Below are 60,948 nucleotides of genomic sequence, written 5' to 3'. Positions count from 1 at the left end.
CCGAATGCATGGTTCGAACTACCCGATGGGTCGAACAGACTTTGATGCACCGACAGTGTTCGAGCCAATGAGATTCTACTGTATATATATATATATATATATATATATATATATATATATATATATATATATATATATATATATATAAATACTAATACTATACACAAAAAAATGTTTGTTTTGTTTTACGATACCACTAGAGCACATTGATTTATTCATCATCGGCTGTTGGATGTCAAACATTTGGTATTTTCGACATAAAGTCTGAGAGAGGACACCCTCTACATTTATCAATTAGTAGCAAGGGATCTTTTATATGCACCATCCCACAAACAGGATAGTACATACCATGTCCTTGATATACCTGTTATGGTGTACTGGCTGGAATGAGAAATAGCCCAATAGGTCCACTGACAGAGTTTACAGTTTACATTAGATATAATGTTTTAGGAAAATCCGACTGAACGAAAATGAGGTCAGATACTAATGAGTAGTTTACAAGATTCATAAAAAATGTTACCTAGTAAAAATTAGTGTGTTATTTTATTTATTCACCACCATCAAGTAATGTATAATCTCACAATCAGTCCCAACATTACTCGACTAGACATGCGAATGCACAGAGCTAAGACTAGAAAAGAGGATGTGATTTACTGAAAGACATGTAACAACCTATAGGCACCTGACAGTACATACACAATGTATATGACACACCCAGATGTTCACCAGGTAGGTAATAAGACATGTAACAACCTATAGGCACCTGACAGTACATACACAATGTATATGACACACCCAGATGTTCACCAGGTAGGTAATAAGACATGTAACAACCTATAGGCACCTGACAGTACATACACAATGTATATGACACACCCAGATGTTCACCAGGTAGGTAATAAGACATGTAACAACCTATAGGCACCTGACAGTACATACACAATGTATATGACACACCCAGATGTTCACCAGGTAGGTAATAAGACATGTAACAACCTATAGGCACCTGACAGTACATACACAATGTATATGACACACCCAGATGTTCACCAGGTAGGTAATAAGACATGTAACAACCTATAGGCACCTGACAGTACATACACAATGTATATGACACACCCAGATGTTCACCAGGTAGGTAATAAGACATGTAACAACCTATAGGCACCTGACAGTACATACACAATGTATATGACACACCCAGATGTTCACCAGGTAGGTAATAAGACATGTAACAACCTATAGGCACCTGACAGTACATACACAATGTATATGACACACCCAGATGTTCACCAGGTAGGTAATAAGACATGTAACAACCTATAGGCACCTGACAGTACATACACAATGTATATGACACACCCAGATGTTCACCAGGTAGGTAATAAGACATGTAACAACCTATAGGCACCTGACAGTACATACACAATGTATATGACACACCCAGATGTTCACCAGGTAGGTAATAAGACATGTAACAACCTATAGGCACCTGACAGTACATACACAATGTATATGACACACCCAGATGTTCACCAGGTAGGTAATAAGACATGTAACAACCTATAGGCACCTGACAGTACATACACAATGTATATGACACACCCAGATGTTCACCAGGTAGGTAATAAGACATGTAACAACCTATAGGCACCTGACAGTACATACACAATGTATATGACACACCCAGATGTTCACCAGGTAGGTAATAAGACATGTAACAACCTATAGGCACCTGACAGTACATACACAATGTATATGACACACCCAGATGTTCACCAGGTAGGTAATAAGACATGTAACAACCTATAGGCACCTGACAGTACATACACAATGTATATGACACACCCAGATGTTCACCAGGTAGGTAATAAGACATGTAACAACCTATAGGCACCTGACAGTACATACACAATGTATATGACACACCCAGATGTTCACCAGGTAGGTAATAAGACATGTAACAACCTATAGGCACCTGACAGTACATACACAATGTATATGACACACCCAGATGTTCACCAGGTAGGTAATAAGACATGTAACAACCTATAGGCACCTGACAGTACATACACAATGTATATGACACACCCAGATGTTCACCAGGTAGGTAATAAGACATGTAACAACCTATAGGCACCTGACAGTACATACACAATGTATATGACACACCCAGATGTTCACCAGGTAGGTAATAAGACATGTAACAACCTATAGGCACCTGACAGTACATACACAATGTATATGACACACCCAGATGTTCACCAGGTAGGTAATAAGACATGTAACAACCTATAGGCACCTGACAGTACATACACAATGTATATGACACACCCAGATGTTCACCAGGTAGGTAATAAGACATGTAACAACCTATAGGCACCTGACAGTACATACACAATGTATATGACACACCCAGATGTTCACCAGGTAGGTAATAAGACATGTAACAACCTATAGGCACCTGACAGTACATACACAATGTATATGACACACCCAGATGTTCACCAGGTAGGTAATAAGGAAGGACATGGTTTATTTAACGACACACTCAACACATTTTAGTTACGGATATATGGTTAAGGACCACACAGATATTGAGGGAGGAAACCCGCTGTCGCTACTTCATGGTCTACTCTTTTTGATTAGCAGCAAGGGATCTTTTATATGCACCATACCATACACAGGCTAGCACATACCACTGCCTTTGACGTACCAGTTGTGGTGCACTGGCTGGAGCGAGAAACAGGTGGGTAATAAATACATGTATGTTGTCTTGTCTATTAAAGTACATATGAAAATCATCTCTTGCTGCTATATATGAGGAGTAACTTATGTGATAACAGGTTTCCTCTCTACTAAATGTCAAAATAAACATTTGATAGATACCAAACTACAAAAATATCAAAAGAGGGTTTACACGCCTCTCAAAATTGTTTTGGTAGGTGTGTCACTTGTGTTTTCCAATCCACTTTGCATAACCAGTTACTTCATACATTAAATTTAGAATATCATTTATAAAATAAGATACCTCAATTGTTTTTGCTTTACCCATATAAAGTTTATGCACATTTTCAGTTCTCTCGGAGGCCTGCTTTAGCTTACTGATAAAATCTAGTATTCTGGAAAATGTTGAACACTTGGTAAATCATTCACTTAATGCGTGGTTGATCTCAGATCGATCCCCGTTGGTGGACCCATTGGGCTATTTCTCGTCCCAGCCAGTGCATATCAAAGAGGGGTGGTAAGTGCTATCCTGTCTGTGGGATGGTGCATATAAAATATCCCTTGCTACTAATGAGAAAATGTAGCGGCTTTCCTCTCTTAAGACTATATGTCAAAATTACCATAAATCAACATGCTCCAGTGGAGTTGTTAAACAAAAGAAAGTTTAAAAAACAAAATACACCAAAATCTGTTTCAAATTGAGCTCTATTTATTGACACGTGTTGGTCGTATGACAACTAGAGTCACGCTCATCACAGCCACATGAAAGACTTATGAGTGTTAGTCAGTTACCAGTGTAACAACACACAGTTACCATTGTAACAACACACAGTTACCAGTATAACAAAACACAGTTACCAGTATAACAAAACAGACACATATATATACCTGTATATACACACACACACGTCAAGTCCAGCTATAACAAAAACACAACTCTTAATAAACACCATCGGGAGTCTTTCCGGTCTGCAGACGTAATAAATAGAAACAAAACCAATATCATTTGTAACAATAAAAAAGTCACTTTTGTGAACACTGAGGGCCAAATTTATAAAGCCTGTTTTTCACTTATGCTAGGATCATACCGTCAACTGTCACAATAAAGTTGGCCAACTCCCAACTTACAATGGGTTCATTAACCCTAACCGAAAACCCTGGTTAGTTATGGTTAGGGTCAGTGGTTGGGGTTGTAGGAGTTGTATTCAACGAGAATCGAGTTGTAAGAGCACTAGTAACTGGGGATTAGTGAGTTGGCCAACTTCATTGTGACAATTGGTAGTCTGACCCTAGCATGTGTAACTACTTGTGTGTATTTACAATGTTTAAAAAAAAAACAGGCTTCATAAATTCAGACTCAAGTTTTCAGTAAGCTTCACCAACTTAAATAAATAAAATTGTTTCAATAAGTAGATTATTTTTATGTAGTTTAAAGATGTGGACTTTTTCATAAGCACAAGTGATAAAGCTGTTGCGATATCATCCTGTCTACAAATGTCTTATTGTTGGTTTCGAACTAACACTACAATTGATTTAGTCTTTAAAGGCTTTTGCTGTATGTATATGTATATATATATATATATATATATATATATATATATATATATATAAAGATACTTAGTTTTTGCAAGACATAGCTCGGGCAGTGGTTGACAAATGTTTGAGAAAGTCACCAGCCCTTACAGAAGCCTTTGACTAGTGTCCTATGTATTATAGTAATGTGGTTGGTAAGAGAAAGTCACCAGCCCTTACAGAAGCCTTGGCTAGTGTCCTATGTATTATAGTAATGTGGCTGATAAGAGAAAGTCACCAGCCCTTACAGAAGCCTTGGCTAGTGTCCTATGTATTATAATAATGTGGCTGATAAGAGAAAGTCACCAGCCCTTACAGAAGCCTTGGCTAGTGTCCTATGTATTATAGTAATGTGGTTGGTAAGAGAAAGTCACCAGCCCTTACAGAAGCCTTGGCTAGTGTCCTATGTATTATAGTAATGTGGTTGGTAAGAGAAAGTCACCAGCCCTTACAGAAGCCTTGGCTAGTGTCCTATGTATTATAGTAATGTGGTTGGTAAGAGAAAGTCACCAGCCCTTACAGAAGCCTTGGCTAGTGTCCTATGTATTATAGTAATGTGGTTGGTAAGAGAAAGTCACCAGCCCTTACAGAAGCCTTGGCTAGTGTCCTATGTATTATAGTAATGTGGTTGGTAAGAGAAAGTCACCAGCCCTTACAGAAGCCTTGGCTAGTGTCCTATGTATTATAGTAATGTGGTTGGTAAGAGAAAGTCACCAGCCCTTACAGAAGCCTTGGCCTATGTATTATAGTAATGTGGTTGGTAAGAGAAAGTCACCAGCCCTTACAGAAGCCTTGGCTAGTGTCCTATGTATTATAGTAATGTGGCTGGTAAGAGAAAGTCACCAGCCCTTACAGAAGCCTTGGCTAGTGTCCTATGTATTATAGTAATGTGGCTGGTAAGAGAAAGTCACCAGCCCTTACAGAAGCCTTGGCTAGTGTCCTATGTATTATAGTAATGTGGCTGGTAAGAGAAAGTCACCAGCCCTTACAGAAGCCTTGGCTAGTGTCCTATGTATTATAGTAATGTGGTTGGTAAGAGAAAGTCACCAGCCCTTACAGAAGCCTTGGCTAGTGTCCTATGTATTATAGTAATGTGGTTGGTAAGAGAAAGTCACCAGCCCTTACAGAAGCCTTGGCTAGTGTCCTATGTATTATAGTAATGTGGTTGGTAAGAGAAAGTCACCAGCCCTTACAGAAGCCTTGGCTAGTGTCCTATGTATTATAGTAATGTGGTTGGTAAGAGAAAGTCACCAGCCCTTACAGAAGCCTTGGCTAGTGTCCTATGTATTATAGTAATGTGGTTGGTAAGAGAAAGTCACCAGCCCTTACAGAAGCCTTGGCTAGTGTCCTATGTATTATAGTAATGTGGTTGGTAAGAGAAAGTCACCAGCCCTTACAGAAGCCTTGGCTAGTGTCCTATGTATTATAGTAATGTGGTTGGTAAGAGAAAGTCACCAGCCCTTACAGAAGCCTTGGCTAGTGTCCTATGTATTATAGTAATGTGGTTGGTAAGAGAAAGTCACCAGCCCTTACAGAAGCCTTGGCTAGTGTCCTATGTATTATAGTAATGTGGTTGGTAAGAGAAAGTCACCAGCCCTTACAGAAGCCTTGGCTAGTGTCCTATGTATTATAGTAATGTGGCTGGTAAGAGAAAGTCACCAGCCCTTACAGAAGCCTTGGCTAGTGTCCTATGTATTAGTAGCCCTTACAGAAGCCTTGGCTAGTGTCCTATGTATTATAGTAATGTGGCTGGTAAGAGAAAGTCACCAGCCCTTACAGAAGCCTTGGCTAGTGTCCTATGTATTATAGTAATGTGGCTGGTAAGAGAAAGTCACCAGCCCTTACAGAAGCCTTGGCTAGTGTCCTATGTATTATAGTAATGTGGTTGGTAAGAGAAAGTCACCAGCCCTTACAGAAGCCTTGGCTAGTGTCCTATGTATTATAGAATGTGGCTGATAAGAGAAAGTCACCAGCCCTTACAGAAGCCTTGGCTAGTGTCCTATGTATTATAGTAATGTGGCTGATAAGAGAAAGTCACCAGCCCTTACAGAAGCCTTGGCTAGTGTCCTATGTATTATAGTAATGTGGCTGATAAGAGAAAGTCACCAGCCCTTACAGAAGCCTTGGCTAGTGTCCTATGTATTATAGTAATGTGGCTGATAAGAGAAAGTCACCAGCCCTTACAGAAGCCTTGGCTAGTGTCCTATGTATTATAGTAATGTGGCTGGTAAGAGAAAGTCACCAGCCCTTACAGAAGCCTTGGCTAGTGTCCTATGCATTATAGTAATGTGGTTGGTAAGAGAAAGTCACCAGCCCTTACAGAAGCCTTGGCTAGTGTCCTATGTATTATAGTAATAGACTTGATAATTTTTACTACCCCAGACCACAAATTTACTAGACGGGCTCCGGATCGATCTTCCTTGGATGATCCTCTATAGTCCGTTCCACAGGGATCGCCATTTTTCATACTATGGAAATTACAACAAGGTATTTATTTCTGAACCGATTATTTTCTACACACAAAAATAGTATTTTTTTATAATTATTTCCAAAACAGTAAGTCTTTTTACATCAAACCAAAGTGAAATTATTTACAAAAAACAAATTTTTGTAGGAGAATGGGACGGACTAAAGGTTATTTACTTAACCAACCAATACAGTGAATCTAGAAATTCTAAAATGGGCAGAGATCCCAGGAAGATTAAAACTTAGTGATAAAATCTTAAGCTTAAAATAATTCTAAGTGTTCAAGACATGGAATTGGTTCAACAATTACATAGTCCATTGGCTTAGGTTATGAATTCTGGTTTAAAGGGGATCCACTTTTGAGGGATTTCACTGTAGTTTACGTTCATGTACACTGAATTCCACTGTGCTAATCTTCCCCTGCCACCTAACAGTTTTATTTCAGTAATATAGAGATCTCATTGATCTATTACTTCAAAACTGTAAAAATAAAGAGCTGTTTTTACTTTGTTTACATTACTACCATCAATATTGTTTAATTTTCTCCACAATCATTAACCACCATTAACAAGCAGCCAGTTAGCACCATAACAAATTAATGGATTTGTTGTGTTAAAATGGTTTCTCCTGACAACTGCAGTCAGTCATACATGGAGAGGTACACAAACTGGTTCCGTTCCATTGATTATGTATGAAATGTTGGCAGACGTAACACATGGTTGTGTAGTTAATAATAATAACGACCAGCACCTAACACACTACATTGGATTTTCTACCACGCTAGATTTCTCAATGCAATCTAGAGGGCAATCATCTCAAAGAGTGAGGGGCATGACAACCGTACTCGGTAGATCACAAGTACAAGCAAACCTGATAACTAGAACCTTTATTAACAACCACTTAGTTATCAGGAGTGTTGCCATCAAATTTACAAACTTTTTTAAATATTTTTATTTTATTTTAGAAGGGAGAGGTAATGAACTAGTAAATGTTTTGCTTAGTATTAAACAAAAATTGAAGCTAAGAACTGGGAAAACAATTGTTGTTCACACTGTGAAACACCATCTGATAATAAAAAAGGCCTTTTAATAGATGTGGCTGCTTAATATAGATGATGTGAGAGTATTGAAATGTGGCCTCTTAATACAACACCCTCTGATAACACATCTGGCTGTGATAAAATACTAACAAAATGTATCTATTTGTACATGAAGACCACCTACCCTTACAGAACATGGTTTACCAATCTCTTAGGCGACCCTGACATATGTATATTTAACATTACATCGAGTACTGGTAGACTGGACCATGCCTTCATAGGACAATGCGAAGACGCACTCCAGTGATTCCAAATAAAGGACTGTTTCAGTCGATCAACAGCCAGCTACACAATCTACATCACATGACCAGTTGTTTACCATGTACACACACAAACAACACCTTGATCGATCATTGCCCTAAACCTCCCACCCCAACCACCATGAACGTTATGGGACTGTTTCCTTGTCCTGTTATGGCCATAGTTCCAAGGGTCATACAAAACATTTTCAAACTCACTCACTAACTCACTCACTAACTCACTCACTAACTCACTCACTAACTCACTCATAAAAATAATTATACCTTGTTATAAATTCAAATTTTAATTTCTGATGACTCATCTAAATTGTGCTTTAATGACTGAATTCAGAACTGGTGCTAATAGATAAACATTTCTGGCACATAATATAATGTAATTGATAATATTCATTTTCTCCAAGATTATACAGCTCTGTTTTCTACCACCATCAGCATGGCATGTGTGGTGATTGTAAAGCAAATAGATCTGAGGCTGGTAGGTACTGGGTTCACATCCCAACACTGGCACCCACACAGTAATGGGGACATATAAGGCCAATACACACTGCAGTTATAAAGGCATCTGAACAAATTAGACTTGTATTGGAAATGTAGTCCGTAATGGTGAACGGTTTTATTCCATATACTTAACTTGATCCACTGCCAGTACATAAACAGAAATCCATTCTTCTTAGCCTTAAAACATACCTGCCACGTGTCATTAGCCAAGCAACCCATTGCTGAGATTTGTAAAAAAAAAAAAAAAAATATTTAACGACGCACTCAACACATTGTATTTACAGTTATATGGCATCAGACAGTTATTAAGGACCACACAGATATTGAGAGAGGAAAACTGCTGTCGCCACTTCATGGGCTACTCTTTTCAATCAGCAGCAAGGGATCTTTTATATGCACCATCCCAGACAGGATAGTACATACCACAGCCTTTGATATACCAGTGGTGGTGCACTGGCTGGATGCTGAGATTTGAATGCTGAAAAGAAGGGAATATATTATGTATATTGAGTATTAACACCCCAGCACATTTTTTAATCAACAACTAGCAGGTGTCTAAGAGAGTATAGTGAAAGCTATGTTAAGCAGCCACTAAAGGTAGTATCAAAACTGGCCCTTTAAGAGAGGTGGCTGCTTAATACAGGTCAGTTTATACTATATGAGATGAATTTAGAGTATCAAAATATGGTCTCTTAACACAGGTGGCTGCTGAACACAGATGGTCACTAGAGCAGGTTTGACTGTAAAGGTGACACTTAGTCTGTACAGGAAGAGAAGAAACCCACTTCTACCATTTAGGTTACTCCTATCATAACAGGACTGAAAAAACATGGCCTTTTAAACGAATAGAAGAGCACAATAGTTGGGCAATGTCTTGCTACTCTTTAAGATCAGCTTCTCCAAAAGTCATCAGTAATGTACGATATATTTTAAGTGATTTTATGACAAATGTACAGTTATTATTTTAGGGTTCGACAAATCTACTAGCCCACAGTCCCGGGTAGTACATTTTTGGTCTGGGCTAGTGGAAATTATCTTTTACTGTAATACATAGGGCACTAGCCAAAGCTTGTGTGAGGGCTATAGTGTCTTTATGCAACATTTGTTGAACTTTGTTATTTGTTGTGTTCGTTTACATATGGTTATTATTAAGATGGTTTACCTTCAGGGTTTGGGTGAATCCTTAGAAAGTTGAAATATTAAACAGAAAAAAAGTAATAATAAAACAAAATTAATAAAAAATAAAAAATAAAACATGAGTGCCTGGAAACATATTTGAGAGGGATTTGCTTGCAATTATAACATGGCTTAACACATATTATTAAATTAAAATCCAGAACTATGGTGTGTTGCAAATATTTTATAACCTAAAAGTTTCACTGAAGATAATAAACAAGATATTATTTATTATTTTCTTTATCCAAAAGTGAAATAATTTCCCTTTCTTGTGATATTTAATGACCATTTAATTTTATGAATATCAACATGATAATAAATAAGAGTCATATTCATAAATTAATTAAATTATACTTTTAAAAATAATATGAGATTTATATAATATACAGTCAAACTTCGATTACTCCACCTTCAATCTCTCAACCTGAAGCGACGGTCCCGGCCGAATTGCTATACAAACTAGTAATAACGGTCTTTAAAAACTCAAACTTCGAACACTCGATAAACTCAATTTCTCAGCCTAATTCTTTGGTCCCGCCATAAAAATTTAATAGATTATGCACCTCTAAACCTTGACACATGTGGATTGATCAAACTGTTATTGCCAATAGTATTTTAAAGACGATGATATGTTAATCAGGTCAGTCAGATGAAGCGCGCCTGTCTTGGGTGGTCTGAGCTGTCAAGGATTACAGTGATAATTACAAAATAATAGATCGCCAACTAAGCAGAATGAACTGATCCTGTGTTTAGTTGTCGGTCTTCGTATATTGTGGAGAGCCTCGCTACATAATACATAATTACAGACACAGTCTGGTTAACTTCAAAGAGCACTTGTAATGATTGTTAGCGCTGTTTCTTTTTTATAAATGTTAGTTCCTGATTTTAGGGCTTAGTGATTAGTGCTTTTTATTGATTTTTCTTATTTAAAATAATTTTGTGAAAAACAAATGTACTGAGTGTTATTTGGAATTCAGTGTTTTATTGGTTAGTTACCTTCCGCCATGTATTGACATCTGCAAAATACATCAACATTCATTATATCATTTACTTCCTGTTTCAAATATGAATTCTTGCATATTAATTTCGAAAACTCGAACTCCCTGAAACTCTATTTCCTCGTCCCCTTCAAGATCGAGTTATCGAAGTTTGACTGTATATATATAAAAAGAATTAAACAAAAAATCTGAACCATACATCATGTAAATGTATCATCTTGCAAGCTCTAGATGTAAAAGGTTAAAAGTGGACTATTTTTCATAATAACTTAACACTAGTCGGTTCTTAAACTAGTGTAATCCCTATCACTTGTAGAGTAGACAAATCTAAATAAATACATATATTTATAGCACTAATGTACCTTAAGAATACTGAGATCATTTCCTGTATATACACACATGTTTATCTACAATAACAAAACACACCTGCGACAAGTCAATGGGAACCATACACAAAAGCCATTCACAGAATGCTCTTATAACATTACATATGACCAGACTAATTAAAGGTTACCTCCCTTTGAAACTATTAGAATGCTGACAACTTTATACACTGTGTAAAAAAACACATTATACAGCAGTTGTTTGTCATGATATTATATATGTTATAGCTATCACAGAGCCATCCCACAAGTATTCCTTCCAACTGTCATCTAAACATTCATACTACATACACACGTGGATACAGTTGACTTGGTATGAACACATAGGTATATGGAAGTTACAGATGATACTGTATGAAGACATAATGATATGAGAGTTACAGATGATATTGTATGAACACAGGGACATAGGAGTTACAGATGATACTGTATGAAGACATAATGATATGAGAGTTACAGATGATATTGTATGAACACAGGGACATAGGAGTTACAGATGATATACTGTATGAAATCATAGGGGTATGGGAGTTACAGATGATATACTGTATGAAATCATAGGGGTATGGGAGTTACAGATGATATACTGTATGAAATCATAGGGGCATGGGAGTTATTCTGAAGAGGTGGTGACAAAATGTTGGCTTCAACAAATTCAACAATTAAGTTTATTCCTGATCTTCAACGTGAAAATGTTGACAATGTTTACCCAAATGTTCAAACACGAATGGACACTAAAAGATACCAATACATACATCAAAGCAAACCCTCACTGTGCCACTGTGCCACCGCACAATATCTCCCTATGCATGAATGAACACTAGAGTTATCCCTATGCATGAATGAACACTAGAGTTATCCCTATGCATGAATGAACACTAGTTATCCCTATGCATGAATGAACACCAGAGTTATCGCTATGCATGAATGAACACCAGAGTTATCCCTATGCAAGAATGAAGACTAGATTTATCCCTATGCATGAATGAACACTAGAGTTATCCCTATGCATGAATGAACACTAGAGTTATCCCTATGCATGAATGAATACTAGAGTTATCCCTATGCATGAATGAACACTAGTATTATCCCTGTGCATGACTGAAGATTAATTATCCCTATGTATCTATGAACAGTAGAGTTATCCATACATACGATAAAAATACCATTACCCCACTTACATTTACTCCTCATTGCCAAAGTATAAATGATAGTTATATCTATTATTGAATGAACACTAGAATTAACCCTATTTATGAATGAACACTAGAATTATTCCTATTTATGAATGAACACTAGAATTACAGTATTCCTATTTATAAGTGAAGGCTAGTTATCCCTATGTATGAATGAATACTAGAGCTATCTCTATGTATGAATGAATACTAGAGCTATCTCTATGTATGAATGAATACTAGAGCTATCTCTATGTATGAATGAATACTTGAATTATCCTTATGCATCAATGAACACTAGAATTATCCCTATGCATGAATGAACACTAGTTATCATTATATATAAATAACACTAGAGATATCCCTATGTATGAATGAACACTAGTTATCCTATGTATGAATGAACATCAGAATTATCCCTATGTATGAATGAACACAAGAAATATTTCTATCTATGAATGAACACTAGTTATCCTTATGCATGAATGAACACTAGAGTTATCCCCATGTATGAATGAACACTAGATTTACTTAAACAGCTAAACTGCCATTTGAAGACACTGATGCACTCCCACACCACATATGCCTATGTATGAATGAACATTAGAGATATGCCTATGTACGAGTCATCCCTACACACACAGGTTAAACAGCTGTGGCATGGCCCTGCTGTATAGCTGCGAGGAGGTTGTTCCGTAACCTCACGTACAGCCTGCCTTTAGTCCACGGGTTCTGCAGCTGAAGAGGTTGATAGTCGTCCCTAAGGATGCGCTCCCGCGCGCCTATGACCGCGACCAGACAAAAATCGTCCAACTCCTCCTCGCTGTAAACCGGTCCTTCCTTGCCACGCGTCACAACTGCCTTGTTGAGCTGTCGTACGACCAGGTTTATCACATCTCTCGCTGTAGTCCTCAACGTCACGTTCAGCTTGACGCTGATGCCTTTAGACAGACCACAGTCGTACGCTGCATAAACCCTCAGAACCCCCGACGACGGTTGAGAACTCGAAGCGGAGGCGTCCGAATCAACAGCTTGTCCGGTTGATGATGGCGAGGTTTCCTCGTTAGGGTCGTAGAATTTGGCTATTTTCCGGTTGTCCTTGCCAACACTGATTTCATTGGAATTGCACATGGCCGATGTGGATGATGAGTTGTTGTTGTCGTGAATTTTTGATTTTCTGCTCAGTTCCGGGGTGTCGCTGGTCTCCGAGGAGATCAGTTTGCTAATGGGGATCCCACCACGCATGTTTCGATCCCTGGCAAACGCGATGATGTCCATCACCCACCGAACACTCTTCCACAACATGTCGAGGTGCTGTTGTAGCTGAATCATCACATCAACACGGTCCTTCGCGATACTCACTTCGTCCGGAGAAAACGCCTGCAATTAAAGTTAAGTAAAGACATATTAACCAATATCTAAAAATGTGTTTGAACAAATCAGATATATTATATATCAAGAAATTTCCAATCAAAGGGAAATGATAAAATATTAACAAAAATTACATCCAGTAGATGAAAAATCAATAGGCCAGATTAAAGAACAAAGGTTCATTAGAAACAATGAAAATAAACAATGAGTATAATGTAGATAATGATAGAATCATGAATCATGAATCATCAGCCAAAATGTTAGAACTATATTTTTGTTAATTCAGTTTAGTGTTTTCTTCCAGTGCATATTTTGCTGGAAGAATATGTTGTTACAAGATGATAAAACAATATCAATCAACAAATGAACTTTAGTTGAGTTAACCCACCTGTCTTTGAGCCTGCTGAGCCAAATTAATGTCCATCTCGAGTATGGATGACAGTCGAGAATAATGTGTGATGAACGTTTGTTGGTATGTTGACATGTGAACTGAAATACAACAAAACAGTTACAGATCTGCAATCATATCTCATCATCTGCATGTAGAACATAAAGATTATCAGTAGACAATAGAGAAAACAGATTATCAGTAGAGAATAGAGAAAACAGATTATCAGTAGAGAATAGAAAAACATATTATCAGAAGATAATAGAGAAAACAGATTATTAGTAGAGAATGAAGAAAACAGAATAGAGAAAACAGATTAGTAGAGAATGTAGAAAACAGAATAGAGAAAACAGATTATCAGTAGAGAATAGAGAAAACATTATCAGTAGAGAATAGAAAAAACCCTGATTATCAGTAGAGAATGGAAAAAACAGATCATCAATGAAAAATCCTGCCCTATATTTGTGTCACTTACTCATTTCGAACACCTGTACAGGTAGGAATATCAGATTGTGTCTGTCAGTGAGTTCCTCCGTCTGTCCCGGCACGATGAAGACGTCTTCTGCAGGGGGCAGCACCAGGATAAACGAGATGTCCGGACTCAGCTCAATCACTTCCAGGTCATACAGCCGGTGGTCACTGCCTGGAGGCAAACCTAGCATGAAACAACCAGCTATAGTACATGACACCACCAACAGTGCAGTTATAGTACATGACACCACCGACAGTGCAGTTATAGTACATGACACCACCAACAGTGCAGTTATAGTACATGACGCCACCAACAGTGCAGTTATAGTACATGACGCCACCAACAGTGCAGTTATAGTACATGACGCCACCAACAGTGCAGTTATATTACATGATGCCACCAACAGTACAGTTATAGTACATGACACCACCAACAGTGCAGTTATAGTATATGACACCACCAACAGGGCAATGTTATAGTACATGACATCACCGACAGGGCAATGTTATAGTACATGTCACCACCAACAGTGCAATGTTATAGTATATGACACCACAAACAGTGCAATGTTATAGTACATTACACCACCAACAGTGCAGTACATGACAGTTATAATGTTTACCCAGGAATGGTGCAGTTATAATGTATAACCCAGGAATGATGCAGATAAATAGAGAATAACTACATGTAGTTAATGATGTAGGATACTGGCTTTATCCTGTGAAGGTAAGAATGAGACATTTATTATTTGGCCTGAACAGGATAAAGCCAATATCCTACGTCATTAACTAGTTATTATCTTTATCCTGCAGACCATAGAAATTAAGGGAAAAGCTATTGTGTTTGTTTTTTTCAGATATATTGTACAATGACCTAGAGGTCAAATGAGCGATTTTGTAATGTAGCTATGTGTGTGACATCACATGAGTGACGTCAAAAGTCGTATTCTGCTACTACATGTATATGTTTATAACTTTTCTTTATTGGTCATCATAATCTGTCAATAGAAACAGTGGTCACAGGATGAAATATACAACCCTGGAATGGTGCAATAAAACACCAGTTGTAATGTACAAGCCAGAAATGGTGCAATAAAACACCAGTTGTAATGTACAAGCCAGTAATGGTGCAATAAAACACCAGTTGTAATGTACAAGCCAGTAATGGTGCAATAAAACACCAGTTGTAATGTACAAGCCAGTAATGGTGCAATAAAACACCAGTTGTAATGTACAAGCCAGTAATGGTGCAATAAAACACCAGTTGTAATGTACAAGCCAGGAATGGTGCAATAAAACACCAGTTGTAATGTACAAGCCAGGAATGGTGCAATAAAACACCAGTTGTAATGTACAAGCCAGTAATGGTGCAATAAAACACCAGTTGTAATGTACAAGCCAGGAATGGTGCAATAAAACACCAGTTGTAATGTACAAGCCAGGAATGGTGAAATAAAACACCAGTTGTAATGTACAAGCCAGGAATGGTGCAATAAAACACCAGTTGTAATGTACAAGCCAGGAATGGTGCAATAAAACACCAGTTGTAATGTACAAGCCAGTAATGGTGCAATAAAACACCAGTTGTATGAACATAATTTTGTGGTTTAAATAATGTGTCATAACATAATAAAAACCTACTTAATTCACAGCATGCTATTGCAATAAAAATAGCAGCTAATAAAATATTTGTCATGATAAGAAGCATACTAAACAACCATTAACCCCCACTGACTTAATTTCCTAACCACAATATTTCCAATGCTTGTTTAATAAAATCAGGTTAATGTAACTTAGGTTGACATGCCCTCCCTCTGAATGTCCTTGAATTGAGAGTTTTCCTGTACCTAGGAAAGAACCCCAGTACCCGATAACAATCGGTGGGCACATCAAAACAATAGTACGATTGTTAGGTTGGTTTCATACAAGTCTAAAAAACCAAAAACAGGAGTCGATCAAGGATTTTTCTAGAAAGGGAATGTACATCATCAAATTAATACATCTGGAATTTTAAATGATCTGTCTGTCTGTGTGTGTCTGTCTGTCTGCCTGTGTGTATGTGTGTGTGTTTGTTTGTGTGAAGTGTGTGTCTGTCTATATGGGTGGGTGTGGTGTGTGTGTGGGGGGGGGGGGGGTGTTGTGTGTCTGTCTGTGTGTGGTGTGGGTGCATGCATGCAAGAATTAAAATCTAAAAGGGCACATGGGGGATGAAAATCACTGCTTATAAAGTATTTTTAAATGTTACATTTAAGTGACTCCACTTAAAAACCAGTCACCATGCAATTTTTTATTTTATTTTATTTGATTTAAGTTTTAAATTTAATTCAATATTTGTGCTTCAAAATTGATATTTATATTCTCATAGACATCACACATTTGTCTACTCATAAAATACTTGGCTAACCAAGAGTTAAAAATATCTGCCTTTAAAACCACTGTGGTGTTGTCAATGAATCAAATACACACTAACGTTTTATTAGGGCACTCGCACCACTGACCCATGATAGACAAGACTGAGTTGACATCCATTCACCGACAAACTCAATGCTGTCTGATTAAAATAGCTATGTCTCAAAATGTATTTCAAGGCGAGTAAATTGATTACTGTTGTATACAAGTTTCTAGCCTAAAGTTCTAAAACATTCATAGCAGTCGTCTATTGGGAAAGGCTTATCGCAATGTTTTGAATGATGCAGCGGTGTGTAAACTGGCAACAACAAGTTTGATCTAGATTCTGTATAAAGTGGATCAATGACCCGCAAAACTATTGACAAAATCATAATACCAGTACGTGAATAAATAAGATATGAATACATCAATTCATTGAGAATGTATTTCATCTAAGGGACACCACTACAGAATACAATGAAACAAGGTTAGTCACAGTTATTCCCCTTCAATGTTAACAATTAATAATCTTTAATCTAGGCTTTTTCTTTTCCCTTGCAACATATAAAATATTCTTATTGTGTATACACTCAAATTTTTATTACCAACTATCTGAAGAGGTTTAAAATGGGCATCCTCTTAATGCAAAACAAGATGCATTAAAATGATTTTAAAGAAGAGGTGACTGTTTAACTAGTTTTATCCTGTAACCACTGTTTCTATTGGCCAATTAAGATGACCAATTAAAGCGAAGTCATCAACTTATACTAGCAGATTAGGACTTTTGACGTCACACACATGACATCACATGCATACTGGTAGATACATTACAAAATCGCTTAAATAGCTTTTCCCCATAATTTTATGGACTGCACGATAAAAATAATAATTAGTTAATGACGTACCTTCACAGGATAAAGCTGATGTCCTACGTCATTAACTAGTTATTATCAATGTACTGTAAATAAGATAATTGTTTTACCTAGCATATCCAGGAGTCGTCTGCAAGCTTTACCAATGGCTGCATGGAATTCTTTCAGAGGTGGGTCAACTGAGCATGCTTCATCTCTGTTTAAACTCAGAATGTATTGCCATTCTTCTCTGGTAAAAAAAGAAAGAAAGATATTTGCTCACTGTAATAGAAAACAAGAATTTTGCCGAATTAAATGGCTCATGTACCATAAAATATTTTCAGTGGACAGTGATGAACATCCATAGGTGCAACTATAAACCAAGTTTCAGCTCACTGTGATGAACATCCATAGGTGTAACTATAAACCAAGTTTCCTGGACCTAGGATTTATAGTTTATCAGAAACTGATCTAAACATGAACATTTAATTGAACTTTAATGCAAAAGTTGACACCGTCGCTGCTGTTACAATCAGAAAAGTAATAAAGATATTATGCCTACAAAAAGGATAATGAAATTATTATGCAAATATGTTCCAAGTTGACCCCACAACACAGCACTTATTGCTTACATTGCTTCGGTGCCATATTGAATAAATCATCGGTCTCAAGTCTAGTAGGTACAGAGTTAAAACCTCTGTATTGGCTCCCACCCAGTGTGAGTTTTAACAGCTCAATGGAGAGGTGTAAGACCACTACATTCAACACTATCTAATTAACGACTAACCATTTAGCCCTGTTTTCAACATCCAAATACTTTCTCTCTCACAAACAACTCACCATTTAGCCCGGTTTTCAACATCCAAATACTTTCTCTCTCACAAACAACTAACCATTTAGCCCTGTTTTCAACATCCAAATACTTTCTCTCTCACAAACAACTCACCATTTAGCCCGGTTTTCAACATCCAAATACTTTCTCTCTCACAAACAACTCACCATTTAGCCCGGTTTTCAACATCCAAATACTTTCTCTCTCACTCACAACTAACCATTTACTCCTCAATCCATATAGTTGACATGTGTGTCATCAAGAGACCTTACTTGAACTTTACATGGCTATATAGTTTTAAAAACCACAAAATCAGAGGAAAGTTATATTTTTACCTGGACACGTTGGACCAGTCGCGGACCTTGACGTGTGGTAGAACATTTGGTGTTTTCTGCTGGACGAGAACGTTGATGTTCTCCACAGTGCAGTGCAGCTTCAGGTAGCCGAGGTAGAGACCATGAGGCAGGGAGATGCTGCTCACCTGATGGTGCACGATCATCTCCTATAACAACAACATAACATATGTAACAGTTAGTAGGTAGAGTCCGTGAGGCAGTGATATGCTGCTCACCTAGTGGTGTACTATCATCTCCTATAACAACAACATAACATATGTAACGGTTAGTAGGTAGAGTCCGTGAGGCAGTGATATGCTGCTCACCTAGTGGTGTACGATCATCTCCTATAACACCACAAAATCAGAGTAACGTTTAGTTTTAGAGTCCTGAGGCAGTGATATGCTGCTCACCTAGTGGTGTACGATCATCTCCTATAACAACAACCTTGACAGTAGTAGGTAGAGTCATTGAGGCAGTGATATGCTGCTCACCTAGTGGTGTACGATCATCTCCTATAACAAGTGCAGTGCATATGTAACAGGTAGCCGAGGTAGAGTCCGTGAGGCAGTGATATGCTGCTCACCTAGTGGTGTACGATCATCTCCTATAACAACAACATAACATATGTAACGGTTAGTAGGTAGAGTCCGTGAGGCAGTGATATGCTGCTCACCTAGTGGTGTACGATCATCTCCTATAACAACAACATAACATATGTAACGGTTAGTAGGTAGAGCCCGTGAGGCAGTGATATGCTGCTCACCTGGTGGTGTACTATCATCTCCTACAATAACATTATCATATACGTAACCGATTGTAGGCAAAAATAAGAATTCTGCAGAATTAAATGTCTCGCCTACCATAAATGTTTTCAGCACACTGATGAACATCCATAGGTGCAACTATAAACAAAGTTTCACTGATCTAGGATTTATAGTTTGTGAGAAACTCTCTCTCTCCTCCCCTCCCCTCACTCTCTCTCTCTCTGTAATGTTTTTAGAGATCTCACTGAAATACTTTGGATACGTATCACTTGTTAGTAAGAATGTTAGACATGCATATTATTTTGTATTTCTCTGAAAACAAAATTATGTCCTGCAGTTAAATTAGAAAACTTACTGAAATGCTTTGGATAAGCATCAGTTCTCATTAATATTTTGTATTTCTCTAAACAAAACCCCTAATTCTGTCAAGTAGTTGAATTATAAAACTTACTGGAATGCTTTGTATGAGCATGGTGCTGGCCACCCCCGTGTCTGTTCCTGCCAGTGACAGCCGCCGGGCCAGCTTCCCGATGGACACCCACTTGCTTGAGCCAAGGGCGATGAACTTTGTGTCGTGAACGTGGTTCACCGTGACTAGAACAATACTGCCATTCGAGTCCTTCAAGGGCTTGTGGTAGAACTGACCCAGGTCATGGATACCCAGAGAATTCTGTAAACAGAAATAGATTAATTTAAATAACAAACAAAATATTAATTTAAATAACAAGATATTAATCAAAATAATAAACAAATAAGATATTAATTGAAATATGAAATAAATATGATATTAATTAAAATCACAAACAATTTATATATTAATTCAAACAAACAAAATGGGTTATTAGGCTTCATCATTAACTGCTGTATGGTTGATTTGAGACTTGTATTTATAGTATCTATGAATATATATTTGTTTATTTGAACAGAATCTACGTTTCTTGACTCTACATATTTCAAAACATGTATTAGGACACTTGATCAAAGAATGTAGCTCAACTAAGACATTCTGCATCAGTCCTAACAGAACTCTGATGGAAGAAAGAGACTAAGAGAAATGAAAATATCTTGTATGGGTGTTAAAGACAAAAAAAAGAAGAAGCATGTTGTATGTGTGTGACCAGTACCTGTAGTAGGGATGCTGCCTGTAGAAGTTTGTTACGGAAGTGAACGACGCCGGCACTGCTGCTCTTGTCCATGTCGCGCCGCAGTGACTTCACGTCGTCCCACGTACTGGCAATCTGACAACAGACACAACGATCATAAACAAACACTTTTATCATTTATTCTTGCTACTCTCTTATCAGACAACACAAATACAGTATACTATAATTATCTACTTCAATCCAATCTGGCGTAACATTAGAAAATGTTTCCAATTTTCATTATTATTCATACTTACCTAGTGATAACACAACCAATGTAAGGAAGGAAGGAATTTTTTTATTTAACAATGCACTCATCACATTTTATTTACAGTTATATGGTGTCGGACATATGGTTAAGGACCACACAGATATAGAGAGAGGACACCCACTGTCGCTACTTCATAGGCTACTCATTTCGATCAGCACCAAGGGATCTTTTATATACACCATCCCACAGACAGGATAGCATATATCACAGCTTTTGATATACCAGTCGTGACGCACTGGCTGGAACGAGAAATAGCCCAATGGGCCCACCGATGGGGATTGATTCTAGACCAACTGCACATCAAGCGAGTGCTTTACCACTGGGCTACGTCCTGCCCAAACCAATATAAAAATTACAGGTAAACAAAAACTGCACGTTTTTCACAAATATGTAATTCTTGCAGTTTAGTTTTTTCCTCTGATAACATTATCCTCGCAAAAAGCAGTTCAATTTTTCATTCTCCTAGATTTGATTGAAAAGAAACATCTGTGTATTAGCGACGAGGACTGACCTTCATGATCCAGTAGAGTTCGGACTGGATGGACGTTCCGGAGAAGTTCTCGTCCACCTCCACGATCGGCAGCTGTTCCTCCGACGTCACTAGCACTCGGTCCCCGTTGTACAACAAACACGCTATGTACACGCCACTGAAAACAGATTCATGGATGAAACTTTATTAACATATTATTCCACTACTTCATTGTACAACAAACATATGTACATGCCACTGAAAACAGATTCATGGATGAAATGTTTTTATAAATAAATTATTCCACTACTTCATTTTACAACAAACATACGATGTACACACCACTGAAAACAGATTCATGGATGAAATGTTTTTATAAATAAATTATTCCACTACTTCATTTTACAACAAACATGCGATGTACACACCACTGAAAACAGATTCATGGATGAAATGTTTTAAATTATTTCATTAATTGATTGAAATGACATTTTCATGAATTTTACTACTGTATGTATTCCTTTAAAAAACAATAGCCCTTACTCAATCATTTAAAATATAATTTATTATTTTTTTAATAACATTAAAAGAAAAGAAAAAACAAAAGTACTAACAAATTGATTTTCAAGTTTGACAAAATAGTTGTTATTAACTTAATAAATTTCAAATTGCAAGTTCTCTGCCAATCCTTTATAACAGGTCACTACTTATTACACTCACCGTTTTAAGGATTTCTGGAATTTTGGAGTTGATATGAAGAGATTTTTGATACTCATGCGCTTCCTCTGTAGCGGTGAATCACACTGTCGTAGAGGAGATTCTACAACACACAATACATACACATTAATCTCAGACAAATCTATAAAAACAATTTATTTTCAACAGAAAATTGTACAATAACATCAATATAACAAACATATTAATTTGCAGCAAACAAATTCAAAATGTAATAATCAGTTTTAAAAACAGTTTATATAGGACTTCTCCAAATCCTGGGGAGCCAGCTAAAAAACCTGTTCAGACTGAACTAGCTAACAAATCACTTCAGACTGAGGCATAAGAACTGCACACACTGATAAACAAAACCATCCTATACACTAATCCAATTTTTTTCCTTATATCAAGTTGAAAACATTTTGTAATTTATGCATCATAATGGAAACCAAAAAACAGTTGCAAATAGGAAATTCTACCCTGAAAATTTGGCTGAATGTGAAATTTTGTCTCAGTCAAAAGAATGCTTATATACTATATCAACTCATTAACCACTTTCAATTCTGTAAGAAATAAACAAATTTCTTCCACAATAATGAATGGATGGCTTCTACTTTTATCATCTCAGTGATATCACAAGAAATTTATTTTACCTCAGTGGTACTAAGTCTAAATACAGGCCTGCAGCACCTGCTGACCAATTCAGTACCCAATAGTATGTATTGGTAGTAAATTTTGTTTGACCAAAGTACAAACCAACCTCTGATTTCCGAGGCATCAGCTGGCCGACACTGCTTGACCTGCTGAAACAAAGTCTGTAGAGACTGCACTTTACCATCGGTACGAGACGACACCCCTTCAATGTCTCGCCAGTCTGCAAAACAGAAGACAATAACTTTAGAAATCTTTTGAGGGGAAGAGAGAGAGAGAGACAGACAGACACAGAGAGAAAGAGGGGAGTGAGAGAGAAGAGAGAAACACAGACAGAGAGAGAGAGAGAGAGAGAGAGAGAGACAAGAGACAGAGACAGAGAGAGACAGAGAGAATATGTGTAGGAGATGGATCGGGATGGTATATATAGAGGATATTATACCAGTTATTAGTTATTATCAAATTATATGTCCAGAGTGATATAATTTTCACTTGTCATGAGCTTTAAAACTGTAATATATATTTAAGAAATAAAGTTATTCTTACTAGATGGAACTGCATATGGTGGATTGCTTGGCATGTATTCACTGTAACCCTTCATGTTCCATGCAGCCATTCTCACGAAGTACGCCTCACCCTTGTGCAGCCGCTTTATCTCATACGCTAGCTGCCTCACATCCTCAAGAGTTGCCTCCCCTGCCAAACTCATGAAGTTCTCAACGAAACTCCATTCAACTGAAATGTAAAGTTTTATAATTAAATCACAGAAAATTGTCATACTGGCTTATTGTTTGTTTTACATGAGTATTCATGTTCATAAAATAAAAATCTTAAATAACTAGTTTTATTTATTTTGGGACTGGATTTGGAACTGTTCATTCAAAAATAAAATAAAACTGGTTATCAGAGTTTTTTTTTTTATCAGATAGATAAATATAAGCAGGATTCATATATTTTGTCATCAGTCAAATACCATAACTTTCAATGACTTTTTAAAGGTATTTTCCAAAACTGTTTTTAATGATCATGATCTAACATTATTACACAATGTTGTGATGTGATTAAAAATTATTTTGTTTTATCTTTTCTTACATTATTTTAAATAGGATAAAAGTTAATGATCAACCCATTTTCATTTTCCATGATGCAACTCAATATTCCATGACTTTCCTGACCAGGAAAGTAACACTTAAACATTTCACGACTTTCCAGAATTTTCATGACCCGTATGAAGCCTAAATAACAACTATATCTACCATGTTCAAATAAACATTAATGAGATGGGTGGGAAGTGAGCATTTAAATATATTTCCAATATCAAACATCAAAAGAATAAATTGAAAAACAATGGCTTTATTTACATTTTAAAACACTTCTTGCGATTCAGTAGCCATTAACCACACTCCCCAAATAAATCACTCATGCTTTCCACTCCCACCCACCTAAATCTGGAATAACCCTAAATGGTTACGACAACAAATGACAAACTTGTTAACATTTCAGTTTGATATCGTTTTAGCAGGAAGTAAATAAATGAAACTGTTTTATTTAATGACACACTCAACACACTTATTTACGGTTATATGACGTTCGTTTTAGCATGCAAGCTATTAGGACGATTGTCGTCATTTCACAACTGTACTATCAAATATTAATGAGATAAAGACGTAATATTTGTGAGCTGCAGAAAAGTCAGGTAAAAGAAAACACGGGAAAGCCTTCATTAATTTAAGCTCTCCTTCCCAAGGAAGCAAACATCAATTGGGTTACTGAACAGGAAAGTTATTGCTCTTAATTCCACATGGGATTTGAGGTAACACTTCTTACTGCAAAACAATAAGCTGGTTTAGTAGAGAGTAGCAGGAGAATTAAAACGGGCAAGAGGCTTTGTGGTTTTGTTGTGCTGTGTAAGAGAACCGTTGACACTTTGTTCTGTATATACTTGGTTTAGTTCCAGCAACAAGCCTGTTATGTATGACTTCTTTGATAATAAGCATGTGGCGTCCAGTTCATTCCTAAGATGATTCATCTTTAAATGTACTAGCTAGGTACTGGCATGATGAATGAATAAATTAACAATGGATGAAAAAAATTAATGTTGAGAATGAATGAATGAATAAATTAATTAATTAATGGATGAATGAAAAATGAAAAATTCATGAATGAATAAAAGAATAAATGAAATCCATCACCAAACTGCAGTGTTGAGAATTAATAAACAAATGAATGGATGGATGGATGGATGGATGGATGGATGGATGGATGGATGGCTAAATGAATTGATCAAATGAATGAAACAATGAATGAATGAATAAAAGATGAGTCAAACGAAATCCATCACTAAAATGCAGTTGAGAATGAATGAACAAATTAATTAATGAATGGATGGATGAATAAAATGAATGAATGAATGAAAGATGAGCAAATGGATGTCAAACAAAATCAATCACCAAACTGCAGTATTGAAAATTAATGAACAAATGAAGGAATTAATGGATGGATGAAAGAGAAATTGAATGAATGAATGAATGAATGAATAACGGATGAACTAATGGATGTCAAACAAAATCCATCACCAAACTGCAGTGTACAGAATGAATGAACAATAAATAAATTAATGAATGAAATTTATATGATGCTTATCTACAAAGAAAACTTTGTGTATAAAACTTATGTAAATTCTTGGGATGCATTTCAAAAACATTATGGAGAAGAAAGGAGTTTATTATTGGTATGTAATATGTTAAAACACTATCTAATATCCTATCTTTAGTCATGGTGCTCAGAAAAACATTTTCTAAATCTATATCTATATATATATGGATAAATCACATGAATGTTAATAATAATATGAAATTGGTGCATTAAGAATAGAACAGCTATTTCTGTTGAGCATAGACAGGAAAAATATTTTTAGAATATTACTTATTAAGCAATCCCTCCCACCTTCTTATCCCCCACAGAAATCATTATACCTTCCAGACATGAATTATGACACACATAACTGGGTAATATTCAGTTTTATGATACTGCCTGGCAGATGCAATCTACATTTTACTTTTTAGCCTAGCAGAAAAATAATCCACACATTTGTTTTACCGACTCCCGGTACCGGTTCACACCGAGAGCAAGTTTAACGACTCTGTGGGTAGGTTTAAGGCCACTACACCAACTTGTCTCTCACTAACCACTAACAACTAACCCACTGTCCTGGACACAGTCCAGATAGCCGAGATGAGTGTGTCCAGGACAGCGTGCTTGAACCTTAATTGGATATAAGCACAAAAATAACTAAAGAGGAAAAAGAAACACTCCACATATTTAATTTACAGCCTAGCTGACACACTCCACACATTTAATTACAGCCTAGCTGACACTCCATGCATTTAATTTACAACCTAACTGACACACTCCACACATTTAATTACAGCCTAGCTGACACACTCCACACATTTAATTTACAAAGTGGCTACATACTCTTATACTTGGTGACCACGGACCCGTTGTGGTTGAGCGGTTCTCCAAAACTGACTAGAAGAGACGAACTGCTGGTAACACACAGACACACGTTGGTGGGAGGGTCAGGAGGTCCTGTAAGAAAACAAAACATCTGTAACATCACAAAACAAAACATCTGTAACATCACAAACAAAACATCTGTAACATCACAAGACAAAACATCTGTAAACATCACAAGATAAAACATCTGTAAACATCACAAGATAAAACATCTGTAAACATCACAAACAAAACATCTGTAACATCACAAACAAAACAAAACATCTGTAACATCACAAATAAAACATCTGTAACATCACAAATAAAACATCTGTAACATCACAAATAAAACATCTGTAACATCACAAACAAAACATCTGTAACATCACAAACAAAACATCTGTAACATCACAAAAACATCCATAACATCACAAAGAAAACATCTGTAACATCACAAATAAAACATCTGTAACATCACAAAAAAGGACTAGAAGAGTACAACTGCTCATCACATCCTGCAACAAAACAAAAGATCTGGAACATTACATTACATAATGATAGAGAACAAAGTATTCCACATATGAAACACAAACACCTCAGCACATTGTTTAATGGGGAGCAATTCTGTGTTAATATTTTTGTTAATGGTTAAATATGGCTTAAAAAGAGAAACTCACTTTCACTATATGAGCACATTTTTTCTCTTTATTTTTATTTTTGTATGCACTTTCCCAGACTGAAAAAATGTAGTTTCTTCTGAGTATGTGTCACCATGACCAAATGTCTGACATTCAATAGCTGAGGATTAATAAATCAATGTGCTTTAGTGGTGTTATAAACCAAAACAAACTTTGACTATTACCTAGACTGGACACCAACTATGATAACTTTTAATCCAGCATTTGTAGAGAGATAGGTGGAACTGGAGATGACTTTTACCTAGACTGGATACCAACTATGATAACTTTTAATCCAGCATTTGTAGAGAGATAGGTGGAACTGGAGATGACTTTTACCTAGACTGGACACCAACTATGATAACTTTTAATCCAGTATTTGTAGAGAGATAGGTGGAACTGGAGATGACTTTTACCTAGACTGGACACCAACTATGACAATTTTTTATCTAGCATTTGTAGAGGGATAGATGGAACTGGAGATGACACAACTGAAGTGCCACAGATCAGTTAAAGATATCTTAATCAAATCCAGGACAGGAAGTAGCAGAGGTGCAATGTGTCATGGGATCGATGTCCCATTCCAACCAGAGGCTTAGGTTTGGGGATGCCAAAGGAAATGGTACATACTGTTCTGTCTTTGATAAAGTGCATATAAAAATCCCTTGGCTGTTTTTTAGTAGGAGTAGTAGCCTATGTGGTGGCAGTAGATTTCCTTGTATAATCAAACAATGTGTCGATATAGCTGTACATTAGATACCAGATTTAACGTTAGATTGATTGAAAACACATGTTATTGCACAAACAAAAGGATTGGACTTCAGTTTGCCTAACTAACTAGGCTTTGTCTTCTCCAGGTAGCTGTAGTTTAAAATATGTAATATAGAATTAAATGTTTGTTTTATGATATTTTCATGTTTTCCACTCACTACCCACAACAATAGAGCATAGCCAACAAAAATACATACAACAATTGTAAACATTTATATTAAAAATATCCTCGTGGTATGGGTTTTGGCGCGGATAAGCAACGATCTCGCGTAGTATAAAAATAACAATGTTTTTCTTGTTATTATTGACAGACATAACCTAATGTATATATATAATTAAAATATAAACATTAAATTAAATATATAGTTTTTTAGTTTTAGTTTTAGTTTGTGTATACTGTGATATTCTAACCTTTTTGATGTAGTATGGATTTTGAAACGGAACATCCAGACAACTTCTGATTGACCAATACTCAAGAAAAATAACTTGAAACAACTGGAAACGATGTGTGGTGGTCCATAAATTCCGTATTAATAATACATGTAAAAAATAACACCATAAAATAAATGTTAACCCTATCGTCACATGTAAACCATAAAGCCCTGTGCAAACTAGTCACTTTTTGTACATTGATAGGGTTGAGTAAATCTGACAACCCTAGAGTATTTTTGTTTGTTTTGAATAATAAACAATGTCCACTACACAATTCATATTGAATAGGTATTATTTTAAGATGTAATATGCACTTTGAACGTCATGTAATCCTGACCCAATATGCAGTGCATGTAAAATAAGGACAGAGGACTCATTCAGACGTCCATAAAAATAGACTGACATAGGGGTGATCTAATTGCCTTGTGTGTTTCTTTCACTAGTAGCAGACAACAATGTTTCGTGAAGCAGGTGAGTAAAATTAATTGTGAAAATTTGGAGATAGAGGGATGTTTATGTATGTTAAAAAAGTGCTTATGGAAAATAGTACTTTTAATTACATGGTATTTTTAATTGTTTATACTTACCACAAACTGGCAAATTTTAAACATTGCTTTAAAAAACATTTGTGCAACAAAACTTTCTGCATTTAACGTCATAGCTTTTCTTTGGTGACGCACAATTACTATTTAAAGATAGCACGCCAAAATACATACCGCGTCATAATATATACCGAGACGATATACATTTCTATTAAACCTATATGAAGTGAAATCTACATAAAAAGATAATACTGTTAGTGAAGAGTTCCACTGTACAAACAACATGGTGGTACCCAGCTGTCACTTAACATGTAACTCAATTACACAGCTCGGAGAAACCGTCAATAATATCCACTCACTAGCATGGTCATATCCCGCCTTCATTCTTTTGAGTAACCGATGGCGATACTCCCAGTCACCAAGTTGATTCTCCGTCTCCTATAATAAAGATTACAATAAATTATCTATTCACTGAATTCATAAATATGCAACAGTAGACATTTCTACACACTCTTTATTTTAATATCAAACTCAACACAATAAGATTTTTTTTTTTTATGTGCATAAAACAGAAAATATCAACATGGTTGGCAAGTATTGCTATAAAAGAGATTGGAGTTATCGCTTTCTGGTAATGTCACTAAATAGTATAGGCAAGATATTTTTAATAACTGGTAACTATTTTCCTGGTTGGTTTTGCTCTTTGGTTGTGATGTTTTTTTCCTCAATTATAAGTTGTCTGAATAACACTGTGTTAGATAACCTTTCCAAAGAGATTTCCTCAGCCTTTTCTTTTTTAATTATTAATATATGATAGGAACAAAATCAATATAAAATGCAGAAATTTTAAAACCTTTAGGATAATTTGGAGAATATCTAGTCAAAACAGGTATCAAAATGCACTGCACAAGGAAATGAAAAGAAACATGGCCTATTCAGTGATCTTTAGATATCAAACATGGAAAGAGTGACATTCAAAATATGATAAACAGCATGTGATTTAGAAATTGAAACAGGACTAACTATCTGAATAACAAAACTGTTATAGATGATACGATCAAGTCCGTATCTCCACACAATGCAGTCAAATGGGCATTTGGCAAAAAAGTTGTTGCTTCTATGAATCTCTATGCCTCATCTACAGAAAGGCAGCCACTCCCTAGGAGATCCCTCAATGGACAATATGTCCTTTTAGCACTGCTCAACAGAGGACTGCCACTCCCTAGGAGATCCCTCACTGGACAATACGTCCTTTTAGCACTGCTCAACAGAGGACTGCCACTCCCTAGGAGATCCCTCACTGGACAATACGTCCTTTTAGCACTGCTCAATAGAGGACTGCCACTCCCTAGGAGATCCCTTACTGGACAATACGTCCTTTTAGCACTGCTCAACAGAGGACAGCCACTCCCTAGGAGATCCCTTACTGGACAATACGTCCTTTTAGCACTGCTCAAGAGAGGACAGCCACTCCCTAGGAGATCCCTTACTGGACAATACGTCCTTTTAGCACTGCTCAACAGAGGACAGCCACTCCCTAGGAGATCCCTTACTGGACAATACGTCCGTTTAGCACTGCTCAACAGAGGACAGCCACTCCCTAGGAGATCCCTTACTGGACAATACGTCCTTTTAGCACTGCTCAACAGAGGACAGCCACTCCCTAGGAGATCCCTTACTGGACAATACGTCCTTTTAGCACTGCTCAACAGAGGACAGCCACTCCCTAGGAGATCCCTTACTGGACAATACGTCCTTTTAGCACTGCTCAACAGAGGACAGCCACTCCCTAGGAGATCCCTTACTGGACAATATGTTCTTTTAGCACTGTTCAATAGAGGACTGCCACTCCCAGACTAGTTCACTAAATTGAAACCAGTACTGGATAGATCACTGGAATAAATATAGCTGTGATGACATGCACTCATGAATCACTGTCACCAGCATTGTAAACCTTAGATGATTCCTCGGTAAAAGACAACTGCTAATAAAACATTTCTAAAAACAGACTAAGCTCTTACTGCCCGAAAGTGATAAAAAATTGGGTATACTCCTATTTGGCACATGTTTGAAGGGTGGGGAGGGCAAGCGAGAAATCTGCTGTGTGGGATTTGTAAAAACTGGCAGACATACCATGGATGAAGAATGAACAAGTGTTTAGTTGTGGCAGTCTTCCCGAACTGAATCCTCTACACTCAATGCAATTTTAGTTCTCATGCCAAGATATCACACAGACAGTTGATAGAACTGTACAAACATTTAATTTCCAGTGTGTAAATTACACAGGTGAAAAAACACAACCTGCTTAGCAAATAACAATGACATGATTGTGGAGCTAGCATTTCTACTTCAGTACATGCAGAGTTAAAGTTTGTTTCGTTTAATGACACTACTAAATTACCTTCATTTATTAATCATCCGTTATTGATGGTTAAACATTTGATAATTCGGAAATGTTGTCTTAGAGGTAACCTGATACATGTTTCTATTAGTAGCAAGGAATCTTTTATATGCACTTTCCCACAGACAAGACAGCACCCACCATGACCTTTTATAAACCAGTTGTGAGGCAGAATTAAAGCCATATTAATGTTAACAAACTATTATTTACAAGAAATATATGTTAAATAATTTATAAAGTATTTATACATGAATCAAATATTGCTTTGAAAAATATCTGAAAATAATTTCCAGTTCATTACTAAATACATAATCTTATTGTCAATAAAAATTACTAAATGTTGCAGTCATTAATCTGCTGATTAATAATACATAAAAGTTTAATAAAAGTTTTAATATTACATATTTATATTATAATAAGTAAGCAAATCAATGTTGGCTAACACTTTAAAAGAAATTTCAAACAAAATCCCATCATAATCAGTTATAATAATATATTTTTTAAAAGTATAAAATGGAGACATCACACTACAATCTATGACTAACACCCTAGGTTTTCAGAAGAGGCAGCTGAAACTGCCCATTATAGCCAGGTGCATGTTAAGCATGGTGCCATATATATCATGTTTGACTGTGCATGGAGAATGATAGATGTGTAGCCACCTGTCAGTGTTTGAGAGATAAAGGTGATCTATAACCTGAGTATCTTTCTAACAGTTTACAGACAAGTGTGCATACTTAGAGATAACATATTATTACGTTATTACATTGTTCAAAACACTTAGACATGAAATATGTATATTATAACGTATTATTACGTTATTACATTGTTCAAAACACTTAGACATGAAATATGTATATTATAACGTATTATTACGTTATTACATTGTTCAAAACACTTAGACATGAAATATGTATATTATAACGTATTATTACGTTATTACATTGTTCAAAACACATGAAATATGTATATTATAACGTATTCTCGTTTTGAAGCATTTTTGTGTAAGACAATGAACTGTCTCCCGAATGTTGATATTGTGAAATGATCCGAGGATAATAAAACTACTTTTAAAATGAATGAATATATGAAAAAGTGAATGAATGAAAACAATAACAGAGAGACCACAAAAGATGTTTACAACATAGGTTCTCTGTCAAAATGGGAGGAAAAGTGAACCCAATCTTAAAGTAAGAAAACAAAGGATAGGGACAATAGGAACAAAAGAAATGTAAAAAATAATGAATGAATTAAATAATGTGTAATTACACCCCAGCATGAAAAATACCTCAGCTATTGGGTGTCAAACAGACAAAATACCTATTATTAAAAAACCAAGAAATGTTTGACTGATAGGATGTAAAGACATCTACCTTTTGCTGCGCGGGTGAGATGTTGACATTTCCCGATGAGCCGTTGAGAACAACCGCTGTGAGATCCACGACTTTCTTCTCGGCTTCGGCAACCAGCATCTCGAGTCGATCTAGTCGGCAATCACCGCGTTCAACTGTCAACAAACAACACACAAGATCAAACACTCGCCTTCCTAACCCATAAACCAACAACAAACATGTCAGACACACAGTTTCCTGGTGAAGACATTTTAATGTTTCAATACAGGATTTTTTTTTTGAGGAAATGAATTGGGTATGTTTTTATAAAACCGAAAATAAAACAAAATTGATATGCAGCTAAGTGCTGTACAACATGTATGTTAAATTCTGTGCTTTGTGCTATCTTGTCTTTGAGGAGAGTGCATATATAAGATCTATTGATTAAAAATTGATATGAAAACCAATTTGGCAGGTTTCTCTTTTAATTTGTTTTTATACAAGGTGTCAGCAACACTATGTTAGACAACTACCTACTGTTGACTAAACAGTGGGCTATGACCCTGACCAGGGCTCACCCTGTCCATTGCTAAATTAGCTAATTGCCAATTTTTATACAAAGTGGCTACAATATTTAGTCTTTGGCTAATAAATATTCTCTAATTTCATCAATTCAAATGTTTTTTCAAGGAAATATTCCTCATACTGAAAAACATGCTAAACCAAAATCATTCCTGTCTGACATTCCCATATTTATTTCTGAATTTAATAAATTTGAAAAAAAAGAAAAAGAAACTCAGCAATATTTTCCAACTCTTAATTATAATAATAATTTTTTAAATAATAATCCTGCTGATGTGACATTAAAGCAACCTCCCTTTTCTTTTCCTAATCAACGTCTTTTTTATCCATTACAACAACTCATCTTAACAATGAAAACTTACACTCTTCGCTGTTTGAAGAAAATGACTTTTCAATAAAATAAACCAAACGTTGACAGAATGTGTGATGAGAGACCATTCTACAAAGCAGTCTGGCGAACTGTGTTCTAAAACAGCCACTTTCATTCATGAGGCAATATTCAACAGTATCTCTCACACACCAGACCCAACCACTACTGAATAAATGAAACGTCATTCACAATTTGCTAATATTTAAAATATCTACAAGATTAATATTCATGTTTTTCTAAAATAATCTCACAGCAACTTGAAATAACCTACACCTTTTAAAATTCACCGATCGATTCTTCCCCCTTTCATTGAAAGACATAAATAAAAAGGTATATAGAATATCTGTTTAAAAATTCATGAAGACTTCCTGAGCGAACAAAATTGCTCAATTGTTTAAGATTCTGGATGGCTGAGGAAGCCAAGTGCTTGGTTATAAGATGCCTATCCCATTCCACGCACTGCCACAACAAACATCTTGTTTATAAATTTCTTTCCAAATATACACACAGTGCTAAGATTGGGTTATAGATAACAAACATAACAAATGCACAACATTTTAAATTATATGATTGCACATTTATTTGTCCCATGAATACAAATACTGTATTAGGAAAACAAATATTTTGTTTAACATATCCCCAACATTAGTAATCATCAGTGATTGCTTGGTAAACATATTGCGGTGACTGCAACATGTAGAATAAAATGTGAACCATGGGTGAGCAGCAAGGTAAAATTTGTTTTGTTTAATGACATCACTAGAGCAATTAATTAATTAAGATGACTAAGATAACACAAATAATACTAATCTTCGGCTATTGTATGTCAAACATTTTTAATTCTGACATGTAACCTTCAGAGGAAACCTGCTACATTGTCCATTAGCAGCAAGGCATCTTTTATATACACTTTTCCAGAGACAGCAGCTCTCACCACAGTTTTTGATATACCAGTCGTGGGGCAGCACAAAATCAATTATACCAGTATACACTTTTAAACAGGCATGGTAGTGTACTTCAGGACACAGTATTTGATATACCAGTCGTGGGGCAGCACAAAATCAGATATACTAGTATACACTTTTAAATAGACATGGCAGTCGTGGGGCAGCACAAAATCAGTTATACTAGTATACACTTTTAAACAGACATGGTAGTGTACTTCAGGACACAGTATTTGATATACCAGTCGTGGGGCAGCACAAAATCAGTTATACTAGTATACACTTTTAAACAGACATGGTAGTGTACTTCAGTACTCCAGGACACAGTATTTGATATACCAGTCGTGGGGCAGCACAAAATCAGTTATACTAGTATACACTTTTAAACAGACATGGTAGTGTACTTCAGTACTCCAGGACACAGTATTTGATATACCAGTCGTGGGGCAGCACAAAATCAGTTATACTAGTATACACTTTTAAACAGACATGGTAGTGTACTTCAGTACTCCAGGACACAGTATTTGATATACCAGTCGTGGGGCAGCACAAAATCAGTTATACTAGTATACACTTTTAAACAGACATGGTAGTGTACTTCAGTACTTCAGGACACAGTATTTGATATACCAGTCGTGGGGCAGCACAAAATCAGTTATACTAGTATACACTTTTAAACAGACATGGTAGTGTACTTCAGTACTCCAGGACACAGTATTTGATATACCAGTCGTGGGGCAGCACAAAATCAGTTATACTAGTATACACTTTTAAACAGACATGGTAGTGTACTTCAGTACTCCAGGACACAGTATTTGATATACCAGTCGTGGGGCAGCACAAAATCAGTTATACTAGTATACACTTTTAAACAGACATGGTAGTGTACTTCAGTACTCCAGGACACAGTATTTGATATACCAGTCGTGGGGCAGCACAAAATCAGTTATACTAGTATACACTTTTAAACAGACATGGTAGTGTACTTCAGTACTCCAGGACACAGTATTTGATATACCAGTCGTGGGGCAGCACAAAATCAGTTATACTAGTATACACTTTTAAACAGGCATGGTAGTGTACTTCTGGACACAGTATTTCACAAAAACTGTTATTCTGTTCACTTGTGGGTTACACAATTTTAAATTCACATGAACTGCCAAATGGTTTTGTTATGAACTGTTACTTTATCAAGTATACAAGAAACCAGAGCCTAATTAATTCTCTAAGCTTTTATACTTTGTGATTTCATAATACAATGTAAAAACAACTTGCAGGGACAATGCCATGTTGTTTAGGGAAACTTTAAGAGAACTTTGTGAACTATGTTCATAATGATTTGCAATAAAATATATTTGTGTTTTATATTTTAAATTATTTTGCTTAAATTTACAATATCAGCAGGAAATACTGTAAATTCAATACAACTTTTAGGTAATTGATAAGCTTATACAAATACAGTTCACATAACCAAACAATTGGTTATCTTGGTAAAAATCAAGTGAACTGTATATGTGTGTGTGTGTGTGTGTGTGTGTGTGTGTGTGTGTGTGTGTGTGTGTGTGTCTTTTCCCATGCTCATATACCACGAAGGTTTCAAGCATATTTGCCCTGGGTTCCACATCTGGATAGCCAGAAACCCAACCCAGGATAGAAATAATTTAAGGAGCAATTTAGAATTATTACTACCAAACAAGTGAACTGACCGACTTCTGGTTACCTAAGATTTCGAAATATTGTATGTTCCCTGTACTTTATAAAACACTGTACATGTCCTTTTTAAAAATCAACCAATACCATCTTGCCAGTGTACTAGATGTGTATCTGTTAAAAAAACCCCTGGAAACACTGTTCAAGCTGACAGACTTGTAGATAAATAAATGTAGATATATGGGACCAATGTTTTATGTCTGTTCGCTTTCGTTTTTTATTGCATACAGATATACATGTATTACCATGTGAAAAAGAAGTAGGTTATGTGTTACTTATTTAATGAATTCTCAACAATAAGACCTACTTTTATTGTCTGCTACTTTCAAAATGGCCATAGGTTTGCCACTTCATATTGTGAAATCATTTTACAACACAATGACCACCACTGGTGACCAGTGACCATGTTATTGCCTCTCTCGTTATGTGTATAGGGTTATATAGGTTACATACTCAGAAGACTATTGCCTTTTCAAGACATTAATCTATGAAAGAAAAACCAGACCTATGATCTGGATTAAACATGCTGAAACAAGCATTTATAGAAACTGACCTAATTTTAAAACCACATTCATTAAGTTGTATCACATAGATTATTTGTAAAGAACGTATTTTTAATTTTAATTTAAAATCAGCACCAATAATAATAATTATATATTAATAGCAACTTGTTTATCAAAAATATTATATTTTTATGTCATGTTACATGAGTTATTTGGATCAACTGATTATTTCAATAATAATCATTCTATTGAACAAACAATTACTTTCAATATTGAATTGAATATGGTTAAAAGTTATGCTGTACTTTTAGTCAAATATTATAAAGATGTAGGTTTAAAATTTATTGACAACAAAAATAAATGTGATTTTCATGTTGTAGAATATATTTTAAACACAGCTGTAAAAACAACAAATGCAAAATTTATGCAACATTATTTTCAAAATTGATTACTAAAATATTATAAAGTATGTGCACAAACCCAGTTAATGCAACAAGATAAATAAAATATATCACTACTTGCTATTTAAGTACTGAAAAGAATTAATGAGGCTCATCCACTCTCCTTCCAAACCCTAACATACGCCATTTTCCTATTTTTTTACCATGCATAAACAAAATTACACTTTACAGCCATTACAGCCATTTTTTTCTGTTTTCTAAATAACATCACACACTAATTAATCATATTTAATTAGATGGAGATTTTTCATCATTTGGCCAACATAGTACAGAGAATGTTTAAAAGGGTTAACTGTTAATTTGTTCTTGTTATTTTGAATATAGACATTTTTCAATTCTCCAAAAATTGTTACAACAAAAATTGTTACTCCAACAAAAGTGGGTGTAAGAACTTTTTGATGTTTTATATTTTCCTAAAAAATATTTCAAAAAGAATATATCTCAATCTCATAGCAGGCCGGATGTATTAAATATTAAACAATGTGATATGTCAGACATTTCCACTCATCCTACATAAAGGTCTGTCATTTATTATTAACCTACTCTGACATCAAACTATCAATGGAACAAAATAGAAAACAATTTAATGGGACAAACCAAAGCAAAATGAAACCACTACATATACGTGCATGATGTCAACATAAATGAATGTTGTTGATTTTTTATTTTAAAATGGTGACATGTAGTGATTATTATATTAACAACTCAAGTTGGATCACAGTTCAGTAAGATTCTGTAGCTTTTGTTGCCAAACGACTGGTATCTTAAAGGCCATGGTTGGTGCTGTCCTACCTGTGGAAAACTGCATATAAAAGGTTGCTTGCTACTAGTGGGAAAATATAGCAGGTTTCCTGTGAAGATTACTAACAAGTTTCTGTAAATGGGTTGTTTATATTACGAATGCCTCAGCAAGCAAACATTGTGACAAAAAATGAGGGATATACGATTAAAAACACAAGTTTTAATATGAATGTTCTCTTAAAAGAACAAGAACTTTGTTCTGTTTATTACAAGGCGGTCCACTGAACAAAACATTGTGACAAAAAATGAGGGATATACGATTAAAAACACAAGTTTTAATATGAATGTTCTCTTAAAAGAACAAGAACTTTGTTCTGTTTATTACAAGGCGGTCCACTGAACAAAACATTTTGTGTGGTAAATAATATAATAAATAAAATATTTACTTGGTGAACAAATACTAATTAGGCTTCTGAAAATATCCCATACTGTGTTTTAATGATTAATATGTGAAATATTTAATTGTTATCAGTGAACTACATATTGTGTTATTAGTGCAGGAATCTTTCCATTAGTATTATATTATATGTATATAGGAAAGGGCCTAGTAAGTGTGATTATAACTCAAAACAAACTTCCTAGCTCTCGAACGTTTGATTACTCGGAACAGCAACAAGTCTAGTAAAAATATTAAAGTTTAAAGATGTAGCAATTTATAAAAGCATAGTTTAGTACTAGAAATAAATGAGCTAGATGTGATAAAAACTTACAGAGGTAGCCATTTGTAAAAACATACTTTAAATACAGAAATTATGAAATAAATTAGCTATAGTCCATCCCATTCTCCTATAAAGTCCATCCCATCCTCCTATAAAACCTTCTTTTATTTGTAAATAATTTCAGTTTTGTTTGATGTAAGAAGAAAAGTAAAAGTTTTTGGGAAATAAAAATATTCTAATTTAGTGTGTAATTTAGAAAACAATCAGCTCAGAAATTAATAACTTGTAGTAAATTCCATATTATAAAAAATGCGTTCCCTGTGATAAAAACTTACAGAGTGGACTTTCTCTGGCTCCGTGCTGCAGCAGCATCTTGGCCATGGGGATGTTGTTAGTCATGACGGCCACGTCCAGGGGGGTCAGGTTCTCACTGTTCAGACTGGAATACACAAACACACACTAGTATGAAGATAGTACACAGTTCTGAATGACAAAAACAATTACAGTCACTAGTGTGAAGATAACACACAATTCTGAATGACAAATACCATTGCAGTCACTAGTATGAAGATAATACACAATTCTCAATGACAAAAACCACTGCAGTCACTAGTACGAAGATAATACACAATTCTCAATGACAAACACCATTGCAGTCAGTAGTACGAAGATAATACACAATTCTGAATGACAAACACCATTGCAGTCAGTAGTATGAAGATAATACACAATTCTGAATGACAAACACCATTGCAGTCACTAGTGTGACGATAATACAGTTCTCAATGACAAAAACCATTGCAGTCACTAGTGTGACGATAATACAGTTCTCAATGACAAAAACCACTGCAGTCACTAGTGTGACGATAATACAGTTCTCAATGACAAAAACCATTGCAGTCACTAGTGTGACGATAATACAGTTCTCAATGACAAAAACCATTGCAGTCACTAGTGTGACGATAATACAGTTCTCAATGACAAACACCATTGCAGTCACTAGTGTGACGATAATACAGTTCTCAATGACAAAAACCATTGCAGTCACTAGTGTGAAGATAACACACAGTTCTGAATGACAAAAACCATTGCAGTCACTAGTACAAAGATAATACACAATTCTGAATGACAAACACCATTGCAGTCACTAGTGTGAAGATAATACACAATTCTCAATGACAAAAACCACTGCAGTCACTAGTACGAAGATAATACAGGTACAGAAAAATAAAGTAGGGAGGCAAAATGCTAAAGGGGGAGGGCCAGCACCCCCTTAAAATGAACCGGTAAGAACACTGATATGGTTGTTTCATTATGCTGAAGTATCGTGTGCAATATAATGTAGGATTAGTATACACTGTGGTGTGTAATATGTCATTTTTATCCTATTTAATATCTGACCCATAATATCCATGTCATAAGCCCACTTCATATTTTTCATTATCAACTTGGTTAATAATGTTTTGCTGTCAATGTGTCATTTGTTTGCAAGCCAACATGACCTGTATATCTGAACATAATGCTTTGACGAGTATGTGATATCAAACTGCATTTGTGTCAATTGTAATGTCATATATTAAATATACCAATGAAATGACTTCAGAACTATGATTTGCTAAATATTGAATTAAAAGGTTATTTTAAAAGTGTTACAGGATAAATAGAGATTCGTCACAAGTGGGTTTTTTTTAAATATGTAACATATTAACCGAGTATGTTAATCAGACTATTACTGATTAACTGAACAAGGTTGATATTTTACATATTAAAAAAACATGAATAGTGAATTCTATTTTCATTTTCAAAAGCTTTCTACTAGTGAATAATATAGTGTTTATATAAAGTGTACAGTTTTAAAATAAAAATATATGTTAGTATGTTACTAACAAGATGTCCAATTATAGTTAATCCCAGCAATGAACGTCATCTTCTTACGATGGTATGAACTAAATGCACATTAAAATAGTGATTTTTAATTTATTTTAAAAACACCTTTACTTTTCTTTCTAAGTCAAATCAAACTGAAATTATTTACAAATTTACAATGTTCATGTACCTGGTAAGGACTATATTAAGTTTTTTTCTCAATAATATGACTAAGTACAAACAATTTTTAAACTTTATATGACATTATTAGATACATACCGTTCTATATGATGTGAATGATGAGTATATTAGCTGTTAAGCTATCACACACCTGTATCACTATTTATCACTGGAATAACACTGCGACAATGCCCTACGTGCTGCAGAGCGGTCAGGCTTTCAGGTACTGACAGTAGCAGACAAACCTGTTACACGGTCCTCATTACCTAACTGTCCATTCATCAGCAATAAACACACCTTCCCGGTCACTAATCACAGGTCACATAATAGTATAATTAGACAAGCCAGGCAGCAAAAGGGCAGGTGCTTTAATCACCCAATGGCTCACAGGTACTGGGTCCACATCCCCGTACCGGTTATCACCTGTTATTAGCTTTCAATGACTCACTGGCCTTGGTGGTGTAGTGGTTATGCCATCGAACTTGAGGCTGGTAGGTACTGGGTTCATATCCCACCTAAGGCAATGGGGGATTTTTCATGCCAGTACCAGCTCCAACCCAGTAAGTGTGTGCACCGCTAGGCTCAATGGGTAGGTGTGAGGCCACATACACCGAGTTTCACCCACTTCAAGGGTGCGATTATGGGTGTCTCCCGAGTGTATAACTCCACATGGAGGATGATTACCCAGCATACATTGCAGGTTCCGTGTACCCCGGGTTTGGGTGATACCGAGATAGCTCAACTGACAGCAAGCGTGGAACATGGCCCTGTCAAGTAGTCCCTTACCGAAATGTAAATACTGTGGCTTCACCATTCATCTTAACATCATCCATGTTTGTAATGTCAAAAAAAAAAGAGTCTTTGTCTCTGTGTTAAATGTTTGTGGTGGTTAAAAAAACAACAACCCCAAAACTTGTAATGACTGAAGGGGTGGCATGTAGCTCAGTGGTAGAGCGCCCCTATGAGGAGTGATGGGTCATAGGCTTAGTTGTCCTCTAAAGGCTCAGGGACAGGATCTTGCTTTAGTCGGTAGAGCATGCCTGGGTCAAAGGATTGAATCCCCTTGGTGAACTTATTCTCCGATTTATTTTCTCCCCATCCCTACCAGTATTTTCCCCCCATCCCGCCAAGTTTTTTCTCCCCATCCCACCCAGTGTGTTTCTCCCCAATCCCTACCAGTATTTCCCCCCTCATCCCACCCACTGTTTCCCCCCATCCCTATCAGTATTTTCCCCCCATCCCACCCAGTATTTTTCGACCCAACCCATCCAGTATTTCTCTCCATCCATCCCAACCAGTGTTTTTCCCCCCATCCCAACCAGTGTTCCACGACTGGTATGTCAAAAGTTATTGGTATGTGCCATCCTGTCTACAGAAGATTGCAGATAAAAGATCCCTGGTTATTAAAGGACAGCCTCTGATATACCAGCCATGGGGTAGTGATTGGGAAAAACACTGATAGGTCCGTGGAGGATAACCTCTATAGTGTAAGTGTGAATGTATTTAATACACACTGACCTGTTGATTTGAACACTGCCTGTTTCCAGTATCGCCTTCACCAGCTCCAACTCCTGATGTTCAACAGCGTGAAACAGAGCTGAAAGCAGAAAAGTTTAATATTATACATAAAATAAAATAAAATCCTTGAAAACCCCCCAAAACATTTAAATAAATTATATGAATAAGGAAAATGGGGTTTTGTTTGTATAGCAGACACATAAAACATTCTGGTAATCATGTATCTCCCTTGCCTCCTCCCTCACCCACTCAACAGATTGACTAGGTTATTTTTTCTTTGAATTAATGCTCCACAGTTTTTACAACTAAAGTACAGACCAGCCTTGGTGGCGAAGTGGTTAAGCCATCAGACTACAGGCTGGTAGGTACAGGGTTCGCAGCCCGGTACCGGCTCCAACCCAGAGCGAATTGTTAAAGGTTCAGTGGGTAGGTGTAAGGTCTCTTCTCTCTTACTAACCACTAACCAACTAACAACTAACCCACTGTCCTGAACAGATGGACCAGATAGCTGAGGTGTCTGCCCAAGACAAACAGCTTGAACCTTAATCGGATATAAGCACGAAAATAAGTTGAAATGAAATGTCATAATAAACTGATCGAGTTTACTCTTTCACACCACCCTATTAACATGTGTACTGAATCAGTGGGACATGTTAGTGGTAGTATTCTTTTGTGAGATGCACTGGGTGGTAGGATCAATTACCAACATCAAATTTATCATTCCGCTAACATAATGTAGGATTATGTATGCAAAACATTCTAATCAATGTATTGTTTCAGATTTCACTTTTAAAATATTTAAACCAAATCTGAAAAAACATCAAATGTTATGCTTAAAAAAAAATTACCTTGAAGTATGAATGCTTCGAGATGTCTTATTTCAGGATGAACTATCAGTGAATGAACAGAGCTGGATTCATCTATTATTAAATGGCTATATCAGCGGTTATATGTTTCATCTATCAGCGGTAATACCATATTCCTGCACTCTGGTTGGCTCTCTGTTCTGGTTCTTTGTAAATGTATATAACCCTTTGGCTTTGTGGCCAAACCAATATTTTCTTTTCCATTGACCACTCAGGAGATGTTTAACCCAGCTTTGTTGTATGGAGACAGTGTCCACTATTTTAATTTAACACCCAAGCTGCAGACACAAACAACTACAGAGAAAATCCTCGTTGCTGAAAGACTACACAATAAACAGTTGTTTAGTAAACCTACTTGTTAGATGTGAGATACAGGCTTGTATTAACCAAGCAGGTACAGCCTGGTATTAAACAGGCAGTATTCAATGCAGTGATGTCCTAACACATTAGGTGAGAAGCACAGAGTAAGATAAAACAATTGCCATGGAGTTGAGTTTAAAGAGATGTTTTCCTAACATTTATCGATGCTTTTATAACATTTGCCATTGCTATGCAAATTGGTGCAATCCTAGAATTCCAAATTTAACAAGTGATGTGGCAATGGTGTGTAATAAGAGGATGTTTGTGTGCATGTGTGTAGGTATATATGTGTGTGTGTGTGCATGCGTACATGCGTATATGTGTGCGTACATATGTATGTACTATGTGTGTGCGTGTTTGTCTATCAGTAAATGGTCCATTTCTTAAACAATATGTTAATTGTTAAGAAATACAAATACTTCAGTGCCAAATTATTTAGAATGAATTGTACACTAGAACAGATATTGATTAATTCATCATCATCTGCTGGATGTCAAACATTTCACATATTTTAAAAACGAATTTAAAAAATATATATAAACAATTAAATTACTGAACTAGGACAAAGATGGGGCTAATATTCAGTTAAAACATAATCGTGAATATTCATGATCAATTCTGAGTGACCATGGATGAATTAGTACAGGGAAGTGATCAAATGAACTCACAACCAGTTATAGTAATTTACAGGTATGAATTCAGAATATTTTAAAATGTTGACACCATGATTAAATAGAAACATTCAGAAGATAAATGCACTCGGCCTAAATAATTTCAGTTGGTCAAGTTAGTGTACATTTGAAATGAGACAACACATCTGATTTTGCAAGAATTGTAATATTACATGTTTAACATACAAGTTAGTGTACATTTGAAATGAGACAACACATCTGATTTTGCAAGAATTGTAATATTACATGTTTAACATACAAGTTAGTGTACATTTGAAATGAGACAACACATCTGATTTTGCAAGAATTGTAATATTACATGTTTAACATACATGTAGGTTTGTACTAGTAATACTCACTCTGTACAGACTATTTGATAATGCACACCTGATGATATTTTGTTCGTTCACTTGTTTTGTTTAACGACACTACTAGAGCACATTGATTTATTAATTATCGGCTATTGGATGTCAAACATTTGGTAATTTTGACTAGTAGTCTTAGAGAGGAAACCTGCTACATTGTTCCATTAGTAGCAAGGGTTCTTATATATGCACTTTCCCACAGACAGGACAGCACATACCATGGCCTTTGATATACCAGTCAAGGTGTACTGGCTGAAACGAGAAATAGCCCAACTGATGGGTCACCGACGGCGATCAATCCTAGACAGACCACGCATCAGATGGTCAAGTGGTGAGCTGGATCAATTCATAATATATCATACTAAACTGAATGTTGATATCTGTGACTGCTCACCCTCCTCAACACAATACATTCCGGAAACACTAGGGGCATGTAAAACTAGTTCAAGCTCAAGTTCAAGCTCAACACAATACCAGTCTTGATAGACTATTTGATTTTGTGCAACATCACATCTGTTTTTTCTTTCTTTTTTAAATATATATATATACTATATACAGACCATTATGAAATACAGAAATATTTGTGTCATACAAAATGCGCAGTTTTAATAATTATGACCCATACTAAAAATAAACATGAACTACCCTCAATTTGTAGGGTGTTTTTGTAATGTCCCCTTTTACTACTTTATTAAAGCCCACAAATCTAATAATAAAATTATTACAGTAAGAATAATAACAAGTCTCATTATAATTGTTTTTTCCTTAAAAAGGAACTACATGTATTATAAGTTCCAGCTAATATAAGTAAATTATGCTTTCTATTACAAAAATGGAAAGCAACAAATGTACAATCCAGACTGAAAAACCAAATGTACTATCCAGACTGAGTCAGCAGACTGCAGCACCTCCAGGTAAAATACTATTCAGACTGAGTAAGATGAAAGAAAGAAATCCAATTTCTTTAATAAATCATTTAAGAAGTAACTCAGACTCGGAACTATTTTAACGTGCTTATATAACCCAATGTTTTCAAGCATGCCCATCATGGGTTTAGACCTCTGACATCGCCAGTGACTAAGTCCAGGACTACTATTAGTTCCAGATAATGTTAAAAAAATTATATTACAAAAATGGACATCAACAGATTTACTATCTAGACTGAGTTGGCAGACAGTGGCACCTCCAAGTAAATTACTATTCAGACTGAGTAATATGTAAGCAAGAAATCCAATTTCTTTAATAAATCACTGAACTAAAACCTGAAGATGTAAGACAAGTTTTAAAATTATATACTCTATACCTGACAGCTGCTTGTTGATAAAAAAACAGAAGAAAAGTAAACTACAAACTCAAGTGCAAAATTCTTTACAAATATTAAAAATGTTCAGCATTTTTTTTGAGACGATGCAGATCACCTGTCCAGGATGAGTCAGTGGAGAAGCAACAGAACACACCCTGCACGTGGTGACCGGCCAGTGCACAACAACCCAAACATGTAGTGCCAACATTAACACTTACCACATTCCCAGCATACTGGATGCTTACCAAGAATTTTCATTTCTTTCAACACAGATTGCTTGTTAGGTCTCATACACACGTTTATAATACGTTTAATGAGCATGTTTTGTAGAAAGCCTTTTAAATGTTCTATAAGGATGAAGATTTTATTGTTTAAAATGCTTTAAAAATATTTTTGTGGTAGTATGTTAACAATGTTGTTGTCAACAACAACAAAAAAAACCCTTATGAAAACCACATGTTAATATTTTCCATATTAAAAAACACTTGTGTGAATTGTTGTCTCCAATAATGGGATTATTGCCTTATTTATATCATTTTTATTTATATTGTTAAGGACCACACAGAAATTGAGAGGGGAAACCCGCTCACATTAACACCATGGGCTATTTGTTTTGATGTTTTAGGATAGTACATATCATGGGTTTGTTACACAAGATGGAATAAGAAATAACCCAATGGGACAACCAATGGGGATTGATCCTAGACTGACCATGCACCAGGAGAGTGCATTACAACTAGGCTGTCTCACCTCACAATCTGGATGGATGCTGATTTGATCCCAGTACCCACCAGCTTTAAAGTCAAATAACTAAGCACCATTCTACAGAGGTGGGTCATCCAAGTTCAAACTTAGCCTTCAGTTACCTTAGTAACTATGGAAATTAATATTTCAGTGTGATAAACCCATAGCATTATCAGTGTGTACTTGGACAAGTGCTACATTAAAATAAGATCAAAGCAGATTCGTTAATTGTTAGCAATTGTTGTTCTCAGTTTGATATCAACTAGAATGAAACAATCCTGCTAAGAAATTAACACATACATGCACTCCTTAATAATTACTGTGATTTAAAAATATGCTGTACTAAGCATCTTAAGTGATAACCCATGGTGTTAAGTTATACACCTTAATTAGAGACATGGGGGTCATTCTTCTTATTTTCAGGCAATCAGTCTGTTTAAGATATATATACTATTCAAAGTAAGGCAACATGCTGCTCTGAACCAAGCCAGTGGTCATACCAGAGGCAGGGGCCAGGGGTGGGGGTAGGAGGGGTGGGGATAAACAGTCCTAAACCTTGAGATGATATGAGCATGTTAAAACTGTTTGGCGTTGGAGTTGGTCACATGCCCCAAAACCAGCCTCAGTAACATTGTGGGCTGGTAGATTCTGGGTTCTCCCACCAATACTGGCTCCAATCACGAGTGAGTTTAATTGCTAGTAATGACTCGGTGCGTACCATGTATAATACCACTACACTGTCTTTTCTTATTAATAACTAACCATTAAGCCACTCTACAGTCAGTTCGCAGTCCACAACCGTAAAGTGTATGCCCAGGACAGTGCAATTGAACTTGGAAGTAAATATAAGCATGATTTAATTTTTTTTTTTTTACTTAATACCAGTGGATACCATGGATATCGCTAATCCAGTCATGAGGTACTGCTTGTATATAATGGGGATGGGGGAACAATGTGTAAAGAAGTCAATAAAACTTACTGCCTATGTCATAGGATGGTTTCTTCTCTTTCTCACTACGTCTTCTCTCCACTTTGTTCGGGGAGACTCCATCAGCATCACCAATAGACCCCTTCTTGCGAGGAGTCACTGCAAAACAAGAACATTCTAATTTTAAAATGGCAACACAATGGGTTCCACAGAACAAATCAAAACAAATATATGAAAAACTGGAAACAAAATCATTAAAAACACTATCTATTCTCCAGAATTCCTGTTATATTTATATTATAACTAGAAAAGCTCTCAGCAAACCAGCTTTTTAGAAAGTTTTAAAATTCTGGAAATGTTTCATTAGTTTCAGAAATGAATGATTTCTCATAATACAAAATTATTTTTTTCTTCTATTTTTTTCAGTAAATTCATATCTTTAATGGGCCAAACCACTTTTGTCCAGGTCCTCAGAAATAAAAAACTACTCATGGTTATAGTATTTATTTTACTATTTTTATACAAAGTCTCCAAATATATACAATAAAAATAAATTCGATCAAATATATAAATCTGATTCAGTTGGTTTATAATTTTTAATATTTAAAATAAATCAAACTGAAATGTTTATGGACTTTTTTAACATAAATAAAATGTAAAGAATTAAACAAAAAAATCTGAGACCAATTAAGAGCAAGTTAACAGCTAAACAACATTATAATCAACCAATATGTATCGACCTAGTATGACAATATCTGCCTATAAAATATTACCTGAAACTTGTAAACATTTGTAAAGAGCAGCAATATCAGATATGATCCACGAAGACCTGACCATGTTTGCAAACTAATGACCACAGCAGACAGCTTTTGACCAGACCACACAACACTTTAAACACAAGCTTGGTCCGATCCTGATACCTTCCCATATGGCTATTTATAATAATTTCAAACAGCTTCTTCCAATCTTAATACCATTCCCCATATGGCTGTTTATAATACCCTCTCCCCATGCATTGTTTTCAACCTGCTGCCTGCATTAAGTATCAATCCAAAGAACAAACCAATTGATTGCTTCCATTCTTATAGAAAAATGAGTTTAGGTGAGAAAAGAAACAGAGTTAAGAATTTTCTCAAATCTGTTATGCTTGGATAAAAAATCAAGTGAATACTTTTCGTATTTTATTTTGTACATGTCCATAATTTAACGACAACATCAGACTTTGCTAAAAGTTGAGTTATTTACACATCTTCAGATTCCTAAACCTACATTAAAAATACATGCAAAGACCGCAAGTAATTTAAAGCAATTTTCTGTATGTTCACAGCAATTTTTCCAGGTGTTCTGTAGTTCCAAACAAAAGCCCCTTCCAAAAGAAAGTGGCACTAAAAATTACCAATTTCTGTACTAAATATTCAGAATATTTATATATATTTTAATATACTAATAAACTAATTTAATAGTGGTGTACTGTATTATTCAGTGGCCTGACAAAAGATCCCAAGAATGATTTACTAGTGTTAATCTTCCCAATCCCATGGTACATGGGATACTGGCGAATTTTTTTGGATAAATCCCTGGTTCATAAGATGGATAATGTATTTAAAATGAGATCTGAACTTCAGGGCTTCAGATCCCAATTTCAGGGCTTCAGTTCCAGACTGTCACACCTCAGTATTTAAAATGGTATCTGAATTTCAGGGCTGCAGGTCCAGACTGTCACATCTCAGTATTTAAACTGCTATAACCACCAAATGACATCCTGATCAGAACTAAACACATGAGTCACATGAAGACGACTGGTAATAAATAATGACCTGGGGCAGAGGCTGTTTAGAAAATGGTAGAGGGTTGTTTACTCACAGTGCCAGTGCAAATAATTTTTACATGCTCATATATCACTAGAGTTTCAAGCATGTTCATCCCGGGGCCTGTCTCTGGATAGCCAGGGGCTTGTCCCGGGACAGAAAAAAAATTAAGTGGACAATTTACATCCAAATATTAAATAGTGGGCGTTTAAAATTTTGATGCGCATCTCTAATTAATATAATTAATAAAGAAAATTCTACTCATTAAATTTGGTCACTAGATTAGATTGGGTGGTCAAAAAGAAATTAGATAAGATCGGTGGCCTGACTCAGGATGGGGGGGGGGGGGGGGGGGGGGGGGGTAGAGTTGAAAATGGGCAGAATTTTGAAAATAGCAATTAGTAAGGCCATTAGGGTGCACAGTTTGTAGGGACGAGATGGATTGCATCCTGTCAAGAAAACCCCTAGATTGACAGTCAATAGATGTTGAAGGTGTAGTGCTGTGCTGAAATACAGATCTTGAGAAGCCGGATCTGTCTGAACGAGAGAGAGAATCAGACTAGGGTATAGTCCAGTCATCATGGGTTGGTATAGTGGTGCAGACGGGCCCGACTCCGGAGGATACGAGATGGTATCACAATAACACAAAGTAAAGTCTAGAAGAGAGTAGTAGGGGCTGACCCCGCTTCCTATTTCTTCTTAGAGTGAGCCGGTCAATCTTCCAGTGCTGCTAGGACAGGCTCGGACATGTAGAGATTAAACGTGAACAACCATGGCGTTCTGCAGAATGGCCGTCATACGAGTCACGAAAAAACCCCAAGTCAACATAGTCAGATGGAGAAATGACGTGGAGGCAAGGAATCTCGCTAAAAAAGAATCCAACGAGAAGCGTTCCAGCGTTCAATCAGTTCCAATGGCGGCATACATCCCATAGAAAACTTCACTTCGCTGACAAAAACAACGAAGTGAAGGATCCCCAAGTCGAGCTGCGAAAGCACGTGTAGTGTGCACAAGCGAAACAAACACGTCTCACCGCGTCGAATTCCAGACTGGGAACTGGGAATGTTTACTCACATGACCACAGTTGATGGGATGACCTGGGTGAGGGACTGTTTAGATAATGGTAGAGGGTTGTTTATGCACATAACGACAGTTGATGGGATGACCTGAGGGAGGGACTGTTTAGATAATGGTAGAGGGTTGTTTACGCACATAACGACAGTTGATGGAATGGCCTGGGGGAGAGGCTATTTACTCACATGATGCCAGTTTCCTGGAGGACCTAGGGGAGGGGCTGTTTAGAAAATGGTAGAGGGTTGTTTACTCACATGACCACAGTTTCCTGGAGGACCTAGGGGAGAGGCTGTTTAGAAAATGGTAGAGGGTTGTTTACTCACATGACAACAGTTTCCTGGAGGACCTAGGGGAGAGGCTGTTTAGAAAATGGTAGAGGGTTGTTTACTCACATGACAACAGTTTCCTGGAGGACCTAGGGGAGAGGCTGTTTAGAAAATGGTAGAGGGTTGTTTACTCACATGACAACAGTTTCCTGGAGGACCTAGGGGAGAGGCTGTTTAGAAAATGGTAGAGGGTTGTTTACTCACATGACAACAGTTTCCTGGAGGACCTAGGGGAGAGGCTGTTTAGAAAATGGTAGAGGGTTGTTTACTCACATGACAACAGTTTCCTGGAGGACCTAGGGGAGAGGCTGTTTAGAAAATGGTAGAGGGTTGTTTACTCACATGACAACAGTTTCCTGGAGGACCTAGGGGAGAGGCTGTTTAGAAAATGGTAGAGGGTTGTTTACTCACATGACAACAGTTTCCTGGAGGACCTAGGGGAGAGGCTGTTTAGAAAATGGTAGAGGGTTGTTTACTCACATGACAACAGTTTCCTGGAGGACCTAGGGGAGAGGCTGTTTAGAAAATGGTAGAGGGTTGTTTACTCACATGACAACAGTTTCCTGGAGGACCTAGGGGAGAGGCTGTTTAGAAAATGGTAGAGGGTTGTTTACTCACATGACAACAGTTTCCTGGAGGACCTAGGGGAGAGGCTGTTTAGAAAATGGTAGAGGGTTGTTTACTCACATGACAACAGTTTCCTGGAGGACCTAGGGGAGAGGCTGTTTAGAAAATGGTAGAGGGTTGTTTACTCACATGACAACAGTTTCCTGGAGGACCTAGGGGAGAGGCTGTTTAGAAAATGGTAGAGGGTTGTTTACTCACATGACAACAGTTTCCTGGAGGACCTAGGGGAGAGGCTGTTTAGAAAATGGTAGAGGGTTGTTTACTCACATGACAACAGTTTCCTAGATGACCTAGGGGAGAGGCTGTTTAGAAAATGGTAGAGGGTTGTTTACTCACATGACAACAGTTTCCTGGAGGACCTAGGGGAGAGGCTGTTTAGAAAATGGTAGAGGGTTGTTTACTCACATGACAACAGTTTCCTGGAGGACCTAGGGGAGAGGCTGTTTAGAAAATGGTAGAGGGTTGTTTACTCACATGACAACAGTTTCCTGGAGGACCTAGGGGAGAGGCTGTTTAGAAAATGGTAGAGGGTTGTTTACTCACATGACAACAGTTTCCTAGATGACCTAGGGGAGAGGCTGTTTAGAAAATGGTAGAGGGTTGTTTACTCACATGACAACAGTTTCCTGGAGGACCTAGGGGAGAGGCTGTTTAGAAAATGGTAGAGGGTTGTTTACTCACATGACAACAGTTTCCTAGATGACCTAGGGGAGAGGCTGTTTAGAAAATGGTAGAGGGTTGTTTACTCACATGACAACAGTTTCCTGGAGGACCTAGGGGAGAGGCTGTTTAGAAAATGGTAGAGGGTTGTTTACTCACATGACAACAGTTTCCTAGATGACCTAGGGGAGAGGCTGTTTAGAAAATGGTAGAGGGTTGTTTACTCACATGACAACAGTTTCCTGGAGGACCTAGGGGAGAGGCTGTTTAGAAAATGGTAGAGGGTTGTTTACTCACATGACAACAGTTTCCTGGATGACCTAGGGGAGAGGCTGTTTAGAAAATGGTAGAGGGTTGTTTACTCACATGACAACAGTTTCCTGGAGGACCTAGGGGAGAGGCTGTTTAGAAAATGGTAGAGGGTTGTTTACTCACATGACAACAGTTTCCTAGATGACCTAGGGGAGAGGCTGTTTAGAAAATGGTAGAGGGTTGTTTACTCACATGACAACAGTTTCCTGGAGGACCTAGGGGAGAGGCTGTTTAGAAAATGGTAGAGGGTTGTTTACTCACATGACAACAGTTTCCTAGATGACCTAGGGGAGAGGCTGTTTAGAAAATGGTAGAGGGTTGTTTACTCACATGAAGACAGTTGACGTGAGGACCTGGGTGAGGGGCTGTTGGTGAGCATCTTGCTGAGAAAGGCTGGCGCGCTGGGTGAGGCAGATAATGACGACATGCCCTCCACTGTCTGATGGTTGGTTGTCTGTACACTCAGAGTCCGTCCATCTCCACTGAAAGTAGAAAATATAAACCTTTTCTTAGTCTGAAAAACACATTCTGCAACCAAATTAATAAAAAAATTGTATTCTTGGAAAGGACTTCCGTTATCAACACTGGTACAAAGCAAATCCACTTCTTATAGGAAAACTGATTGTGTTTGTACAGGTTTTTGTTCATAATGATTAAAATTATTTGTAATTGCAAATGGTCTTTAGGAAACAATACACCATATTCTTCTTTTTCTACAGCACAATAAGACCTAAAAGGTGTTTTTTTAAAATAAAATTCACATGCACTATTAAGACTTAATAGTGTGTGGAAAGAAGAAACAAACTGTTTGTAAAATGCAAACAACAGCTAACATAGTATAGTATTCACGATTCACAAATATATTTTTAGTCGACACAACCTTCAGATTCCCGATACAGACTTCTGGACCATTCTTCAGCTCATTAAAATCATTCTGCAATCATTTTGTTTAACTCACTAATTATGGACTGGAAAGACACCTATGAATCAAGCTTTTGTAAGCCAAATATAGATCGTTTACACTGTAAATCTTAAAAGTGCTCATGGACTTTATTAATTCCCTCGTAGTATGATTTTAAACAAACATTGTGGTTTAATAAGGCACAAATTTGCAGATATCCTGCTGATAAGCCACTCTTTGGAATTACGTAATTGTTCCTGTATCCTCTGGCCATTGGTTTAATGTCGAGGAACTCAACTGTCAACTTAAAAGGATTGACATTCTCTCTGGTATTAATAGAAAACAATATTTTTAGAAATAATCACAGGAACAAATTATGGTAAAAGAGGTCTGAATCTTCAGATGACAAATTATGACAAATTTGTGGCAAAATAATTGAAATATTAAACATATTACAGACTCATAAAAATTATTTTAGATTTTTGTAGTTATAATTTGTTTTACATTTACTGTTTTTTTAAATGACCATGATAATACATGCATTGCATCAGTAAACTAAAATAAAAAGCAGTTTAGTGTGCATTTGAATTCAAAGCAAGATGATTTTGTATGTCATTTCTGGTGTCACATTTATACATAATATTAAAAACAGCTTTATCGTAAACGTTCTCTACATCCACATACGTATAAAATAGTGTTTAAATCGTCAGAACATATTTAAACAACACCAATGTATAAAACAGATTTTTAATCCCTACATTCATTCTCCTCCCAATTTATTGAACAGTTCATAATAAACATAAAATGAGCAGTAAAGAGCAAGAAGTATCCATTGCAATTAAGAGCTAATGTAAAACAACAGATGTGACATAAGTTGCCACAAGAGACAAGTGGGAACCAAGGACCGGGAAGATGAAAGGCAGGAAGAGCTGATAAAACGGGAAGTACAGATGAAAACTCCAAGGAGACAAAGTAGTAGAGGATAGACCACCCCCACACCTGTACAAAAACAGAAACAAAAATTGAATGGGATAGCAAACATATACCTTTCAATAACGCCATCACAGTAAATAACTTCCTCTATGTCATCATCATCATCATCATCACTTTCTGGGTCAACTTGCTGATACAAACATGGCCACATTTTCCGCGAAGTGGCCAACCGAGCCATTTTGGTATAGCGATAAACAAAAATTGACACATTCATTTGAACGACTCGGCTGCTTCAGTGAACACCAAATTAGACTTGATCACAACTGACACCACAAAAATCAGTGACTTAATGTTTAACGTCACCCCAGAACAAACAAAAAAATTGGCTGATGAACATCACCAAATAATGAAGACCTTTCAGTGAGTGTATTTATGACATTTGTCATTAACCTAGTGTCATCTTTTACACACACACACACACATCTGATTGTTACCTTCAAAAGAAAAAAAGGTGTGTAAAATATTATGACCTATAGAACCAAGTTTCAATAATAACACTGAACAGGTACCTGTCTGATACCTGTCTATTGCCAATCCAGATAAATATACACACACAGGTAAAAACATACATACAGGTAATAAAGAAAATCACAACAGAAATATCTCAATACAGTACATATATACATATACACAACAGAGTTGCCTACTAAATAGATTCAGGGTTTGTTTGGGCTAATAATGCAGGGTATTTGATTTGCAGTAACCTGCTTAGCCCAATACTGTCATGGCTGAACTGGTTTCCATAAAGGCCATTCATCTTTCATAATTATGCTTATGTGGAACAATTACACACTAATATAGACCACAATGACACACACACACACGGATTAAGTGTTTAACACCGTCACCTACTTGGAGCATGCGGAGTCGCATTCAAAACACGTCTCTCTAATTATCAGTTTATAAAAAACATTACCAGAAAGGCAAATAAACATGTTACATAAAAATGTTATATTTACTGTTATATTTACTGTTAACAAAGTCCATTCAAGGCATATACAAATCGGTATAAATAAATGTTTGATTATATACATGTCTGACTCATTTTTCAAGAATATAATGGTTATACAAGAAATACATTTTAATATAGAAAACACTACACTGTTTTGAAACTTTAAAAAGTTAAGAAAAAAGATTAAACTAAAATTTCACTGAATAGATGTGAAAAATTAAATGTTAATAATAAAAGATTACACTAAATATGGTAGTTAATCACTTTTATCAAGTATTTATAAAAACACAATTAAGCAGTAAAACAACCAGAAAACATAGAAAAATATTACAACACTGAATATGACGACACTTTTACTAAATGTAGTCGCAAGTTAATCATCTATTACATACTTAATGCTCATTGAACTTAACTATATAGAATTAAGTTAGTAAACACTGTTATGTATTTATTGTGATGCATCAAGACATGACACTGTGTAACATCTTGTTAACCGTTCAATCAGGTTTGTATACAGAAGACTGACTGAAAGCTTGTTAACCGTTCAATCAGGTTTGTATACAGGAGACTGACTGAAAGCTTGTTAACCGTTCAATCAGGTTTGTATACAGGAGACTGACTGAAAGCTTGTTAACCGTTCAATCAGGTTTGTATACAGGAGACTGACTGAAAGCTTGTTAACCGTTCAATCAGGTTTGTATACAGGAGACTGACTGAAAGTTCAAGTTCTAGTTTGTTTTGTTTAATGACACCACAACAGCACATTGATTTATTAATCATCAGCTATTGGAAAGAAAGAAAGAAATGTTTTATTTAACGACGCACTCAACACATCTTATTTACGGTTATATGGTGTCAGACATATGGTTAAGGACCACACAGAGTTTGAGAGGAAACCCACTGTCGCCACTACATGGGCTACTCTTCCGATTAGCAGCAAGGGATCTTTTATTTGCGCTTCCCACAGGCAGGATAGCACAAACCATGGCCTTTGTTGAACCAGTTATGGATCACTGGTCGGTGCAAGTGGTTTACATCTACCCAATGAGCCTTGCTGAGCACTCACTCAGGGTTTGGAGTCGGTATCTGGATTAAAAATCCCATGCCTCGACTGGGATCCGAACCCAGTACCTACCAGCCTGTAGACCGATGGCCTGCCACGACGCCACCGAGGCCGGTCAGCTATTGGATGTCAAACATTTGGTAATTTTGACATATAGTCTTAGAGAAGAAACTCACTATATTTTTCCATATGTAGCAAAGGATCTTTTATATGCACCATCTCACAGACAGGATAGCACATACTACACCCTTTGATATACCAGTTGTGGCGCATTGGATGGAACGAGAAATAGCCCAGTGGGCCCAGCGACAGGGATCGATCACAAACAGACCACGCATCAAACGAAATCTGTTGAAGACACCTCTTTACATGACTATGTACAGATCTTAATGATTTGAGAACTCTATAAATTAATAAGCATAGATCTATACAATAAAGATACAGACACATAGGCACAACCTCAGACTTTGCCAGTGACTATGTCTCTGTACATATGTAAACACCCAGTCTTATGTCTGGACAACCAGTTAATTTCATTGGCTCTTTTAAACATATATGCTGGCAACATTTTACAAATTAATTAAATTAAGTAGTTGCTCATCTTAGCCATACTTTGAAAAAGCAGCATCCTAGTTTTAAGCATAATAAACACACAGCAGTCTTGGACAACATGTATGAATGAATGAATGAATGAATGATTATTTAATGACACACTAGCACTAAAATACACATCGGCTATTATACATCCTCTGATCTGTTTTTAAATGTGAAAACGGGGTGGGACGTAGCCCAGTGGTAAAGTGTTCATTTGATGTGCAGTCGGTCTGGGATCGATCCCTGTCGGTGGGCCCATTGGGCTATTTCTCATTCTAGCGAGTGCACCATGACTGGTATATCAAAGGCTGTGGTATGTACTACCCTGTCTGTGGGATGGTGCATATAAAAGATCCCTTGCTGCTAATTGAAAAGAGTAGCCCATACAGTGGCGACAACGGGCTTCCTCTCTCAATATCTGTGTGGTCCTTAATGCCATATAACCGTAAATAAAATATGTTGAGTGCGTTGTTAAATAAAACATTTCCTTTAAATATGAAAACAACCATAACCTAAAACATGAACAGTGTACTATTTAGAAATCCAACTGATGAATACCTGACTACATGCAGATCTAACATTATACATCCATATGGGGATGGGATTGGAACTGTAAACAAAAGTTAACTTTATTTAATGACACTACTAGAGCACATTGATTTATTAATCATCAGCTATTAGATGTCTAACATTTGGTTAAAGTTAAAGTTTGTCTTTTTTAATGACACCACTAGAGCACATTGATTTATTAATCATTGGCTACTGGATGTCAAACATTTGGCAATTCTGACACATAGTCATGAAAGGAAACCCGCTACATTTTCCTAATGCAGCAAGGGATATTTTATATGCACTTTCTCAGACAGGAAAGCACATACATGGTCTTTAACCAGTTGTGGTGCACTGGTTGGAACGAGAAAACCCCCAGAGGTGGTTCGATCCTGCAACACAAGCACCTCAAGCGAGCACTCAACAGACTGAGCTGAATCCCACCCCTGGGAACTGTATTAATGTGTCCCGTTCTACAACGGTTCATGCAAGTGTCTCTCGGGCTGGGACTCTGGTATGACCAGTGACTCAGTCCAGGACAGAGGTACATCCATATTCTGGTGGACACAACAAAGTGTTCATTCAACCACTTATAGTCCGAGCAAAGATTGTAGAATAAATGTATAGTCTTGTTTAATGGTTTACTTTGTTTTGAAATTGAATTTTATTTATTTTATGTATTACATTTATATAAAATCTATTTTGAGAGTAAAGTCATGATTAAATAACAATAACATAATATAAATTTAATTCAAGGTTGTTGCTGTAGCATGGTCTTCCTTAGGGATTAATGACTCAAATTGTCTTAATGTGAGGCACCACATTACTGAGATTTTTAATCACCATTATTAAACCCTCAGGAAAGGTAAGCTAAGGTTAAAATGTTGTATTAGATTTCCAATTTGTAATTTAACAATGATCACCAGTTTTTTTAATCTTTGTATTCTCTTGAATTTTGGTGTAATTTCATTTCAACAAATACGATTTCCAATTTCCCTCACACCCAAGGGGATATAACTCTTGTCAAACTTGAATATGTTGAAACAGGTATGTTATGTTAGATGATGTCAGTTTAACCAAATATCAAACTGATCCAGTGAACATTATACTGCTAGTTCGTAACTGATGCACAACGTAATACATAACAAAACAATACGTATCCATACAACTTAGTGGGGAAATATAATATGTTAGGAAAGCTAAGGGAACTTATTAATATTTAATATTTTCTATGTAATGTATAAAATAATTATGGACACACACACACACATCTATCCTAAATACTATATCCACAGGAGCTAAAGGATGGGACTAACTCTTACATTTTCTTGAAAAAAATATATCATTTTATGCCAATCAAAGTATAAAGTTTTATGAGGCAGCATACCCTCAAATGTATATTTATCTATAATTATAGTAATTCAAAGGAAAACAACACCTAAAATATAAAAAAACTACTTTCCTAACAAAGCATATTGTGTTATGAATATTACAAAAACACAGAGCAAAAAAAAAAGAAAGAAAAGAAGCAAAAAAGGGATTAATATTTGTCTGCCATTACACTGACAAGCACAACTCAAGTTGAGAAGTGTCTACTCTGCGTAACATGCAAGTGCTTGAGCCAATGAAATCTCACCAGTCCAGACTGACAGAACGCTGCCTGCTGGGTAATGATGAACAGTTAGAGCGACCTCGCTGACTCAGTCTGCTTGCAAACTGCTGAAAACTGCAGACATTTTCCATTCTACAGCAGTAACCAGAAAAACAGTAATGTACTATCACATTATAAAAACAATACTGTGTTTTACATAAGTGTCATTGTACATATCAAACTGGTGAAAACTGTACAGATTTTTCATTCTACAGCAGTAACCAGAAAAACAGTCATGTACAATCACATTATAAAAACAATACTGTGTTTTACATAAGTGTCATTGTACATATCAAACTGGTGAAAACTGTACAGATTTTTCATTCTACAGCAGTAACCAGAAAAACAGTCATGTACCATCACATATCAAAAACAATAGTGTTTTACATAAGTGTCATTGTACATATCAAACTGGTGAAAACTGTACAGAAAGAAAGAAAGAAATGTTTTATTTAACGACACACTCAACACAAATAGCCCAATGGGCCCACTGACGAGGATCGATCCCACACCGACCGCGCATCGAGCAAGCACTGTACCACTGGGCTACGTCTCGCCAGATTTTCCATTCTACAGCAGTAACCAAAAAAACAGTCATGTACCATCACATTATAAAAACAATGATGTGTTTTACATAAGTGTCTAGATTGTACATTTCAAACTGGTGAAAACTGTACAGATTTTCCATTTTATAGCAGTAACCAGAAAAACAGTCATGTACCATCACATTATAAAAACAATGCTGTGTTTTACATAAGTGTCTAGATTGTACATTTCAAACTGGTGAAAACTGTACAGATTTTTCATTCTACAGCAGTAACCAGAAAAACAGTCATGTACCATCACATTATAAAAACAATACTGTGTTTTACATAAGTGTCATTGTACATATCAAACTGGTGAAAACTGTACAGATTTTTCATTCTACAGCAGTAACCAGAAAAACAGTCATGAACAATCAAATTATAAAAACAATGCTGTGTATTACATAAGTGTCTATATTGTACATTTCAAACTGCTGAAAACTGCAGACATTTTCCATTCTACAGCAGTAACCAGAAAAACAGTCATGTACAACCATTAAGAATAACGCCGAGTTAAAAATGTCACAAATTTTCCAAATCAAAGGAGTTTGATGTTACTGTTAACATGTTTCTGACTAATATAGCATTTTTAACATATATACACACACACAGAGTAAAGTAAACTTATAATGAACATGCTTAGTACGAACTACTGCATAGAACAAACTGATCGTAAAGTCCTGTTTTATCTCCCTATACATTAATAACCAACTTATGCAAATGTTTAACTCAGTAATATTGAGTTAAATGTCTCCATATCAATGCTACATTTCTGTGTTATCCATTTGGTTCATTTAAAATATTATTACTGTATTGTAAGCCAGTGATTCAGGGATCCCCAACCCTGACATTGTCAACCTTATGCAAATGTATATAACGAACTACTGCTATAACGAATTATCATGGTCCTCTATAAGATGCTAGCTACATTCTGTCACATTCAAAAAGCGTTTTTAAACTCTAATTCATAATAAATATACAAGTTTTGTATTGTTATTGCAAAACTAAAAGCTATTTGTATTTACCATACTTAAACAAATGATTTAAATAGTATGTTTATTGAAAATCTACTCTGAAATAGTCGAGTCGAGTCTGGCTTATGTCACGTGACCTATATTTTTGGTCAGTGACTGAAAATATAGAGTTTTATCTAGTCATCATATTTTGTCAATGTATACAGTGATTGCGGGATAAATATATATATGCAACAGACACAAAACTTTATGACAAAAAAAACACGTAAATATAAATAAATTTAGTTACCTCTTAGAAAATTTAAATACAAATGATTCGAATAATAATCCCAGTCACAACAATAAATAATCAATATAATATACAAATTATTCATTTCTCTATAAAAGATGCAA

General features: G+C 36.1%; 2 protein-coding genes across 2 annotated transcripts; both read right to left on the bottom strand.

Moving 5' to 3' along the window:
• Positions 1-620: 620 nt before the first annotated feature.
• Positions 621-2,516, bottom strand: LOC121379448. Its single transcript, XM_041508091.1, has 2 exons — positions 754-2,516; positions 621-672 (listed from the first exon to the last, which is right to left on the bottom strand). The coding sequence occupies exons 1-2, from the start codon at positions 2,474-2,476 to the stop codon at positions 632-634; spliced, it is 1,764 nt and encodes a 587-aa protein (XP_041364025.1). The 5' UTR covers positions 2,477-2,516; the 3' UTR covers positions 621-631.
• Positions 2,517-8,974: 6,458 nt separating this feature from the next.
• Positions 8,975-52,738, bottom strand: LOC121379230 (ankyrin repeat and fibronectin type-III domain-containing protein 1-like). The gene is made up of 18 exons (XM_041507744.1): positions 52,625-52,738; positions 47,539-47,646; positions 42,251-42,329; positions 39,022-39,125; positions 32,699-32,832; positions 29,284-29,362; positions 26,482-26,595; positions 23,551-23,739; positions 23,106-23,227; positions 22,360-22,442; positions 21,682-21,817; positions 20,882-20,995; positions 20,209-20,427; positions 18,991-19,157; positions 17,955-18,073; positions 14,589-14,768; positions 14,114-14,214; positions 8,975-13,734 (listed from the first exon to the last, which is right to left on the bottom strand). Exons 1-18 carry the CDS (start codon positions 52,719-52,721, stop codon positions 13,000-13,002), a joined length of 2,880 nt encoding a protein of 959 aa, XP_041363678.1. The 5' UTR covers positions 52,722-52,738; the 3' UTR covers positions 8,975-12,999.
• Between the last annotated feature and the right edge of the window lie 8,210 nt (positions 52,739-60,948).

The sequence above is a fragment of the Gigantopelta aegis genome, chromosome 8, assembly GCF_016097555.1.
Source record: "Gigantopelta aegis isolate Gae_Host chromosome 8, Gae_host_genome, whole genome shotgun sequence".
Taxonomy (NCBI): Eukaryota; Metazoa; Mollusca; class Gastropoda; order Neomphalida; family Peltospiridae; genus Gigantopelta; species Gigantopelta aegis.
The sequence above is the reverse complement of the archived record's forward strand: the minus strand, read 5'-3'. Positions and strand labels throughout refer to the sequence as shown.

Coding starts and splice junctions, on each gene's coding strand:
- LOC121379448 (XM_041508091.1), bottom strand. CDS start 2,476: ATGTACTGTCAGGTGCCTATAGGTTGTTACATGTCTTATTACCTACCT. Junction 673..753: donor GTACTGTCAGGTGCCTATAG/GTTGTTACATGT, acceptor AGGTGCCTATAG/GTTGTTACATGTCTTTCAGT.
- LOC121379230 (XM_041507744.1), bottom strand. CDS start 52,721: ATGTCGTCATTATCTGCCTCACCCAGCGCGCCAGCCTTTCTCAGCAAG. Junction 39,126..42,250: donor GGCAGTGTTCAAATCAACAG/GTCAGTGTGTAT, acceptor TGTGTATTCCAG/TCTGAACAGTGAGAACCTGA. Junction 32,833..39,021: donor AGCCAGAGAAAGTCCACTCT/GTAAGTTTTTAT, acceptor GTTTGTTGACAG/TTGAACGCGGTGATTGCCGA.